The sequence below is a fragment of the Corylus avellana genome, chromosome 9 (assembly GCF_965113065.1).
Source record: "Corylus avellana chromosome 9, dhCorAvel1.hap1.2, whole genome shotgun sequence".
NCBI lineage: Eukaryota > Viridiplantae > Streptophyta > Magnoliopsida > Fagales > Betulaceae > Corylus > Corylus avellana.
The window spans coordinates 9,708,482-9,780,570 of record NC_142498.1 but is presented as its reverse complement, the minus strand read 5'-3'; the positions used below and the strand labels follow the sequence as shown (position 1 = coordinate 9,780,570).

The following is a 72,089-nucleotide window of genomic DNA, read 5'->3' as shown; positions in this document are numbered from 1 at the left end:
AATCCTTTGGATCTTGTAAAGAATTATTTCCCTCCTAAATGGAATTTCATTCCATTTCACCCATCTAAATCCATCAATTTCTATAGAGACTTTCTACTTCCAAATGCTTCTCTTTAACTGGTCTTTAAGTGTTTTGGAATGGCTATTTGTGTGTCCTACTGTGTATCCTCCCGACTTACAAGCCTACCCGGCCTAACTGCGCTGACGGCACATTGACGGCACAAAGCGTACATCCTATAGAACTCAAAGATTTTGCTAAAGATAACATCTGAAAATATACTTGTTTGACAATTCTGTTTTCTAGAGTTAACAATTATATGAATAGACATCAAGATGAACAGATCTACACTTCTGGCTCTGATACCAAGAGAGGACTCGCAGAACGAGTTGACATGAGCGGAAGGATTGAAGACATAATGATAAATTTAAACAGAGACTGCAGATAAGATTCTAGGCTGAACAAGACCAAGGGGACTTGCTTTTTCTAATTATTCCCTTGTTAAGCAATTCTTTAATTTCAATTTTACAAAGTTCCATTAAATCTTGATTCATTTGGATGGGTCTAGCTTTAGTAGGAATATTTCTTTCACTGAAGTCTTTTACATAAGGGAGTTTTACAATATGCTTTTTCCTATGCCAAAAGGCATTGGGGAGATCAGAACAAACTTCATTTTGTATTTTTTCTTTGAATCTTTCAATTTTCTGTAAAAGGATGTCACTTGATAGTTGTTCTTCTATTCTTTTATGTTTAGTTTCTTCTTTTAGGGAGTTCAAATGCTTGCTCTTATTCTGTAAAATGTTAATTGTTTTAGAAATTGAAACTTCTTTTAATATATTGAGATCTTTAGTATGTGATCTTTTGAAGAATTTAAATTTTACTTTTTCTCCTAAGACTTCTATGGTAATTCCTTTGTGCTTTGTAGTAAAGGGATACAAAAGACATAAAAAGGGATTTCCTAATATGACCTTTGAATCATGCATGTTTTTTATTAAGACAAATGAAGTTTTGAAACAAACATGATCTTGACAGACATGTGCTTTAGGTAACTTGTAATCTATCTGCATTTCACTGCCATTGGCTGATGATAAATGTTCTATAGTTTTGAATAATATTTAGTAGGTATCGTTCCTTTCTGAATACAATTTAAATCTGCACCTGAATCTATCAAAGCTATAACTTCAAATTCGAATTTACCATTAATAATTATTGTTACTCTAGAGTGCCATTTTTGGAAAAGGATTCTATCAATTATGTTTAAGTATTTTTCATCTGTAGTGTCTTTGAAGATTAAACTTTTGGTTGAAGATTTTGTAGATTTTTCGTCTTCTGATTCTTATTCACTCTCAGATTGACTCTGTTCAAAAATTTTTTTATTAATCTTTAAAATCATTACTTCTTGTTCCAATTATTTGTTTTTGGCTTTTAAATCTTTTATTTCTATTTTGATTTGATTGACTTCATGCTGTAAGTCTTGGAGGGTTACTTTCCTTTGTTTTGATTTAAATCCGTTGAGGATTTTATCAATACTAATTTGTGGTTTTGTACTTTTGTGGGTCCAGTTTTGGCTTTATTTTTTTTATTAAATTACTCTTGAATTTTTTAAGGTATTTGGCTTTAGTTTCTGGGTCTTCTATTCCTTCTATTAAATCAATTAGCATTTCTTCATGTTTAGTTAGTACATTTATCTTAAGTTTTGTTTTACAACATGAATCTTTGCAACTTAGTTCTATCTCTGAATTACTAGAATTTTGACTTGATTCATAATCTGTTGAGGTGTTAAAGATTTCATCTTCATTGTCACTAGAATCTGAATTTCTGAGCTGTAAGATTTTATACAAATCCTCTTTTTCTTTGTTGGAAATTTTTAATTGGTTGATTTTATCTTTTACTTTGCACTCATTTTTGTAATGGCATGTTTTTCCACATTTGAAGCATTTTACTTTCTTTTTGTCATATTTTGTGTTTTTTGGTTTTTTGTAATATTTTCTTGCTGTTTTATTTTTCATGTAATATTCATTTGGTTCAAAGTTTTTGTTTTTTCTATAACCTTTTTTGTAGGGTTTTCTAGTTTTTGCGTATTTATCCTTATGTTTTCTTCTAGAGGGTGGTATAGGGGGTAAGCCATATTGTTCACAAAAATTTCCCATTTCATATTTTGCTTATCTTTTTTCTTTGTTCAAGTTTTTATTTATCTTCATATCTATAAACATTTTTAATCCTATTTTACTTATTGTACTTATGATGTCTCCGTAGGTGAGTTTATCATATTCTATAATTCCAGTTTTATTACTCAATTCTTCACAGATTTTATGGGCAAATAAGCTGGGTAAACCATTGATAAATTTCTCTTTCTAGAAGACATTTTTACAGTCATCTCTTAACATTACTGTTGACATAAAAACATCTTTATACCATCTAAAATCACTTAAGGTTGGACACCTAAGGTTACTTAGTTGGTCATGAATTCTGGATGTAACATTACTAGGGATTCCTGTAAAATGTTTCATTATGGTGTAAATTACAACATTAATTCCATCGGGGATTCCTCTGTTATGTGCTTCATCGTAAATTGGGATTCCTTCTTCATCTTTTTGAACTGCATATTTTATTTCACTACGATGTGCTTCAGTTAGGTATTTTTCCCACGAAGCTTTTAATGTTCCCGTAAATCCTGATGTTAAAATGTCTACAATTTCTGCATTAGTTTTTTCTGAATTTGTAAGGTAATTATTAGTAACCATTGACATGTGCTGTAGTTTATTTAAAATTTCTTGTTCCGACAAACCATCAATATTCCATTCATAAATCTTATCAGTAGAGACTGAGAATTGGTTAAAAACATTTCATTCTTCATATTGAATGTCTGGTGGTGTAGGTCTAGAGTACCAATTGGGGGTGTTAGGCGTTGGTCTAATCATTCTATTAACTTGGAATTCGCTAAATTGTTCAATTTGCAGTATTTCTTGATCTGTAGTTTGTTCAGATTCTAAACTTTGTGTTTCACTTGTTGTTTCATATGTGATTATATGTTTGTCTTTTCTAATGACTTGGACAGTTTTAGAGGGCGAGGTTTCACTTTTAATATTTTCAAGTTGTTTTAGCATATTATTGACCTTTTCAAGACAGGTTTCATCTTTATCCTTTAAGTATAACGTTTTGGGTTATGAAATTTTTAAGAAGGGTTGCTCGTAATGGGGTTTTTTCTTTTCAGTTTGAGTTTTAGTTGAGGGTGTAATTCTGTTTTCTATTCGGTCTAATTATTTTCCTATGGCTATGAGGCTTTGGTTTGTGTAATTGTTTTGTTCCATTATCTTTTTTATTTCGTCATCTTTGGAAGTTTTAAAAGGGGAGGCTAAAATTTTTTATCCTTTAAAGTTTACAAAGGTCGGTTCTCTTGGAGGGTGACTTGCTTCTATTATTGTTTTATCTTCTTTTTCCCACTGGGTTAACATGTTTAATTTTTTATTTTCATAAATTTTTATAAAGTCAAAGAATTTTATATGTAACTTATGTTCATTCATAAATTTTTCCCATTCTGCAAAGATTTTTATTTTTTGTTCTTTTGTATATTTTAACTTATATTTTTTCTCCTTTTTCTGTATTCTTGGTAGAATTATAGTTTTTTATTAAGGGTTGGAGGTCTAAAGCAAATGGTTTACTTGTAGTCATTAATTGTGGGTGTAAAGGAGGTTCTTCTATATCTGTTTGTATTGCGGAATTTGGTCCTTCTTCTTCAAAATTTTCTTGATTAGCTGTATAACATGGGAAGCTTATTACAGATTCTACTTTTATACCTTTTAACTTTAAAATTTTATCTCTTCTTAAAGGTTCAATATTAACGGAGGAAGAGGCAAAATTTCTACGGCTTGTATCTTGTGGATTTCTATGGCTTGTTGGTGTATCTTGGAAAGCTGTTTCTTTTATCATGAAGGGTGGTTTGCTAAGTCTTGGTCTCTATATATATATAAAGAGAAAAAGAGAAGAAAAAAAAAAGAATGAAAAAGAAAGAAAGATCATGTTGAGTTTTCCGCTGAGTAACCGGACCTCTTGCTTCACTAAGCATTGAGTATTCGCATCAAAAGGTGTGAAATTCAATTTTGATTTATGATATGGCTAGTCTAGCTTTGTAGCATTTTTGACTTAAGTTAATAAGCCCTTAGGGATGTTCTACATCTAGTGCCCTAAAGCCATTTGGCTTGGGAGTCATTGGCCTAACACTTGTTACATGGGTCAATTAGAAAGCTTAAGGGAGTTAGACATTGCAGAGCCTATTTAAAAAATAAAATAAAAAAGAGAAGAAAAATGCATATCTTGCCTTTGTTATTTCTTCTGTTACGGATTCTTACAAATTTTGTGGAACTTGTTTTGAGTTTAAACTTAAAGCTTCATGATTGTATGCTAATTACACTTTACACTTTTCAAAACATATGAGGTCTCAATTGTCCATTTATGAGTGAGTTGATTATGGATTTCCTTTTGATTGAAATGATGGTGTTTGTCTTTTTAAGCTTGCTCATGAACAAGAACCATGGTTTGTGTGAAACTTCTATCTTGTTAACAACATAGTGCTACAATGTTTGTGGGTATCATTCCTGTTAAGCTCTCACGAGACTTCACTCATCCGCAAGGGATGCCTAGGAGTTTAAAAGGCTTGTTGCATATGCTAAATGCAATCGTCTTTCACACGAAAGAGGATTTATGATTCTTGCTTTCATTTTATTTTTCGTTTTGTTTTGCTAAGGGACTAGCAAAATATAAGTTTGGGGGTGCTCGATAAGTGCCAAATATTACATATTTGGACCCCTTTATTTACATTAGTTCATCCTTTAGCTCTGTCGTCATTTAATGTTTTGTGTTAGTTTTGTGTTTTTAGTGTTTTGTAGGTTGTTGAAGAAAAACTGCAGCTTTAAAGGGAAAAATGCAAAGTTTGGAAGAAATTACGCTTTGAGAAGACCCTTGATGATGTGGTTAAGTTCAACCCAATCAAGGAAATGATTAAATCGAAATTTCTCTAATTGGAGTCAAAATCAAATTGGATTCAAATTGGGATTCTACACACATCTCAGTATTTTGATTATAACGTTCCGCTCAAATATCGGATTGAGGTGATTTCAATGGAATTGGAAAGCTAACTCAAAATACTACAATTAATTGTGAATAGAATTTTTGTAATTCGGACGTTTACTATGCCAAAATTGCCCCACAATAAAAGAATATAAATCTGGACCAATCCTATTCCGATTTCAGACTTCTATTTGGATTGGGAGACAGACCTTCGAATTATCTAGGTTTACTAGGGCTTCTAGGACTTCCCTAAGCCTATAAATAGACATCTTTGCATTCAAGAAAGATATACAATTCCAGAGAACAAAATTCAACAGTTTTTCTCTTTAGTTTAGTTTAGGTTTAGATTTAGATTTTATTTTTATGTGGAGCTAAATTCCCAACTAAGGTTGGGGATGAAGCCTCACCGATGAAGAACGACGTTACTTTAATGTAAGTTTTTATTAGTCCGATTTTATTGAGTTTGATTTCAATTGTTTTACTTCTTTTCAATGTGTGGAATAGTTCTTGGATATCTTGTTGTGATTCAAGGATACACTTAATGATTTAAGATAACTTTACATAATTGATTGTTTGGTTTTATATGCCTAAAAATTGGATATCCCTTGTGATTTGTTCGTCGGATACATTAGTGTTTCAATTAAATTTGGATTCCTTTTGTGATTTGTGCAATGAACGGATACATGGGATGATTTTGATTGATGAGTGCCAAATATTGTATATTTGAGCCCCTTAACTTATGTTTGTTAAGCTCTTAGCCGTGTTAATTTCTGATGTTTTTTGTTACTTTTGGTGTTGTGGCGTGTTGCAGGTCATTAAGAGAAAACTGCAGTTTTAGGGTGGAAATAAGCAAAAGAATTGAAGATCCCTGGAAGTGCGATCGAGCGCACAGAGCGACGATTGAGCGCACTTGCGCTCGAGCGTAAGTTTGGCACGCTCGAGCGCACGACCATGTCAGCCCTAGCATGCATCGTTTAAGTGCTGCGCCGCAGGAGTCCTGAAGAGCCGAGTGCGCTCGAGCGCACTTCGAGTGCGATCGAGTGCACTCACGCTGACCTGGCAGCGCTGAACCCTAGTTTTTATTATTTATATACAACGTTTTTCTCTTGTAAACACACATTGGGAGGCGCCGTTTTAAGCTAAAATACGACGTTTTGTCGTGCAAAAGCTTGTGCTTCGTTTTTCGTTGTAAGTTTTATTTTTCTCATGATGTCAATTCAATTTTTTGTTGTTTTTGTTATCATGAGAGGCTAAAATCTTCAACTAAGGTTGAAGATGAAGCCTCGTCATTGATAAACATACATGTCTTGTCGTTTTATACATACAATGAGGTTATATTATGATTCAAGAGTTTAATTAAGTTTAATTGATTAAATGTTGATAATATAGTGTTGTTCGAAAGCCAATTCAACAGTTTAATTAAGTTTAATTGATTAAATGTTGGTAGTATACTCATGTTCAATTTAATATTCGTTGTGTTTCGTCTGGGGGTACATCGAACGATTGGATTGAGACTAATATCCATTGTGATCTTCGGATACAGTGGATGATTTGATCTCAATTAAATATTCGTTGTGATTCTTTTAATGGATGGATTCATCGAATGATTTAATTTGGATGTTTACAACTTTTGAACAGTATATTTGGATTGAATATTGTATGCATAAAACGCAAGATATGTTGTTTGTTTTGACGAGGGGGATTCGAAAACCTTAGTAATTTACCATTACTTATTTTTAATTTGTTTAGTTTTAGTTTATGATTTTGCACGACACAATTACAAAAAATGGAACTAGGTTAAGATAGAATTAGGTTAAACTAGAAAATTGATTCTTACAAACACGTCTCTCTATGGATTCGACCTCACACTTGCACACACGCTATATTGCACATGACTCATGCACTTGCGAGTACAATTAAATTTGTACATCAAATTTTGGCGCCGTTGCCGGAGAGACGTTTGATTTTGTGAAAATTGATTTTTTGTTTGAATTAATTTTATCTTTCTACTAGTTTAGGTAGATTATTTTTTATTTTATATATTTTGTTTTCTGCATTGATCTAATAAAAAAAAGAAAAGAAAAAGGTGCTTGTGTTTCTGTGTTTGTGTAGTTTGGCGAAATTCAGTCATTGCCAAAGTGATCAAGCGCAGCTTATCTACGCTTGATCGCACTCGGGCCTTTTGCAGCGAGCAAGCATACCTACGCTTGCCATTTTGTCCCTGCACGCGAAGCGCATAAACGCTCGATCGCACCCTTGTGACGATCGAGTGCACAGGAGAATTCTTAGGAGAATTGATACCCTTGAACCTAGAATTGATACCCTTAGACCCTGACATTGATAGAATTCTTAGGAGAACTCGAAGTGCGCCTGTTGAGAGTGGGGATAGAGGCAAAATGGGAGACCAACAAGATAACATAGAGGAACCTAGGGCTGAGCATGAGGATGCTAGAGCTGGAAATCCCGAGCAAGCTAGAGCTTGGAATGTGGACTTCACTATGTCACTTAGGGAGTTGTTCGCACCTGTGGACTTCACTACATCCCATTCGTGTATAGTGTTGCCACCAACCAATGCTACTCATTTTCATTTGAAACCTCATGTCATCCAACTCCTACCATCGTTCCATGGCCTAGAACTTGAAAATCCTTACAGTCATGTAAAGAAATTCAAGGACATACGCGCCACTTTCAAATTTCAAAATTTCTTCGAAGAGTCTGTCCATCTCAGACTATTTCCTTTCTCTCTGCAGGACAAAGCCAGGGCATGGTTGGACTCCAACACGCCCGGATCCATTACATCTTGGGAAAGCTTGTTAAGCAAGTTCTATAACAAGTATTTCCCAATGTCAAAGGTGAATGAATGCAGAAAGGAAATAAGTTCCTTCACTCAGGAGGACGACGAGAAATTTTCGGAGTGTTGGGAAAGATTTAAGGAGTTGTTGATAAGATGCCCTCCACATGGTTATGAGAAGTGGAGACTCGTTCAGTTTTTCTACCAACGATTGACCCAATCCAACCGTAGTATGATCAAGTCAATGAATAGAGGAGCATTCTTAAGTCTGACATGGGATGCAACATATAAGGCACTAGATAAGTTGTCCGACAGCTCACAACAGTGGGATTTTTCGAGTTGTCGGGATAAATCTGCTCGTATCCCCAAGAAAGGTAGCATCTATGAGATCAAGGAGGACACTGATTTGAGGATAAAGATACATGCTCTGACCAAGAAGGTTGAAGCCCTTGCAGTGGGTCAATTCGTAAATGCTACCAACACATTCAATGTTGATGGCTGTTCAATTTGTGCTAATCCTATGCACTTAGCACATAATTGTTCATTTTCACCGGCTTTTGCCGAGTGCTCCATGGAACAAGTGAACGCCTTCAATGACTTTAGAAACAGGTGAGCGGACCATACTCGGAGACATACAATCCAGGGTGGCGGAACCACCCTAATTTTTCATGGAAGCAGAGCCAACCAATGAATCAAGGATTTCCCTCACATGCTTAGAATCATGGTCGTTCAACTCAACCAGCGCAATATCCTGCAGCTTCGTCACAATCATCGCTGGAAGAAACAATGAAGGCATTCATACAATCGAATAGCCAGACCATACAAGAGCTCAAGAACTCTACCATGGCAAACACCCAAGCAATAGATGAAGTGAAGAAGGCCACCATGGTAAACACCCAAGCAATTGCGAAGATGGAGAGTCAGATTGGTAAGATAGCCAATCACTTGGGTGAGAGAGAAAATGGGAAGTTGCCCAGTCAGCCCGTGACCAACCCAAAAGGACATTATATGGTTAGAAATTCCTTGAGTTCTGCACATGGGCAAGAACATGTGCAAGCGATTGTCACACTGAGGTCAGGGAGACAAGTGGACAATCAAGTGGTAGAGCAAGAAAAAGACCCTGCGGGGCAAGAAAAGGAAAAGAGTGGCAACAAAGAGAAGATAGATGCTGAGTCATCTACAGCCACACCCAGTAGTGAGGACCCTCCTAGGTCATTTGTGCCGAAAGCACCTTACCCTGAAAGGTTGCAAGCACCCAAGAAAGGAGGGAAGTTTGAGGACATTCTGAAGGTGTTCAAGCAGGTCCAAATCAATATCCCATTTTTGGATGCCATCCAACAAGTACCTTCATATGCCAAGTTCTTAAAGGACTTGATTACAGTGAAGAGGAGGACGAATGTTCCGAAGAAGGCATTCTTGACCGAACAGGTTAGTTCAATCCTGCTGATAAGTGCTAGAATATTCATATTTTCAGCCCTTAACTTGCATGTTTTAATCCTTTAGTTTTGGTTAATTAGGTCATTTTACTTCCTTTTTGTATTTTCTTTGTTTTATAGGCTTTTGGAAGAAAATAAAGAGTTTCTGGAAAAATTCCAAGCTTAAAGGGCAAATTGGGAAGATCTAGAAGATATGGTTAAGCTTAACCAATCATGGTTAAAGTTTAATCAAATAAAGGAAAGGATTAATTCGGAATTTCTCAATTTGAAGTCAAATCGGATTGGATGCAAAATTGGATTGTGAATACGTCTCGGTATTTTGGCCATAACTTTCAGTTCAGATATTCGATTGAGGTGATTCAAGCGGCATTGGAAAGATAACTCAAATTTATACAATTCATTGTGAAATAGCATTTTCCCAATTCGGAGCGGCGCAAGGCCAAAATCACGCTGCAAGATAGGATCGCAATTCTGGGCGAATCCTATTCCGATTTGGGCTTAGGTTTTCTTTAACCTAATTGGGCTTGGACTTAAATCTCCGAAATTCCTAGGATTACTAGGCCTTCTAGGACTCTCCTAAGCCCTACAAATAGACCTCTAAGCCTCACAATTGAGGGGGATCAGACGAAGACGCGCCGGGGGCGCTGTTCTTAGTCGCTTTCCGTGTTTTCTGGGTTTTTGTAGCTTGGAACTCGAATTATTTTGTAAGTTTTTAATTTTAATGAAGTAATTTAGTTTCTTTATGATTTCTTTTGTCATGAGAGGCTAATTCTTCAACTAAGGTTGAAGATGAAGCCTCACCATTGATTAGTTTTATATTTTTATGTTTCGTTCGTACAAATCCGTCGTTTAATGTAATGTATGTTCGTTTCAGTTCAATTGTGTGACAAAATTGTGATTGATTGTTGTTTATAAACCGTGAAAATGTTGGATATTCGTTGTGTTTCATCCAACGGATACATCGAATGATTTGATTGAGACTTATATCCATTGTGATTTACGGATACAATGGATGATTTGATCTCAATTGGATATTGGTTGTGATTTGTAATAGAGATGGATTCATCGAATGATTCAATTGGTTTATAAAAAAACAATAGAACATATATATGGGGTTTAATTGTTTGTCGGATGCATGAATGAAAACATAAGAATGTATGCTTTGATTTGGTGAGGTGAATTCTAAAACCTTAGTCGTTTATCTTTTGATTATTTTTATTTTATTTAGTTTATGTTAGTTTATTTTCAAAATCAAAATCATTCGGAACTAGGTTAAGATATAATTGATTTAGATAGAAATTAAATTTTACAAACACAATTCCCTGTGGATCGACCTCGCACTTGCACACACACTATATTGCACACGACTCGTGCGCTTGCGAGTACAATTAAATTTGTACATCACCTGCAATGCAAGTTGCCCCTCAAGTATAAGGACCCTGGATGTCCCACTATTTCTTGCATGATAGGAGTCAGCCAAATTGAGAGGGCATTAGTGGATCTTGGAGCAAGTGTAAATTTGTTGCCCTACTCAATTTATGTGCAGTTGGGGCTAGGAGAGTTGAGGCCCACTTCCATGACACTGCAATTAGCTGACAAGTCAGTGAAGGTTCCACGGGGAATAATAGAGGATGTCTTGATTAAGGTGGATAAGTTTTATTTCCCCGTGGATTTTATTGTGCTTGACACGAAGCTAGTTCCAAATGTGGGGAGTCAAATACTGGTGATCTTAGGGCAACCATTTCTAGCTACGGCTAATGCCCTAATCAATTGTAGGACGGGGGTGATGAAGATTTCCCTTGGAAATATGACAGTGGAACTGAATATTTTCCATATTAGAAAGCAACCATTGGAATATGAGGAAATGCAACAAGTATGCTTGATAGAGGAGATCATTGAGGAGGTTGTTGAAGAATCAAGCATAGAGGACCCCCTGGAGGCATGCTTTGCTCAGTTTGGAGAAGATTTGGACTTGGACAAGTTGCTTGAGCAAGCAGATGCAATTTTGGAGACTGCTCCTCTGGTGAGCAGTGAGAAGGAGGAGACAACAGTACCTGATCCCCCCAAGAAGGAACTTAAACCTCTACTGGACACTCTCAAGTATAAGTTCCTAGGTCCAGCAGATTCATTGCCTGTGATTATAGCTTCAGACTTGGTTGATGCTCAAGAGGAGAAATTGTTAGAGGTTTTAACAGAGCACAAAGAAGCTATCGGCTGGACTATTGAGGATATCAAGGGGATCAGTCCCTCGGTGGTGATGCATAAGATACATTTGGAGGAGAATGCCAAGCCATCGAAGGAGCCACAAAGGAGGCTTAACCCAACTATGCAAGAGGTGGTGAGGACTGAATTGATCAAGTTGTTGGATGCAGGGATCATTTATCCCATCTCTGATAGCAAGTGGGTGAGCCCGATTCATGTTGTGCCCAAGCGGGCTGGATTGACGGTAGTGAAGAACAAGGATGATGAGTTGGTCCCAACTCGTATTCAATTAGGATGGAGAGTATGCATCGACTACCGGAAGTTGAATGCTGCCACTAGAAAGGATCACTTCCCGATTCCATTTATTGATCAAATGGTGGAGCACTTGGCTGGGCATAAGTACTATTGTTTTTTGGATGGTTATTCTGGATATAACCAGGTCCCTGTGGACCCTGAAGATCAGGAGAAGACGACATTTAGCTGTCCTTTTGGGATTTTTGCCTACCGTCGCATGCCCTTTGGGTTATGCAACGCACCCGCTACTTTTCAGCGGTGCATGATCAGTATTTTTTCTGACATGGTAGAGCATTTTTTAGAGATTTTCATGGATGACTTCTCTGTCTTCGATTCATCCTTTGATGAGTGGTTGCACCGCCTGACTTTGGTATTAGTACGGTGCAAGGAGAAGAACCTGGTGCTCAATTGGGAGAAGTGCCATTTTATGGTCAAGCAAGGTATTGTATTAGGGCACGTCATATCTCAGAGGGGGATAGAGGTTGATAAAGCAAAGGTGGATCTGATTTCCAACCCTCCACCCCCTCGTACAGTGAAGGAGGTTCGTTCTTTTCTGGGCCACGCAGGATTCTACAGGCGGTTTATCCAAGACTTTAGCAAGATTGCCAACCCTTGTGTAAGTTGTTGGTGAAGGATGCCCCATTTGTATTCGATGAGGATTGCAAGAGAGCATTTGGGGACCTTAAGAGCATTCTGACGTCCACACCGATTATTCAGCCACCCAATTGGGGTACACCTTTTGAGATCATGTGTGACGCATCGAATTATGCAGTTGGAGCTGTTTTGGGGCAGCGTGTTGATAGACTCCCTCGTGTCATTTACTATGCGAGCAGAACTCTGAACGATGCACAACTCAACTACTCCACCACGGAGAAGGAGTTGTTGGCAGTCATTTTTGCACTAGACAAGTTTAGATCCTATTTGCTAGGATCTAAAGTCATCATCTTTTCGGATCACGCAGCATTGAAGTATCTTTTTTCCAAAAAAGATGCTAAATCTCGTCTGATCCGATGGATTTTGCTACTTCAGGAGTTTAACATAGAAATTCGGGACAAGAAGGGTTCCGAAAACGTGGTGGCAGATCATTTGTCTAGATTGAATGTGGATTACACCGAGGATGCTAGCCCCATTTCAGAGACTTTCCCTGATGAGCACTTGATGCACATTGCTCATGAGCCCACACCATGGTTTGCTGATATAGTGAACTACCTCGTCACCGGCCAATTGCCTCAGCAGTGTGGGCGACAAGATAGATCTAAGTTTTTGTCCATGGTGAAGAACTTTTTCTGGGACGATCCTTACCTATTCAAGTATTGTCCCGATCAGATCATTAGGAGGTGTATACCTGAGCATGACCAATCCAATATCATCTCCTTTTGTCATGATCCTGCTTGTGGAGGCCATTTCAGTGCTAAGAAGACCGTTGCCAAGATTTTGCAGTGTGGATTCTATTGGCCTACCTTTTTTAGAGACGCCCATGCTTATTGCATTTCTTGTGAGCGTTGTCAAAAGCTCGGGAGTATCTCCAAGAGGAATATGATGCCCCTCAGTCCCATTTTGATCGTTGAGATTTTTGATGAATGGGCATCGATTTCATGGGACCTTTCCCGAACTCCTTTGGGTATCTGTACATCTTGGTTGCTATGGACTATGTGTCCAAATGGGTGGAGGCAGTTGCATGCAAGACTAATGACCACTGAGTGGTGGTCTAGTTTTTTAGAGACACTATCTTTGCTCGTTTTGGTACGCCTCGAGCAATTATAAGTGATGGAGGTAAGCATTTTTGCAATCGGATTTTTTAGCAGTTGATGAAGAAGTATTTCATCACACATAAGGTTGCCACCCCGTATCACCCACAGACGAGTGGACAGGTTGAAGTTTCCAATCGAGAGATCAAGCATATTTTGGAAAAGACAGTAAACCCCAATAGAAAAGATTGGTCTATGCGATTGAGTGATGCACTGTGGGCATATAGGACAGCTTTCAAGACCCCGATTGGGACGTCACCCTATTGGCTTGTGTACGGGAAGGCATGTCATCTTCCCGGGGAGTTGGAGCATAGAGCATATTGGGCCATCAAGCAGCTGAACTTCAATCTTTTGAAGGCTGGCTCACAAAGGAAGCTCCAACTCAATGAATTAGAGGAGCTGAGGAATGATGCTTATGATTCTGCGCGGTTGTACAAGGAACAGATGAAGAAGGCTCATGACTAGAGCATTTTGAGACGATCTTTTGAGCCTGGTGAGAAAGTCCTTCTTTACAATTCTCGGCTACATCTTTTCCCAAGCAAGTTGAAATCTTGGTGGACAGGCCCATTCATCATTCGGTCTATTTTTCCTCATGGGGCTATCGAGATTGAGGATCCTAAGAATGACAACACCTTCAAGGTGAATGGACAGAGATTAAAACCATTCTTAGAGTTGAGAAGTAAGGAGATCGAGACGACATTGTTGGAGGATCCGAGTTATTCTGAGTGATTGTCGTCTTTTGTGGAGAGTCTGGCTGAAGACTTAAAACTTGGCGCTTGTGGGAGGCAACCCTCATTCTTTCCCTTACCATTTTATCTTGTTTGTTTTTGTTGTGTTTTTCAGGGCAAGTGTCTGCCATTCAAGTTTGGGGGAGCATTCTCCTACGTTACACCCGACTTGCGCCGCTCACCTGGTATTGTATCTCTACACCCATTGAGGACAATGTGTCATTTCAGTTTGGGGGTGGGGTAGACATTTCTCTTTTTTTTTTTTTTTTTTTTTTTTTTCCTCCTTGATTATTCATGTTGATAAAAAAAAAAAATAAAATAAAAAAATAAAAAAATTGCTATGTTTTTTATTACGCAAGGGTAACACATATTCTGTGGTTTGCATGTCATTGGTCTGTTTAGCATTTCGAACACATCATGTCATTAGGAATCTGAGTCTTTTGACTCATTGTTGGATTAGAGAGATTTCACATGTTTGAGTTTATCACCACGAGCACACTAGCATAGAATCGGTGAGGTATAAGATTTGACTTGATTAGGGTGTATTTCGAGTTTGGTAGGATGAAGTGTGATGCAACCTTAACTTGAAAAAAAAAAAAAAAAAAAAAAATCAGTTTGAGTTCTCATTGAGTAACCGGACCTCATGCCTCACAAAGCATTGAGTGTTCGCGAAAAAAGATGAGAAACCTAACATGGTTGGTTGTATGGCTAGTTTGGCTTCGTAGCCTAGTTGACTTGAGTAATTAAGCCCTTAGGGATGTTTCTACATCTAGTGCCCTAAAATCATTTGGTTTGGGAGTCTCTGGCCCAACACTCGTTACATAGGTCAATTTGAAAGCTTAAGGAAGCTAAGCATTGCACAGCCTACAAAAAAAAAAATAATAATAAAAATAAATAAATAAATAAATAAAAAAATCAAATCAATTTTAAGCCTTGGTTGTTTTATCTGTGCGAATTCCTATCACTTTTAAGGTACACCCAAGTTTGATAATAAATTGAAGCCTCATGATCATATGTTAGTCTCACATTGCACTTCTTGGAACATGTGTTGTCTTAAATTTCCATCTTTAAGTTGAATGATTTGTGGTTGTTTTGATGATGTGATTGTAGTGTTCATTGTGATAAACTTGCTCATGATGTTAAAAACCATGTGTTTGTGTGGAAGTCCTTGTTTGTCAAATAACATAATGCATAAATGTTTGTGGGTATCATTACTGTTAAACCCTCACGAGACTCCACTCATCCTCTAGGGATGCCTAGGGGTTTAAAAGGCTTGTTGCATATGCTAAATGCAATCGTTTTTCCCACGACAGCGGACTTATGTTTCTTGTTTTCATTTTGTTTTGCTAAGGGACTAGCAAAATGTAAGTTTGGGGGTATTTGATGAGTACCAAATATTGTATATTTGGGCCCCTTAACTTATGTTTGTTAAGCTCTTAGCTGTGTTAATTTCTGATGTTTTTTGTTACTTTTGGTGTTGTGGCGTGTTGCAGGTCATTAAGAGAAAACTACGGTTTTAGGGTGGAAATAAGCAAAAGAATTGAAGATCCCTGGAAGTGTGATCGAGCGCATAGAGCGACGATCGAGCGCACTTGCGCTCGAGCGTAAGTTTGGCACGCTCGAGCGCACGACCATGTCAGCCCTAGCATGCATCGCTTAAGTGCTGCGCCGCACTCGGCTCACTCACGCTGACCTGGCAACGCTGAACCCTAGTTTTTATTATTTATATACAACGTTTTTCTCTTGTAAACACACATTGGGAGGCGCCATTTTAAGCTAAAATACAACGTTTTGTCGTGCAAAAGCTTGTGCTTCGTTTTTCATTGTAAGTTTTATTTTTCTCATGATGTCAATTCAATTTTTTGTTGTTTTTGTTATCATGAGAGGCTAAAACCTTCAACTAAGGTTGAAGATGAAGCCTTGTCATTGATAAACATACATGTCTTGTCGTTTTATACATACAATGAGGTTATATTATGATTCAAGAGTTTAATTGATTAAATGTTGATAATATAGTGTTGTTCAAAAGCCAATTCAACAGTTTAATTAAGTTTAATTGATTAAATGTTGGTAGTATACTCATGTTCAATTTAATATTCGTTGTGTTTCGTCAGGGGGTACATCGAATGATTGGATTGAGACTAATATCCATTGTGATCTACGGATACAGTGGATGATTTGATCTCAATTAAATATTCGTTGTGATTCTTTTAACGGATGGATTCATCGAATGATTTAATTTGCATGTTTACAACTTTTGAACAGTATATTTGGATTGAATATTGTATGCATAAAACACAAGATATGTTGTTTGTTTTGACGAGGGGGATTCGAAAACCTTAGTAATTTATCATTACTTATTTTTAATTTGTTTAGTTTTAGTTTATGATTTTGCACGACACAATTACAAAAATTGGAACTAGGTTAAGATAGAATTAGGTTAAACTAGAAAATTGATTCTTGCAAACACGTCTCTCTGTGGATTCGACCTCGCACTTGCACACACGCTATATTGCACATGACTCGTGCACTTGCGAGTACAATTAAATTTGTACATCATTGATCAATCTTTTGAAGCATAATAAAACATACATAGGATTTTAATTGTGAGAACTTCAGATTAATATTGATGAACGTGGAAGTATATTGTTATGATTTGGTGAGTGTGGATTCCCAAACCTTAGTAACTTAGTATCTTTATCTTAGTTTAGCTTGTTTATTTAGTTTATGTTTATGTTTTTATTTTCAAAACCCAAATTCAAAACCCTTTTGGAACTAGGTTAGGAGAAAATTAGTTTAGATATAAGTTGTTCTTTCAAAAACACAATTCCCTGTGGGTTCGACCTCGCACTTGCAAAAGATTATATTGCAAATGATTCGCCAAAAACTTGATGTGCAAATTTATTTAACTCGCAAGTGTACGAATCGTTTGTAGTTTAATGGATTGCAAGTGCGAGGTCGATCCCACAAAGAATTGTGTTTTTGAAAAGCAAATTTGTATCTAAACTAATTTTATCCTAACCTAGTTCCAAAAGAGATTTAATTTTGGGGTTTTTGAAAATAAAAACATAAACATAAACAAAATAAAATAAAACAAAAGATAAATACTAAGGTTTCAGAATCCACACACACCAAATTAGAACAACATACCCCATGTTCATCAATATTAATTCGAAGTTCTCACAATTAAAATTTTAGATCTGTTTTACTATGCTTCAAATAATTAATCAAAACCATCCTATGTATTCATTCATTGCACAAATCACAAAAGAAATCCAATATCAATTAAATCATCAGATGTATCTGTAAAATCACAAAAGATATCCAATTTTAACTAAAACACCAAATGTATCCGTGGAACAAATCACAAGGGATATCCAATTTTTAGGAAAATAAAATCAAGCAATCAATGATGTGAAATTATCTCAAATCATCAAGTATATCATTGAATCACAAAAGATATCCAAAAATCATTCAACACAATTGAAAATAAGTAAAACAATTGAAATATAAAAACCAATAAAATCGAAAAAAAAAAAAAAAAAAAAAAAAAGACTTACATAAAAGTGATGTTGTTCTTCATCGGTGAGGCTTCATCCTTAACCTTAGTTGGGAATTTAGCTCCACATAAAAATAAAACCTAAATCTAAACCTAAACTAAACTAAAGAGAAAAACTATGGAATTTTGTTATCTAGAATTGTATATCTTTCTTGAATGCAAAGAGGTCTATTTATAGGCTTAGGGAAGTCCTAGAAGCCCTAGTAAACCTAGATAATTTGGAGGTCTGTCTCCCAGTCCAAATTGAAGTCTGAAATCAGAATAGGATTTGTCCAAATTTGTATCCTTTTATTATGGAGCGATTGTGGCATGTAAACGTCTGAATTAGGAAAATCATATTTCATAATGAATTGTAGTATTTTGAGTTAGCTTTCCAATGCCGCTAGAATCGTCTCAATCCAATATTTGAGCGGAAAGTTATGGGTAAAATACTAAGACATGTGCAGAATCTGAATTTGAATTCAATCTGATTTTGACTCCAATTAGAGAAATTTCAATTTAATCCTTTCCTTGATTGGGTTGAACTTAGCCACATCATCTAGGTGTTCTCAAAGTGTAATTTCTTCCAAACTTTGCATTTTTCTCTTTAAAGTTGCAGTTTTTCTTCAACAACCTACAAAACACTAAAAACACAAAACATTAAATAACGACACAGCTAAAGGATTAACTAATGTAAATACAAGGGTCCAAATTTGTAATATTTGAAACTTATGAGTAAACACCCAAGCAATTGCTAAGATGGCGAGTCATATTGGATAGATAGCCAATCAATTGGGTGAAAAAGAGAAGGGAAAGTTTCCAAGTTAGCTCGTGCCCAACCCTAAGGGACAATTTGTAGTTGGAAATTCTTCAAATCTTGCACATGGGCAGGAACATGTGCAGCCAATTGTCATACTAAGGTCAGGGAGACAAGTGGACAATCAAGTGGTTCTGCCAAAAGAGAACCCTGCTGTGCCACAAGGGCAAGAGAGTAGCAACAATGAGGGGAGAGATGCTAAGCTTTCTAGAGCCATAACAATTGTTGAGGATCCCCCAAGGATGTTTGTGCATAAAGCGTCCTACCCTGAAAGATTGCAAGCGCCTAAGAAATGAGGAAAATTTGAGGACATTTTGAAGGTATTCAAGCAAGTCCAAATCAACATCCCATTTTTGGATACTATCCAACAAGTGCCATCATATGCCAACTTCTTGAAGGACTTGATTACTATCAATAGGAGGACGAATGTCCTGAAGAATGCGTTTTTGACCGAGCTGGTTAGCTCAATCCTACAATGCAAGTTGCCCACCAAGTATAAGGACCCTAGGTGTCCTACCATTTCTTGCATGATTGGAGTCAGCTGATGAGTGCTAAAATATAGCACCTAAATTTACATTTGTTAATCTCTTAGTCGTGTTATTATGTGTTGTTTTACTTCATTTTTGTGTTTTTTGTCTTTTTATAGGTATTTAAAGAAAATGAAGCGTTTCTGGAAAGTTTCGGGCTTAAAGCACACTTTGAGAAGAACTAGAAGATATGGTAAAGCTTAACCAATCGTAATAGAGAACCTATATTATATGGTTAAGTTTAATCAAATCAAGGAAATGATTAAATCGGAATTTCTCTAATTGGAGTCAAAGTCGGATTGGATTCAAATTAGGATTCAGCACATGTCCTAGTATTTTAACCATAACTTTTGGCTCAAGTATCGGATTAAGGTGAAACTAGCAGCTATGCCAAAATCATCTCACAATATAATAACACAAATCTAGACGAATCCTATTCCGATTTGTCCTTTGGTTATCTTTATCCAAATTGGACTAGGACATAAACCTCTGAATTTCGTAGGATTACTAGGGTTTCTAAGACTCTCCTAAGCTCTATAAATAGGCCTCTGAGCATTGAGAAAAATACACAATTCCAAAGAGAAGAATTGGAGCTACTTCTTGGAGTCGTTTTCGGTTTCTTCTTTCCCTTTTCTTTTTGGTTTTATTTAAATTATGTGTAGCTAAACCTTTTAGGGGCTAGATTGAAGCCTTAATCATGTCTTTTTAGGATTTCAATATTGGCGCCTTTGTTACAATTATAATTTGCTATATTTAATTTGGTTATTTTATAGTTAATTGAATTTCTCATATGAATGTGCCAGATCATCATATGCATGTGTTTGGATGTGTTATTTAATTCAATTTGGATGACCGAGTCCTGGGCTTAATAAAGTGACAAAAGAATCTCATCACGGGTTCTTGGTGTAATCAACATGAAAAATCGGGAGTAGATACCATGCTCTAGGCTTCATGTGTTTGTCGATTTCTATAGATATATGCTTCTCTAAGGAACAATTTAGTAGATATCATGTTAAATCTTTTGGAGAAGAAAATAATTAGAGTAGATACTATGCCTAATCCGTTGCTTAGGGAGATCAATAGCTTAAGGAGTAGATAACATGCCCTTCGGTTGGCAAACATTAAATATACCTGTACAATTGGAACATTGACATATTGTTAGCTTAATTAGTCTGATTTGTGGTTGATGTCAAAACCCTAACCATTTCATTATTCTTATCTTCTTTTAAATCTTTCAATTCGTGACAATTCAAAGATATTTAATTTAGAAAAACAATTCTAAACAAATTACAATCCTCGTGGGAATGATCTCGTACTTGCTCTCTATACTATCGTTTTGATCTTATGCACTTGTGAGTAAAACGTACCAAGTATTCACCTATTAATTTAGGTGGGTATTTGGCATAAGAAGTTTTTGGGGACATTGCTGGAGATTGTGTTAAATTTTGTTTTGAATTTTTTTCCTTTAGTTTTATTTTTTATTTTTTATTTTGTTTTCTTTGTTTCTATTTGTTTGTAATTCTATTTTTTTTTTCTTTCATTTTTTTCGTTTATGTTTTTATCCGCAATTCCGATCTTTTATGCGGTAGTGCGATCGAGCGCAAGTGCATTGCGATCGAGTGCATCCTTGCCACACAGCAGTACTGAGGCAGCTATGAGTTTATTATGTTTCATTGTTGCGACAGTGCGCTTGAGCACCCATTCTAGGGAGATCGAACGCAGTTGTGCGATATAGTGCAAGTGCACTGCGATCGAGCGCATAACCAGACAGCAGTACTGAAGCTGCTGTTATGTCGAGTCTATTTTTATTTAATTTTTTTTCTTTATGTAATTTGTTTCTGTTTTCTATTTTTTTTTCTATGTTCTTTATTTTTTTATTTTGTTTTATTTATTTTTATTTCCATTTTGTTTTATTTAATTTTTTTTTTCTAATATTTTATGTTTGCTGCAAGTCTATTTCTGATATGCAGCAGTGCGATCGAGTGCATGTCCTCTACAAGCTAGCACACCACTGCCAGACAACAGCACTGAAGCTGCTATAGCCATTGTTCTATTTCTATCCGCAGCAGTGTGATCGAGCGCATGTCCTCAGCGATTGAGCTCACCAAGCTGCTGTATTTCTGTTTTGTGGCAGAGCTACCAAGCACCCAATCAGAGGAATTGAGCGTACCACTTTGATCGATCTCATGTCCTCAGCTATCGAGCACACTTCTAGACAGCAGTACTGAAGCTGCTGTAAATTATAAATCTAATTGGTTTCTTTTTTTGTAAGGTCATTTATCTCAAAATTTAGCTATCATTCTATACGATGCCTGCCCTATGCACTTGAGCCCTCCATCAAGCTAGGGTACATGATCTCCTTCTAGGTTTTAGTATGTCCATTGTTGTTCAAGTTTTATTCTTTGATTATATTGTTACAATAATGTGTTGTACTTGACTGGTATTTGGTTGGAGTATGTATTTGTTTTAGGGACAAGTGTTTTTGCAAAGTTTGGGGGTATGCTATGAGCCATACCTATTCCAACTAGCATCTCACAGAAAATTGTAGCACTGAAGCTACTATCAACAGTCTGGCTGAAGACGGTAAACTCATCGCTCTTGGGAGGCATCCCATTCCATGACAAGTGTTCCTACATTCAAGTTTGGGGTATGCTACGAGCCATACCTTTGTCCAACTAGTTTTCTCATATCCCAGGTAAGATCTTTCCATGTTTTTCTACACATTGAAGACAATGTGTAATTCAAGTTTGGGGGTATGGGGAACACACATACACTTTGTCTAAAAAATTTTGAAATTTTTGATATTTTTTGAAAATTTAAAAATTAAAAAATTGCATGTTCATGTTATTCGTGAGAGTTTAGTTGATCTATAAACTATGATTTGAATTTAATTGGTGAGCTTAAACTGTTGATCATATATCTGATGGCGAGAATTCAAAGATTGGTTACTTACTTTTGACATTTGAGAATTCACTTATTTTAATTTTAAATTGCCACAAGTACATTAGCACATAATTTGTGAGGTATGACATGTGAATCTAATTCTGTATGTTTTAATGTCTTGGGTGAAGCCAGGGATTGCTTGATTTTGTTTAGAATTTTTTTCCCTTAGTTAATTTTTGTTCAATTTTAATTTTATTATTTTTGGTTTCTGTACTGTAAGTCTCGTTCTACAGCCTTGCGATCAAGTGCACTGCTATAGTACGTTGAAGCTGCTGTAGTTCTCTTTTATTTTCGATCTACACAGCGCATGTGTGCCCCTGCGCGCACGAGCACATCCATGCACACACACAGTTCTGCCCTAGTGCGATCGAGCACACCTAATAGTGCGATCGAGCGCACTCGTTCGACACACTTCGGTCGGCCAACAGTAAGTGGTTCTTTTTATATTTAGTTTAATTTATGTTTTTATGTTGTTTTTGTTATTTAATTTTCTTTTTACTTTAATCATGCGGAGAGACAATTCACCCCCAGTGTTGAGGCCGATAAAAAGTTCATTCAGTCCCCAAATCCTCGACTAGCCATCATGCATTGATCTCCAGCCTATTATGCGAAACAATTACAAATTATCGCCACATCTGCTCAATTTGGTTCCACGCTATAGAGACACACCTACTGAGGACCCATATCTACATTTTCGAGAGTTCTTTGATCTCTGTAGGATTCAAAATATCTAGAGTTTGACTCCAAAAGGAATCAGATTAATCCTTTTTCCTTAAGAGATAATGCTAAGTTATTGTTCAATTCTTTGGTTGCAGGTTCTATTCACAATTAGGAGGAGTTGGCCACAAAATTCTTAAAGAAGTTCTTCCCAGCCCGAAAGACAAGGAAATTGTGAAGAGAGATTCAGACCTTCCAACAAAAAGACTGGGACCTTTTCTTTGAGGCATGGGAGCACTTTAATTGGCTACTTCTCAAATGCCCACATCACAACGTATCTCAAAACGATCAAGTACAAGCCTTCTATAAGGGTTTAAATGATTCTAATAAAGGTCTTGTAGATTTAGCTTGTGGTGGCATGTTGATGGAGAAAAGCAGTGATGAAGCGATGGAACTCTTTGAGACCTTAAGTGAGAACTCTCAACAATTCTCTTCCAGAGGGAGACAAGGACTCAAAAGAAAGGACATACATGAAGTGAGCACAAATGGTGGAATTCAGAGTCAAATGGCCACTATGGAAAGAAAGCTGGATATGATAGTCAAAGCCATGACTAGTCATAGCATTACCCCAATTCAGAAAGTGGCACAAGTCAAGGTATGTGCAATATGTTCTCATTCTGACCGCACCATTTAGACTTTCCCATGTTCTCATTTGTATATCAGGAGCCAACAAACTATATGGACCAAAACAGTGACCCTCCACCACAAGTGGTCAAACCAAAGCTAGAGCCGAAAAAGAATGACCTTGAAGGTGCCATGATCTAGTTCTTGAATGTGCGGCAAAATACTAATGCTCAAAACAATCGAGCCTTTCAGAAACTTGAAGCAACAACCAGTCAAGGCATTCAGGGATTAGAGGCACAAGTGGGGCAGATGGCCAAAGAGTGGTGCGAAGAAGAGAGGGACGAATTTCTAGCTCCTAATGTAAGAGGTCACGAGAAACTAAAGGTTGTAACAACCCTTATAAGTGGTAAGGTCATTGATAGCAAGGTGGGAAATGATGAGACAATACAAGCATCTCCAGGTGAAGCCACAACTTCCAAGGTAAGTGAAAAGGAGAAGGTGAATGCACCACCCTTCCCTCAGAGGTTAGTAAAACCAAAGAAAGAAGAGCATTGTTAAGTGCCAAAATATTCATATTTTTAGCCTTAACTTACATGTTTTAATCCTTTAGTTTTAGTTAATTCATGCCATTTTACTTCCTTTTTGTATTTTCTTTGTTTTATAGGTTTTTGGAAGAAAAGAAAGCGTTTCTGGAAAAATTCTAAGTTTAAAGGGCAAATTGGGGAGACCTAGAAGATATGGTTAAGCTTAGCCAATCACGGTTAAGTTTAATCCAATAAAGGAAATAAGTAAATCGGAATTTCTCAAATAATAGTCAAAATCAGATTGGAGGCAAAATTGGATTCTACATACGTCTCGGTATTTTGACCATTACTTTCAGCTCAAATATCCGATTGAGGTGATTCAAGCGGCATTGGAAAATGCTACAAATCATTGTGAAATAGTATTTTTCCAATTCAGAGCACCGCAAGGCCAAAATCACGCCGCAAGTTAAGACCGCAATTCTGGGCGAATCCTACTCCGATTTGGACTTAGGTTTTCTTTATCCCAATTGGACTTGGACTTAAATTTTCGAAATTCCTAGGATTACTAGGGCTTCTAGGACTCTCCTAATCCCTATAAATAGACCTCTAAGCCTCACAATTCAATAGAAAATTTAGGATCCTTGGAAGAGGCACAACTTGGGGAGAGGAATTTGGAGGCTACTTCTAGGAGTAGTTTTCGGTTCTTTCTTTCCCTTTTCTTTGTAGTTTTATTTTCATTATGTGTAACTAACTCTTTAGGAGGGCTAGATGTTGTGCAAAAATCTACCTAAATTAATAGCTAAATAATTGTACGTTTTAACTTGCAAGTGCACAAGATCAAAACAATAGTATAGTGTAGCAAGTACGAGGTCGAACCCACGAAGATTGTGATTTTGTTTAGAATTAATTAAAAATATCAATTTGTCACTGAATTGATACCGTGAAAAAGAAATAAAAAGATATAAAGATAAAATAAAAGTAAAGGCAGGGCTTTGATATCCACTACTAATTATGCTTAATTAATATAACAATATGCCAATGATTCAATCATATTATGAATACCTAATGTTTGCCAACCTAAGGGCATGGGTGTATACTCCTTAAACTATTGATTTCCCTAAGCAACGAGTTAGGCATGGGTGTATACTCTAACTCTTTTCTTTCCTAAAGGATTTAGCATGGTATATACTAAGTTGTTTTTTAGAAAAGCATATGTTCTATGGAAATCGACAAACACATGAGGCCTAGGGCATGGGTGTATACTCCCGGTTCCCCATGTTGATTAACCCAAGAATCGCGGTGTGGATTCTTTTGTTACTTATGTTAAACCCAGGACTCGGTCATCCAAATTGATTTAACTAACTAGTCCATACCACATGCATATAATGGCCAGTCACATACATATGAGGAATTCATGAAAATATGAATTAATCAAGTTAAGCAACACAATATGATTATCACAAAGACGCCAATATTGAAATATTAAATAAACATAATTAGGGCTTCAATCTAGCCCTCCTTAAGAGTTAGTTACACATAATTAAAATAAAAGACAAAAGAAAAGGAAAAGAAAGAACCGAAAACCGTTCCTAGAAGTAGCCCCCAAATTCCTCTCCCCAAATTGTGCCTCTTCTAAGGATTTTAGAATGAATTAAATTGTGAGGCTTAGGGGTCTATTTATAGAGCTTAGGAGATTCCTAGAAGCACTATTAATCCTAGTAAATTCGGAGTTTTAAGTCCAAGTCCAACTAGGATAGAGAAAACCTAAGTCCAAATTATAGTAGGATTGCCTAGAATTGCGGTCTTAACTTACGGCGCAATTTTGACCTTGCGACGCTCCGAATTGGGGAAATACTATTTCGTAATGAATTGTATAATTTTGAGTTAGCTTTCCAATGCCACTTGAATCACCTTAATCTGATATCTGAACTGAAAGTTATGGTTAAAATACCGAGACATGTTCAGAATCTAATTTTACATCCAATCCGATTTGTCTGCAATGTGAGAAATTCCGAATTGATCCTTTCCTCTATTCGATTAAACTTAACCATGATTGGCTAAGCTCAACCATATCTTCTAGGTCTTCCCAATTTGCCCTTTAAGCTTGTAATTCTTCCAGAAACTCTTTCTTTTCTTCCAAAAGCCTAAAAAACAAAGAAAATACAAAAAGGAAGTAAAATGGCCTAATTAACCAAAACCAAAGGATTAAAACATGCAAGTTAAGGGATGAAAATATGAATATTTTAGCACTTATCACTAGATTGAAGCCCTAATTATGCTTATTTAATATTTCAATATTGGCGCCTTTGTAATGATCTTGTTGTGGTATTTAACTTGATTAATACCTGCTTGCATGAATTCCTCATATGTGTGTGCCTGATCAACATATGCATGTGGTATGAACTAGTTAGTTAAATCAATTTGGATGGCCGAGTCCTGGGTTTAATAAAAGTAACAAAAGAATCCACACCGCGATTCTTGGGTTAATCAACATGGGGAACCGGGAGTATACGCCCATGCCCTAAGCCTCATGTGTTTGTTAATTTCCATAGAGTACATGCTTTCCTTAGGAACAACTTAGTATACACCATGCTAATTCCCTTAGAAAAGAAAAGAGTTAAGAGTATACGCCATGCCTAACTCGTTGCTTAGGAAAATCTATAGCTTAAGGAGTATACTCCATGCCCTTAGGTTGACAAACATTAGATATGTATAACATGATCAAAGCATTGGCATATTGTTATATTATCTAAGTATGAATAGTAGTGGATATCAAAGCCCTGCCTTTACCTTTATTTTGTCTTTATATCTTTTTATTTTTCTTAATACCAAATCTATGACAATTTGATATTTTAATTAATTCAAAACAAAATCACAATCCTCGTGGGATCGACTTCGTATTTGCTGCACTATACTATTGTTTTGATCTTGTGCACTTGCGAGTTAAAACGTACTAAATATTATCTATTAATTTAGGTAGTATTTAGCACAACAAGCATCTTTTAGATATTTTTGAAACTTTGTGAAAAGTTAAAATAAACATTCATTTATTAGATGCAATTCAGCAAATTCGTACTTATACTAAATTTTTAAAGGACTGCTGCACTCATAAAAGGAAGTTTCAAGATCATGAAAAAGTGTTTTTAACAGAAGAGGTAAGTGCAGTGTTGTTGAGAAAGTTGCCACCAAAGCTGAAAGATCAAGGCAGTTTCACTATTCCTTGCAAGATAGGTAATAAGCTATTTGAGCATGCATTATTGGATCTAGGAGCGGCTATCAACCTAATGCAATACACTGTGTATGTTGATGTGGTATTTTTGTGTCCAAAAATATCAATAATAAAAATTACCACTCGCAATAGTACGAATCCTGTAGGATAGGGCTATATTGAGGGTGTCGAACCTCAAGGACTGCAGGGGTTTAATTATCCAAATTAAAAGATCAAAGTTAACTTAATTAAAATAGAGTGGTATTGATTTCACCACGATCCGCACACCAATGGTTAACCATATTTAATTCTAGCAATTCTTTATATGCATGTTATAAATTAAACAAGGAAACATATGAAAATAAATTCATGCAATCAACGGAATAGCATAACCCATCTTTGGTTGGCACGGATCGTCTACCTAAATTACACTAAACTATGGTGTAGTACGATCCGTCTTTCCTAGGTATGGTCTATCTAACCCTATTGATTACATTCCAATTAAGAACCATTTTATAATCATCATTCTTATAATCATAGAAAATAAGAATGATTTGAGCTCAATAATAGTAAAATAATTTCTATGACAAGATAATAATTTTACTAATATTGAATTGGAATTAAAGAACAATTGCATTTAATGGGAAGAGCAGAAATCAATTGTAGCAATCCTCATAGTTATACAATCAACATGCATAAATAGAAAAACTAGAAATTAAATACAATCAAACCATTGTGCTTGGAAAGGGTTACATCAATACCCCACAATTTGGGTTTAGCTGCTCATGATCTTCTAGACTTCACAGACAATTTACTGAAATTTTAGCTCTAAGAGGCGGTGTGTCTGTTTACAATGTTTAGAGCCCTATTTATAGGGATTTGGAAAACCCTAAAACCCTAGAAATCCTTAGAAAATCAGGAGTCAGTCTCCCAGTCCAATTGGGAGACTGAAAACCAAGCCCAAGCTAGAAAAGGATTCTTGCTGTGCACTATACGCCTGTGCGCTCGATCCGAGATTATGTGCGCACGAGCGCAGGCATGTGCTCGATCCTTGGCCGCAGACGCTCGAGCGCAGGTGCGCTCGATCCCAAGGGTACTGCGATCGATCCTAGCTCCAGAATGCTCAATTTGTTGCCCTTTTAAGCCCAATTTCCAATGGTTTGTCACATAAGACCTAAAACACAAAAAAAAAAAAAAAAAACAAAATCAAACAAATAACAATGCTAAGGAATTAACATATGTAAATTAAGGGGCTTGAATGTGCAACATTCAGCGCTTATCATACCCCCCAACTTACATATTGCTAGTCCCTTAGCAATACAAAACTGAATATAAACTGAAAACAAAAAGATAAATCCAGCTTTCGTGGGATGTACGGTTGCATTTAGCATACGCAACAAGCCTTTTAAACCCCTAGGAATTCTCTAGAGGATGAGTGAAGTCTTGTGAGGGTTTTCCAGGAATGATACCCACAAACATTTTCTAACCATGTAATTCCTAATAATGCAATCTCATGACCATCATGGTTCTCAGTCATTAACAGGCTTAATAAAACAAACACCATCTTCACAATTTCAGGAAATTACAACTTAGCTTCAATCATGGCAATTATGAGATATTACACAATTCAATTAGTGTATGTGAACTCAACACATAGTCAAGGGATTTCAAAACTAATCTCAATCATGCATGGATTAATACTCAAAATTCACTAGACTCCCCATCGGATAAAACAACCAAGGCAACAATTTCCTCTTTTTTTTTTTTTTTTTTTTTATTTGTTTTTTTAGCTCACTTAGCTCCCTTAAGCTTTCTGATTGACCCATTTATCAAGTGTTAGGCCAATGACTCCCAAACCTGATGGTTTTAGGGCATTAGGTGTAAAGACACCCCTAAGGACTTACTAACTCGGGTCAAAAAGGCTACAAAACTAAGCTACTTTTCTTTTACTTTTCTTTTTTTCTCCTTTTTTTTCAATCAAACCAAACTTCTCACTTTTTGACGCGAACACTCACTGCTTAATGAGGCAAGAGGTCCGATTACTTGGTGGAAAGTTTTAAATGATTTTTTTTTTTTTTTTTTTTTTTTTAATTTTGAATTTTGCCAAGGTCATTTTCTCAATAAGTTACCCAATTTATTCTAAATATTTATACCAGACAGTATTGATTCTAGATTTTATGCCCCATAGACTACATACTGGTGTGCATGTGAAAATTAAATTGAAACAAGTAATATTTCATGCTGCCAATGAAAGTAACACAATTTTAATTCCTTAAGCAAGTGATCATGTGTTTGTCATGTTAAGCCCATCAATGAATGTCAAATCACAATAAGAAAATCAATTGCATGCTCAGAACTAACATGTAGGCCCACACCCCCCCAACTTAAAATGCACAATGTCCTCAGTGTGTGGAAAACAACAATAAAACAATGCAAGGGATAAAGACACCTAACATGTCACTGTGGCGTAGAAGAAGATGCCCCGGTAGCAGGTGGCAGCCGTGCTAAAATGGCGCGCAGCAGCTCTTGATGGGCTTCAAACCGTTCATCTGCTCGGCTCCTGTCCTCCGCCCTCTCGGTCGCAAGCTCAGATCAGAGCTCCTGCGGTTCTTTTTGGAGGGACTCATACTGTGACATGGTGATAGTAACAGTCGGCGCCGCTCCCGCTCTGTTGACCGGTTCATCTGCATGTGGCTTATTGTGTACAGGCCCATCAGCTTCCCGAATGACCTCAGCTGCTGCAGGCTCCCGACGGCGTGTCGGCATGTGGGAATAACTCTGGTTCCACTAGATCAGGCCAAACTGGGGGTGTGCAGAGATCGGCCCATCAGCGGCTGTACCCTCAATGCCGCGGATGTGGGTGAGGAGAAAAGGAAATGGAAGCCCCCATGAAGACGAGCCCTGAGTGCGTCTCACAATCACCCCGTCCCAAAACTTGTGTATCTGATCCCAAATAAGCTGGGGGATGGAAATCCAAAAGCCTCTCTGAAAGGCGTAGAGGGCCGCAAGGAAGGGGCCGCGCCTCTGAGTCTTGTGTCCAAAGGGACACATGTTCCGCTGCAAGACGAAGTCCACGAACCATAGGCGGGAAGGCAGCAGGACCTTGTTTGTGCAGTTGCGGAGGTCGTCGGTGTAACAGCCGCGACAGATATCGTTCACAATATATTGCAGTGTGAGGTCGGATGGCAGGTCTGAATACCGAGGAGAACCATCCCGAGCCAAAATGTCCGACGGGCAAGTATGCGAACATTGCAAAGCAGTAGCAATGTCGTCGGGTGTCAGCTCAATGTCCATGCCCGCCACTGCTGAAGAAAGGAGGCCCGGCCGAGTACAGTCGAAGGTAAGGTGGGCATAAAATTCCCGGACCAGCCCTTCGTAAGCGATGGGGCTGACTGGTTGGAACAGGGCAGTAAGGCCGCGGCGTTGACATTCTTTGACCGCCCACTTTGTTTCTTGGAGGCTGCGGAAAACGGTGTCGACGGCAAACGAGGTCTCCAAGATCAGCTTTCGTTGCTTCCCACGGCGTGGTAGCGGCTGGGATGGGGCCTCGGGGGTGGTATCCCGAGTAGGGGAAGAGCGGGATGTGGAAGCAGTGGCCAGAAGCATGGCTGTGCTTCGTTGAGGCAATTTCTCAAACACTTGGTGGGCGCCTCAAAATGAAGGTGGTAGATAACCACCCTACACGGCTGACCAACCCCCTGCAAAATAAGAAAATACCAACACAGAGCAGTCTGTGTACCCACGGACTGCGATTTCCACAATAAAAAAATGAAAGAAAATTGGGGCTCGGTGGGGATTTTAGGGAAAAGGGGAATGGGGAAGAAAAAATGGGCCAGGGAAGGAGAAAGAGAATGGGGAAATGTTGGTGGTGGTGGCTTGTGGTTGTGCGGCGGCCGTAGGGGGTACGGCGGTGGTAAGGTGACGTGTGGTGGTGGTCGGAGGTGGGTGGGTGTGCGCAGTGGTTGCAGTGGTGGGGAAGAGAGAGTGCGTGGGGGATGCGGCACTTGGAGGGGGGAATTGGGGAAAAGAAAGGGGGAAGGGGTGTGACCTAAAAAGGTCACGTGAGACCCCTGAACGAGTGCGCTCGAGCGGCACTAGCGTGCGCTCAATCGCACTAGCACAGAGAGGGAAAGTGCGCTCGAGCGCATTCGTGCAAGTGTGTGCTAGGTGTAGAGCATCTGCGCTCGATCCCACGTAGCATGGGCTCGAGCATAGGCCCATGGTCTGGGATCGAGCGCACAGTGGGTGCGCTTGAGCCCAGGGTGTCAGTGCCCTAATCAGAAAAATAGACGGGATCCGTCAAATAGACGGATTCCACGTCTGTACCTGGCTTGAAGTGCTGGATGCAGGGCTTCAACCTTTGACCATTGACCTTGAACAGAGTGCCATCCTTTGGGTCCCGCAGCTCAACGGCGCCATGGGGTGACACCGAGGTGACTATGAAGGGACCATCCCATCTGGAGCAGAGCTTTCCAGGGAAAAGCCCGAGTTTGGAATTGAAGAGCCATACTTTCTGGTCCACTACAAACGTCTTGGGCAAGATATATTTGTCATGAAAAGCCTTAGTCCGCTCTTTGTAAAGACGAGCACTATCATATGCATCTCGTCGCAACTCCTCCAACTCTGTCAACTAAAGTGTCCGGTGGGGACCGGCAGCTTGCATGTCGAAATTGAACTGCTTGAATGCCCACATAGCCTTGTGTTCTAATTCCACAGGGAGGTGACATGCATTGCCATATACCAGTCTATAGGGAGACATTCCAATGGGAGTTTTGTAAGCTGTGCGGTAGGCCCATAATGCATCATTGAGGCGCAAGGACCAATCCTTTCGGTTTGGCCTAACCGTCTTCTCCAGAATATGCTTAATTTCCCATTTAGAAACTTCCACTTGGCCACTTGTTTGAGGATGGTAGGGAGTGGCGACCTTATGTGTGACGGAGTACTTGAGAAGTACCAAATCGGCTAAAAACGTTGGCCTGGAGGAACTTCAACACAACCTTGTGATCATTTGTCTTTATTGCAATGGCTTCTACCCACATAGAGACATAGTCCACTCCTACCAAAATATACTCATACCAACAAGACGGGGGGAAGGGTCCCATGAAGTCGATACCCTAGACATCAAAAATCTCGACAATAAGGATGGGGTTCAATGGCATCATGTCCCTCCGAGACATAGCTCCTAGGCGTTGACATCTCTCGCAAGCTCGACAGAAGTCATAGGCATCTCTGAACAAGGTGGGCCATGTGAATCCGCATTGTAGAACCTTGGCTGCTGTCTTCTTGGCACTGAAGTGTCCTCCACAAGCTAGAGAATGACAAAAGGTAAGAATGCTGGAAAATTCACTCTTAGGGACACAACGTCGGATGATCTGATCAGCACAATACTTGAACAACTCTGGATCTTCCCAATAATAGAACCGAACATGCTTGAAGAAGCGGTCCTTATCTTGCTTAGACCAATGAGACGGAATCCGACCTGTAGCTAGATAATTGACAATGTCGGCATACCACGGCGGATTTCTCGGAGTAATTTCCAATAGTTGCTCATCTAGGAAAGTGTCATGAACGGGAACCGGCTGGGGTGTCTCAAATAAAATTCGTGACAAATGGTTAGCAACAACATTTTCAATGCCCTTCTTGTCCCGAATCTCAATATCAAATTCTTGCAGAAGTAGTATCCAGTGGATCAACCGAGGCTTTGTTTCCTTCTTGGCCAGCAAATGTCGCAGAGCAGCATGATCAGAAAAAATTATAACCTTTGATCCCAGAAGATATGAGCGGAATTTATCCAGAGCAAAGACCACCGCTAGCAATTCTTTCTCGGTGGTTGTGTAATTGACTTGAGCATCCATTAGAGGCTTGCTAGCATAATAAATGACATGGGGAAGCTTGCCTACCCGTTGTCCAAAAACTGCACCCACAGCATAGTCAGACGCATCGCACATGATTTCAAATGGCAAGGACCAGTCAGGAGGCTACAAGATGGGAGCAGAAGATAACAGAGACCGAAGCTTCTGGAATGCCTCGTGACATGCTTCATCAAAGTGAAAAGGGGCGTCCTTAGCAAGCAAGTTCCATAAGGGCCTTGAAATTTTACTGAAGTCTTTAATGAAGCGGCGGTAGAAGCCGGCATGCCCTAGGAAGGAACGGATCTGCTTCACTGAAGTGGGTGGTGGTAGATTTTCAATGAGCTCAACCTTGGCCTGGTCCACCTCAATACCTCTTTTGGACACTATATGGCCCAAAACTATACCTTCCTGCACCATGAAGTGGCTCTTCTCCCAGCTTAAAATCAGATTAGTTTCTTTGCAACGTTGAAGCACAAGTGACAAATTATAGAGACATGTATCAAACGAAGATCCAAAAACAGAAAAATCATCCATAAATACCTCCAAAAATTTCTCCACCATCTCTAGAATGTGGCAGGTGCATTGCATAAGCCGAAGGGCATGCGTCGGTAAGCAAAGGTGCCGAATGGACATGTGAACGTCGTCTTTTCTTGGTCTTGGGGATCAACTGCAACCTGATTATACCCAAAATAGCCATCTAAGAAGCAGTAGTAGCTCTGGCCAGCAAGACACTCGAAAATTTGATCAATGAATGGGAGCAGGAAGTGATCCTTCCGAGTATGGGAATTGAGCTTCCGGTAGTCAATGCAGACACACCATCCAGTGGTTGTGCGCTGTGGAACCAACTCTCCAGCAGAATTCTCCACGACAGTGATACCGGATTTCTTTGGAACTACTTGAGTGGGGCTCACCCATTTGCTATCTGAGATAGGGTAGATGATGCCTGCATCAAGTAACTTGACTATCTCTTTCATCACTACCTTTTTCGTGTTGGGATTCAACCGGCGCTGTGCTTCACGGGAAGGTCGGGCATCTTCTTCTAAATGGATCCGGTGCATATAGATAGAGGGGTCGATGCCTTTCAAATCTGCCACGGTCCATCCAATGGCCTCTTTATGCTCCTTTAAAATTGCTAGCAGACTGTCCTCTTGGTCCTTTTGAAGATCGGAAGCAAGGATGACCGGCAGAGTGTTGTTAGATCCGAGAAATACATACTTAAGCTTTTCTAGCAGGGGCTTCAACTCAAGTTTTGGTGGAGACAGTAGAGAAGGAATAGGAGGAGTGCTTGATGTCATAGGTAGGGGCTCATTTACTACTCTCCATGGGTGGGAATCTGCACTAGCTGCTGTTTCGAGCAAATCATGGACCTTTTGAATGTATTGGTCAGTGTTGAATTCTTCAAAGTTGAAGTAATTCAGGTAGGCTTCCACTAGATCCTTAGTCAGGAGACTGGGTAGTGAGTCTTCGACATATTCTTCAATGCTGTCCACAAAGAAACACTCACTCTGATCAGGAGCATGCTGAAATGCAGCAAAGATATTCAACCAAACCTTCATATTGCCAAGATCTCCATGACTCCAGTTCGACAGTTGATACAGGCATTCGCTGTGGCTAAGAAGGGACGCCCAAGAATGACAGGAACTAGCTTCTCAGGATTGGGCACAGGCTCGGTATCGAGCACTATAAAGTCAACTGGGAAGAAAAATTTATCCACGTGGATGATCACATCTTCTACAATCCCTCTAGGCTTCTTAATTGACCGATCAGCTAGTTGCAGAATTACTGTGGTGGGCTTCAACTCCCCTAGGCCGAGCTGCTGATACACTGAATATGGTAGTAAATTCACACCCGCTCCCAGATCTAAGAGTGCCTTATCAATCTCTCTTTTTTCGATGATACATGAAATTGTAGGAGCCTCAGGGTCCTTGAACTTAGGAGGAGTGTTGTGCTTAATCAGGGAACTCACTTGCTCAGTCAAAAGAACTTTCTTGGGGATGTTGTGTCTGGTCTTCCGCTTTTGAGTACACAAGTCTTTAAGGAACTTGGCATAGGCAGGCACTTGTGCAATGGCATCAAGAACGGGAAGATTGATTTTTACCTATTTGAACATCTCCATCATTCCTTGTATTTTCTCTCTTTGTTTCCCAAAGTGAGAAGGTGCCTTGAGATGTTCTGGGAAAGGGGCCGATGGCTCATATGGGGTCTCTAGAGTGGATGCTGCTGATGACGAAGCCTCATTGCTCACTTGCTTGCTTTTATCATTCTGTAAATTCTATGCAACCTCCGTGTGTTCATCCTTTTTCTCCTCCACATGGTTGTCAACTATTCTGCCGCTTCTCAAGGTGGTGATGGCTTGAACTTGCTAATGGTATGAAGTGCCCTCATCTACCATGTAGTGCCCCATAGGGTTTACCACTGGCTGACTTGGAAGCTTTCCTTCGTCTCTTCTGGTGATGGTGTTGGCAAGTTGTCCGACTTGAGCTTCTAGCTTGGCAATGGATTGGGAATGTGAGTTGATATTTCCTCTTGAGATTTGACCGACTGCTTTATCTCGCTGGTCAGCTCATTCGTTGCTTTTATCATCCGATCCTCAAAACTAAACTCCGAGGGAGACTAGTAGTGCTGCTGTGGAGGCCGGTAAGTGGAATGAGGATGGTAGGGCTGTCTGTTGGATTGAACTTGATTATGTGGCCCTAGGGCTGAGTTGCCTGAACTTGAATTCTTCCATGAGAAATTGGGATGATTTCTCCACCCGGGGTTGCAGGTATTGGAGTACGGATCATTACCCGGTCTGGAGAAAAATGCATTAACCTGCTCTTTAGCAATGTCAGTATAATTTCCAGTAACAGGGCAGTTATTTACATGATGCATAGGATTGGAACAGAATGAGCATGCTTCAGTGTGTGTGTGCGAGCAGCATTAGGAGCAAAACCAGCAGTCAACAGAACTTGATCTAGCTTCTTGGTGATAGCCTCAACTACTTGGTTGGCCATGTTTGGGGAATGGTCGGCTTCATACAAACTCTCCGTCTTGAGTGCTTTAGGTGCTGGTGCCCTTCGTCTGGCGGAAACCTGCTGAAGAGAATTGTTACTCAAGTTTTCAAACATAGACCATGCTTCATCTTCGCTTTTCAACATGAATGTCCCCCCCACATGATGCATCCACCATTTTTCTATTGGACTCGGTCAGGCCATCATAAAAATATTGCGCTAGCTGCCATTTTGGGACAGCGTGGTGTGGATATGATCTAAGCAGGCTCTGTAATCTATCCCAAGTCACATGGAAATCTTCTCCCTCATATTGGGAGAAGGTAGTGATGGCTCTCCTAGTATCATTGGTCATTCCTATAGGAAAGTACTTCTTAAGAAATTCTTGTTGCAATTGAGCCCAAGAAGTAATAGAGTTAGGTGTTAAGGATTGGAACCAATGTTTTGCTATTTCCTTGAGGGAGAAAGGAAAAAGACGCATCCTTAGGGCGTCCTCAGTGAATCCATTCATTTTAGTGGTATCACAAATTGCTTCGAAATCACTGAGGAAGTCGTAAGGATTTTCAGTGCTAAGCCCTAGGAAAGAAGGTAAACTTCGTATAGTGCTGGGCTTAATTTCATAATGGGTTGCCATAATTTCTGGCAACCGGAGACATGTGGGAGTAGTGTAAGTGGTAGGAAGATAGTGATCTTGCAATGCTACGTGGTTACCGTCCCCCATGGTCTCAGTGGAACGCTCTTCTTGCAAATTAGAGTTCTTTTGGGATCTAATTTGTCTAAGGGTGCGTTCAATTTCAAGGTCGCAAGAAATTAATGGGAAAGACAAAGAACGACAACCTCTCATAAACTAAACAGAATTAAAAAAAAAAAAAAAAAAAAACACGGCCTTAGATAGCACTCAGGGTTCTGGATGCAAGCCGCTGCAAGTGCGCTCGAGCGTACTTCTGCAGATGGGTGCGAGCGCACGAGGAAAGGCTCGAGCGCTGCTAGCCTGGTGCTTGCTGGAGTGCGTCCGTGCGCTCAATTGCAGTCACAGAGAAGGCAGCTACAGACCTGTTCGCAAATTCTAAAATAAAACAAAAACAAAACACAAACAGAATTAAAATTAGCAGAAAAATAAATTATTAAGCTAAAATCAATCCTTAAATTTTGACAACAAAACCGTTAAGCAGTCCCCGGCAACGGCGCCAAAAATTGATGTGGTATTTTTGTGTCCAAAAATATCAATAATAAAAATTACCACTCGCAATAGTACGAATCCTGTAGGATAGGGCTATATTGACGGTGTCGAACCTCAAGGACTGCAGGGGTTTAATTATCCAAATTAAAATATCAAAGTTAACTTAATTAAAAGAGAGTGATTTCTTTGTGTGAATTTAAAGTGCATAAAATAAACGGAAAATAAAGGAAGTAAATATATGAGAGAGAGAGAGTAGGGTATTGATTTCACCACGATCCGCACACCAATGGTTAACCATATTTAATTCTAGCAATTCTGTATATGCATGTTATAAATTAAACAAGGAAACATATGAAAATAAATTCATGCAATCAATGGAATAGCATAACCCATCTTTGGTTGGCACGGATCGTCTACCTAAATTACACTAAACTAGGGTGTAGTACGATCCGTCTTTCCTAGGTATGGTCTATCTAACTCTATTGATTACATGCCAATTAAGAACCATTGTATAACCATCATTCTTATAATCATAGAAAATAAGAATGATTTGAGCTCAATAATAGTAAAAGAATTTCTAAGACAAGATAATAATTTTACTAATATTGAATTGGAATTAAAGAACAATTGCATTTAATATGAAGAGCAGAAATCAATTGTAGCAATCCTCATAGTTATACAATCAACATGCATAAATAGAAAAACTAGAAATTAAATACAATCAAACTATTGTGCTTGGAAAGGGTTACATCAATACCCCACAATTTGGATTTAGCTGCTCATCATCTTCTAGACTTCACAGACAATTTACTGAAGTTTTAGCTCTAAGAGGCAGTGTGTCTATTTACAATGTTTAGAGCCCTATTTATAGGGATTTGGAAAACCCTAAAACCCTAGAAATCCTTAGAAAATCGGCAGTCAGTCTCCCAGTCCAATTGGGAGATTGAAAACCAAGCCCAAGCTGGAAAAGGATTCTTGTCGTGCACTGTACGCCCGTGTGCGCTTGATCCGAGATTATGTGCGCTCGAGCTTAGCTTTTGTGCGCACGAGCGCAGGCATGCGCTCGATCCTTGGCCGCAGACGCTCGAGCACAGGTGCGCTCGATCCCAAGGGTACTGCGATTGATCCTAGCTCCAGAATGCTCAATTTGTTGTCCTTTGAAGCCCAATTTCCAATGGTTTGCCACATAAGACCTGAAACACAAAAACAAAACAAAATCAAACAAATAACAATGCTAAGGAATTAACATATGTAAACTAAGTGGCTTGAATGTGCAACATTCGGCACTTATCATATGTAACATTGGGTTTGGGGGAGCTGCAACCAACCTCAATCATGTTACAATTGGGAGACAGAAGCATTAGATTACCGAGAGGTATCTTGGGGGATGTTCTAGTTAAGGTAGATTGATTTATCTTACCTGTTGATTTTATTGTGTTAGATATGGAAGAATCTCCTATGCGTTTGCCCTTTCCTATTATCTTGGGAAGACCCTTTATGAGAACAGTAGATACTAAAATTTGTGTTAAAAAGGGTAGTGTAAGTATGAAGGTGAATGGAGAGAAAATAGAGTTCAAAATTTTTGATGCATTGGAATTACCCCAAGATAACATGGATTGTTTTAATGTCTGTCTAATTCGAGATGCTGTTAAGAAAGTCTTTTAGGTCCATCATATTGATCAACCCCAATTTGTAGACATTTGGAGTCACCCTGTGGTTGAAAAATTTTATTCTCTTTGGTCTAAGAGAATAAAAGATTGGAACTTCAAATTTAGACCGCAGTGAAAGAAGTACAGTCTGGCTAAAAATGTTAAACTTAGCGCTTATGGGGAGGCAATCCCATATCATATCCTTTTTGTTTTTTCTGCTGGTTTTTCATTTCATCTTTTTTGTTGTTTATTTTTTGTTTCTTTTGGTTTTCCTTTGTTATTTTAGTAGTTTGTTTTTCAGGGTACAAGTGTGCTTGCATTCAAGTTTGGGGGTATGCTACGAGCCATACCTATTCCAATCAGTTTTCTCATCTTCCGGATATGATCTTTCCATTTTTCTCTATACATTGAGGACAATGTCTAATTCACGTTTGGGGGTATGGAAGACACACACTCACACTTTGTACAAAAATTTTGAGAAAAAAAAAATGCATACTCATGTTTTCTTGAGATTTTGGTTGATCTGAAAAATTATGATTTGATTTTCATTGGCAAGCTTAAAATTTTGAACACATGATCTGATGATAGAATTCTAAGTCTGGTTATTTACTTTAGGCATTTGAGAATTCACTTTTTTGATTTTAAATTGCCACAAACACATTAGCACAGAGTTTGTGAGGTATGACATGTGAATCTGATTGTGTATGTTTTCAATGTCTTGGGTAAATCTATGTGACTTGTTGGATGAATTCTTTAGTATATAAAAAAGGAAAAAAATAATTGATCATTGTGAGATTTTCACTAAGTAACTAGACATCTTGCCTCATTAAGCAATGAGTGTTCACGTCAAACGGTGAGAATTTTGATTTGGTTAAAGTCATGGCTAGTTTGGTTTCGTAGCCTTTTTGGCTCGAGTTAGTAAGTCCTTAGGGGTGTCTTTACACCTGATGCTCTAAAATCATTAAGTTTGGGAGTTATTGGATTAACACTCGTTACATGGGTCAATTAGAAAGCTTAAGGAATGGGGACCTTAGTGAACTTTGACATATTGAGACATTGCACATTAGAAGTAATTTGGAAGTCTCATAATTATGTGTTAGTTCATTTTACACTAAATTGAACTTGTGATGCCTTAGCCTGTCTTTTGCAAGTGTTTAGGCTGTAAACTTCCAATTCATTGAGAAGATGGAGTTTATCGTTTTAAGCTTGTTAATGAATTAAAATCATGGTTTTAAGTGATACTTTGATCTTTTGATCGACATGAAGTTTGCAAAATGTTTGTGGGTAACATTTTGGTTAAGTCGTTACGAGACTTCACTCATCCTACTAGCGATGCCCAGGGGTTTAAAATGCTAGTTGCATACGCTAAAAGCAATCGTACATCCCATGAAAGAAGGATTTATGTTATTGCTTTTCTGTTTTCATTTATTTTTAGTTTCGTATTGCTAAGGGACTAGAATATGTAAGTTTGGGGGTGTGATAAGTGCTAAAATACATATTTTAGCCTATTAATTTACATTTTTTAATCACTTAGTCGTGTTATTATGTGTTATTTTACTTCATTTTTTTGTGTTTTTTGAAGAAAATGAAGCGTTTCTGGAAAGATTCGGGCTTAAAGCACACTTTGAGAAGAACTAGAAGATATGGTTAAGCTTAACCAATCATAATAGAGGACCTATATGATGTGGTTAAGTTTAATCAAATCAAGGAAATGATTAAATCAGAATTTCTCTAATTGGAGTCAAAGTCGGATTAGATTCAAATTTGGATTCGGCATATGTCTCAGTATTTTGACCATAACTTTCTACTCAAGTATCGGATTGAGGTGTTACTAGCGGGATTGGAAAGCCAACTTAAAATGCTACAAATCATTATGAAATAGGATTTTCCTAATCCGGACGTTTGATATGCCCATATCATCCCACAATATAAGAACACAAATCTGGACGAATCCTATTCCGATTTGTACTTAGGTTATCTTTATCCAAATTGGACTAGGAGATAAACCTCCGAATTTCTTAGGATTACTAGGGCTTCTAGGACTCTCCTAAGCTCTATAAATAGGCCTCTGAGCATTGAGAAAAATACACAATTCCAGAGAGAAGAATTAGAGCTACTTCCAAGAGTCGTTTTCGGTTTCTTCTCTCTCTATTCTTTTTAGTTTTATTTAAATTATGTGTAGTTAAACCTTTTGTTAGGGGCTAGATTGAAGCCCTAATCATGTCTTTTTAGGATTTTAATATTGGCTCCTTTGTTGCAATTATATTTTGGTATATTTAAATTGGTTATTTTCTAGTTAATTAAATTCTTCATATGAATGTGCCTGATCATCATATTCATGTGTTTGGATGTGTTATTTAAATCAATTTGGATGACCGAGTCTTGGGCTTAATAAAGTGACAAAAGAATCTCATCACGGGTTCTTGGGGTAGTCAACATGGAAAACCGGGAGTAGATACCATGCCCTAGGCTTCATGTGTTTGTTAATTGCCATAGATATATGCTTCCCTAAAGAATAACTTAGTAGATACCATGCTAAATCGTTTGGAGAAGAAAAGAATTATAGTAGATATCATGCCTAATTTGTTTCTTAGGGAGATCAATAGCTTAAAAAGTAGATACCATGCCCTTGGGTTGGCAAACATTAAATATACTTGTATAATTGGAACATTAACATATTGTTATCTTAATTAGTCTGATTTGTGGTGGATATCAAAACCCTAACCCTTTAATTATTCTTATCTTCTTTCAAATCTTTCAATTCATGACAATTCAAAGATATTTAATTTGGAAAATCAATTCTAAACAATTCACAATCCTCTTGGAAATGATCTCGTACTTGCTGTCGTTTTGATCTTGTTCACTTATGAGTAAAACGTACCCAGTATTCGCCTATTAATTTAGGTGGGTATTTGGCACAACATCAGCTAGATTGAAAGGGCTTTATTGGATCTGGACGCAAGAGTGAATCTCTTGCCCGATTCAGTCTACTTACAATTGGGGTTAGGAGAATTGAAGCCCACATCGATGACACTCCAATTGGCTGACAGGTCGGTGAAGATACCAAGGGGAATAATTGAGGACGTGTTGACTAAGGTCAATAAGCTTTATTTCCCTTTGGATTTCATTGTGCTAGACACAGAACCTATTCAGAATGTTGGGATTCAAATACCGGTAATTTTAGGGTGACCATTCTTAGCTACAGCTAATGCCCTGATCAATTGTAGGACGGGGGTGATGAAGATCTCCTTTGGAAACATGGCAGTGGAGCTGAATATTTTTAATATCAGCAAGCAGCCACTGGAATATTATGAGGTCAAAAATGTATGCTTGATATAGGAGATCATTGAGGAGACTGTTAGTGAATCAAGCATTGAAAACCCCCTGGAAGCATGCTTTGCTCAATTTGGAGATGATTTAGACTTAGACAAGTTACTTGAGCAAGCAGATGCAATTTTGGAGTCTGCTCTAGTGATGAGCAGTAAGAATGGGGAGACAGTAGTACTAGAGCCCCCCAAGAAGGAACTTAAGCCTTTACCGGACACTCTTAAGTATAAGTTCCTCGGTCCGCAGATTCTTTGCCTGCGATTATAGCTTCAGATTTGGTTGGTGCTCAAGAGGAGAAGTTATTAGACGCTTTAAGAGAGCACAAGGAAGCTATCGGCTGGACTATTGATGATATTAAGGGAATCAACCCCTCAGTGGTGATGTGCAAGATACATCTGGAGGAGAATGCCAAGCCATCGAGGGAGCCACAAAGGAGGCTGAACCCAGCTATGCAAGAAGTTATGAGAGCAGAAGTGATTTAAGTTGTTAGATGCCGGTATCATATATCCAATTTCTGATAGTAAGTGGGTGAGCTCGATTCATGTTGTGCCCAAGCGGGCTGGATTGACTGTAGTTAAGAACAAGGATAACGAGTTAGTCCCAACTTGAATTTAGTTAGGATGGCGAGTATGCAAAGACTACCACAAGCTTAATGCCACCATAAGGAAGGACCATTTTCCACTCCCATTCATTGATCAGATGGTGGAGCACTTAGCTGGGCATGAGTACTACTATTTCTTGGATGGTTATTCTGGATATAATCAGGTTCCTTTTCACCCCAAAGATCAGGAGAAGACTACATTCACCTGTCCTTTTGGGACGTTCGCCTACTATTGCAAGCCTTTTGGGTTATGCAATGCACCTTCCACTTTAGCAATGCATGATCAGCATCTTCTCTGACATGGTAGAACATTTCCTTGAGATTTTCATGGACGATTTCTCAGTCTTCGGTTCATCTTTAGAGGAGCGTCTACACCGCCTCACTCTTGTCTTAGTGCGGTGCAAAGAAAAGAACCTGGTGCTCAATTGGGAGAAATGCCATTTTATGGTAATGCAAGGTATTGTACTGGGGCACGTCATCTCTCATCGTGGGATTGAGGTTGACACAGCGAAGGTGGATCTGATTTCCAACCTTCCACCCCCACTACAATGAAAGACATCCATTCTTTTTCTAGGCCATGCATGATTCTACAGGCGATTCATCCAAGATTTCAACAAGATCGCCAGGCCCCTGTTCAAGTTGATGGTGAAAGAGACCCCATTTATATTTGATGAGGACTGTAAGCAAGCATTCAAGGCTCTGAAGAAAATTCTAACGTCCACACCCAGATTCAGCCATCCCATTAGGGTGTGCCATTTGAGATCATGTGTGACGCTTCGGACTATGCTGTTGGAGTTGTTTTGGGGCAGCGTGTTAATAAACTCTCCCATGTCATCTACTATGCGAGCAGGACACTCAACGACGTAAAACTCAACTACTCCACTACTGAAAAGGAGTTGCTTGTAGTTGTTTTTGCGTTGGACAAGTTTAGATCCTACTTGTTAGGATCTAAAGTCATTATCTACTCGGATCACGCGGCATTGAAGTATCTTTTCTCCAAAAAAAGATGCTAAATCTCGTCTCATCCGGTGGATTTTGCTGCTGAGAGTTCGGCATAAAGATCCAGGATAAGAAGAGTTCCGAAAATGTGGTGGCAGATCATTTGTCTAGGTTGACTGTAGATTTCACCGAAGACGCCATTCCCATTTTTGAGACCTTTCCTGATGAGCAATTGATGCACATTGCTCATAATTCACACCATGGTTTGCTGATATAATGAACTATCTTGTCACCGGCCAAATAACTTTGCATTGTGGGCGACAAGATAAGTCTAAATTGTTGGTCACGGTGAAGTACTTTTGCTGGGACAATCCTTATCTGTTCAAGTATTGTCCCGATTAGATCATTAGGAGGTGTATTCCTAAGCATGACCAATCCAATGTCATCTCCTTTTGTCATGATCATGCCTATGGAGGCTATTTCAGTGCTCGAAAGACTATTACAAAGATTTTGTAGTGTGAATTTTATTGGCCTACCCTTTTCTGAGACTCTCATACATAATGTACCGCTTGTGAGTGTTGCCAGAAGCTAGGGAGTATTTCGAGATGGAATATGATGCCCCTTAACCCCATTTTGATTGTTGAGATTTTTGATGTGTGGGGCATTGATTTTATGGGACCTTTCCCAAACTCTTTTGGCTACCTTTACATTCTTGTTGCAGTGAACTATGTGTCGAAATGAGTGGAGGGTGTTGCATGCAAGACCAATGACCACAGACTTGTGATCCAGTTTTTGAAGGACAATATCTTTGCTCGTTTTGGTACTCCTCGAGCTATCATAAGTGATGGGGGCAAGCATTTTTGCAACAAATATTTTGAGCAGTTGATGAAGAAGTATTTGATCACACACATGGTTGCCACCCCATATCACCCACAGACAAGTGGACAAGTGAAAATTTCAAATCGAGAGATCAAACATATTTTGGAGAAGACTGTGAATCCCTCAAGAAAAGATTGGTCTTTCCGATTGAATGATTGTTGTTCCACAATTACCCACATAAATTAATAGGCAAATAACTGGATGTTTTAGCCGCAAGTGCACGAGGTCAACATAGTAGTATAGTGTGCAAATACGGGGTCATTCCCACGAGGACTGCTGAATCTTGTCTAAATTAAATTCCCAAAGTAAAATAAAACAAAGATTAGAATTGAATTGATAATGATAAAAAGGTAGGGCTTTGATATCCACCACTAATTATATTAAGTTAATATATCAATATGCCAATGTTTTGATCAAGTTATATCTATCTAATGTTTGTACACCTAAGGACATGGGTGTATACTCCTTAAGTTATAGATTTCCCTAAGCAACGAGTTAGGCATGGGTGTATACTCTAACTCTTTTCTTTCCTAAAGGATTTAGCATGGTATATACTAAGTTGTTCTTTAGAAAAGCATATGTTCTATGGAAATCGACAAACACATGAGGCCTAGGGCATGGATGTACACTCCCGGTTCCCAATGTTGATTAACCCAAGAATCGCGGTGTGGATTCTTTTGTTACTTATGTTAAACCCAAGACTTGGTCATCCAAATTGATTTAACTAACTAGTCCATACCACATGCACATGTTGATCAGGCACACACATATGAGGAATTCATGAAACTAGGTATTAACCAAGTTAGATATCATAACAAGATCATCACAAAGGCGCCAATATTGAATATTAACAAAACAAAACTAGGGCTTCAATCTAGCCCTACTAAATAATTTAGCTACACATAAAATTGATGTTAAACATCTTCATAAAATAAAATAAAAGAAAAGAATAAACCCGAGACTTGAACTTGAAGAGATCCTATTCTTCTCCTTTTCAAAGCCCCCCATTCTAGAGGCTTTAGGGTCTATTTATAGGCTTTAAAAGCCCTTGACAAACTAGTAAACCTAGGAATTTCGTAGGGTTTCAAAACCTATTACAATCAGGAGTTGGAAAACCCTAATATGGAAAGAAAGACACTCTAGCCGCCACTTGATATGTCTCCTGCGCACAGGTGCAATCGATCACAGCCCGTGTGCGCTCAATCACAGGTCTGCAATCGATCCTCTTTTGTTATACGCTCAATCACAGGTCTTCCATGGCCTGCTTCATGCAGTATCTTCTCTGGTACTGCACTCGATCGCAGGGAACCTGTGATCGATCGCAGTGTCAGGGGGCTCCCATTTTTCCCTTCTTCTCTCTTTGAGCCCAAATCTTCCTGACTTACTTCATTTTCTTCCAAAAGCCTACAAAAGTATGAAAAACACAAAAAGGAATTAAAATAACCTAATTAACTAAAACCAAAGGATTAAAACATGCAAGTTAAAGGCTGAAAATATGAATATTTTAGCACTTAACAATGATGCAATGTGGGCATACCGTACAGTGTTCAAGACTCCAATTGGCATGTCGCCATATCATATACGGAAAAGCATGTCACCTTCCGGTGGAGTTGGAGCATAGAGCATACTGGGCCATCAAGAAGCTGAATTTCAATCTTACAAAAGCTGGCTCACAGAGAAAGCTCCAACTCAATGAATTAGAGGAGCTAAGGAATGATGCATATGACTTTGCAATGTTGTGTAAGGCACAAATGAAGAAGGCTCATGACCAGAGCATTTTGAGACGATCCTTTGAACCTGGTCAGAAAGTTCTTCTTTACAATTCAAGTCTGCGTCTTTTCCCAGGCAAGTTGAAATCTCAATGGACAGGCTCATTTATTATTCGGTTAGTTTTTCCTCATGGGGCTATTGAGATTGAGGATCCAAATAATGGAAATACATTCAAGGTGAATGGACAAAGGATGAAACCATTCTTGGAATTGAAGAGTCTAGAGATTGAGACAACATTGTTGGAGGATCCTAGTTATCTAGAGTGATTGTCATCTAATGTGGAGAGTCTGGCTGAAGACTGTAAACTTAACGCTTGTGGGAGGCAACCCTCGTTCTTTTTATTCCTTGTCATTTGATTTTTTTTCTTTGTTTTGTTGTTGTTGTGTTTTTCAGGACAAGTGTCTTACATTCAAGTTTGGGGGACGTTCTCTTACGTTACGCCAGATGTGTGCCACCCATTCGGTATTGTATTTCTAGCCACATTAGGGACAATGTTTCATTTTAGTTTGGGGGTGGGAAAGGCATTACTGTCAATTTCGTGTTATTTTTTGTTTATTGTCCATTTCTTGTTATTTCATATATATATATTGGTATGTTGTTGATTATGCATGAGTTACGCTATGATTGTGGTTTGCATTTCATTGGCTTGTTTAACATCTTGAACACAACGTGTCATTAGAAATCTGAGTCGTTTGACTCATTTTTTATTTAGAGAGACTTCATATGTTTGAGTTGATCATCACAAGCACATTAGCATAGAGTCTGTGAGGTATGCGATTTGATTTGATTAGTGTGTATCTTAAAATTTGTAGGATGAATTGTTGATGAATAAATTTGGCTTGAAAAAAAAAAAAAAATCAACATCATTTTGAGTTTCTCATTGAGTAACCGGACCTCTTGCCTCATTAAGCATTGAGTATTCGCGTAAAAATATGTGAAATTCAAAATTGGTTGATTGTATGGCTAGTTTAGCTTCGTAGCCTCTTTGAATTGAGTCATTAAGCCCTTAGGAATTTTTTACATCTAATGCCCTAAAACCATTTGGTTTGGGAGTTACTGGCCCAACACTCGTTACATAGGTCAATTAGAAAGCTTAAGGGAGTTGAGCATTGAACAACCTAAACATAAAAAAATAATAATAAAAAAAAAAATGAAGCACATCTTGACTTAAGCCTTGGTTGTTTTCATCTTATAGAATTCCTATCAATTTTTAGGTACACATAAACTTTGAGTAGATTGAAGCCTCATGACTCTATCTTATTTTGCACTTAATGGAGCATGCGTTGTCTCAAATTTCCATCTATGAGTGAATTGATTTTGGATGTTCTGATGATGTGATTGTGGTTTTTATTTTGTTAAGCATGCTTATGAGTAAGAACCATGTGTTTGCGTGGAAATGTTTGTGGGTATCATTGATGTTAAACCCTCACGAGACTTCGCTCATCCTCTAGGGATGCCTAGGGATTTAAAAGGCTTGTTGCATATGCTAAATGCAATCATCTCTCCCATGACAGCGGATTTATGTTTCATGTTTTGATTTTGTTTTTCATTTTGTTTTGTTAAGGGACTAGCAAAATGTAAGTTTGGGGGTATTTGATGAGTGCCAAATATTGCATATTTTGACCTATTAATTTGCATTTGCTAAGCCTTTAGATTTATTATTTTCTAATGTTTTGTTAGTTTTGGTGTTTTGATGTTTTGCAGGTTGCTAAGGGAAAACTGTGGTATTATAGTGAAAGATGCAAAGAAAGTGGAAAAGTGCATTTTCAGGAAGTTGGATCGAGTGCTAGTCAGTATGCTCGAGCGCACCCTCGCCTACGCCCAAACATGCAACGCCCATACGTTGAGCCACAGAAGACCTGAAGCACGCCTGAGTATGCTCGAGCGCACCTAGTGTACGATCGAGCGCACTCAACTGACGTGGCAGTGCCAAAACCAATGTTTTTTATTATAAATACCATTCTTTTCTTGGGGAACGCACCAAGCGATCCCTGATCATTTTATTTTTTGACATTTTGATGTTTTTTGAGCTCTGAACTCGATTCCCTTTGTAAGTTTACTAGTTTTCAGGATTTCAAGTCTAATTCGATGTTTGTAGTCATGAGAGGCTAGAACCTTCAACGAAGGTTGAAGATGAAGCCTCGCCATTGATTAGCAATTACATTCTCGTCATTTTGTTCGTACAATTCCGATTTTAATATATTCAATGTTCTATTTCAATTCAGTTATAAGATTAAATGCTTTTAATTGATTGTTTGATTATTAGTTGATTAAATATTGGATATTCGATGTGTTTAATCTGATGGATACATCAAATGATTCAATTTAAATTGGATATTCATCATGATTCATAAATCAAACGGATACGTTGAATGATTTCATTTGAATTGGGTATTCGTTGTGATTTATACATGGATGGATTCATTGAATGTTTCAATATGTATTTTTTATAAAACATAGAACATTGCATAGGGCTTTATGGTCTATTGGTTGTATGAGCAAAATATGAGAATGTGTGCTTAGATTTGGTGAGGTGAATTCTGAAACCTAAGTTTTTTTTTTTTTAATCATTTGCTTTTAATCAATTTCATTTAGTTTATCTTTTTGCACGACCAAATCACACAAAATTTGGAACTAGGTTAAAATAGGATTAATTTAGATAGAAATTTATTTCACAACGCAATTTCCTACGGATTCGACCTTGCACTTGCATATTCTATATTGCAAACGATTCGTGTACTTGGGAGTATTTTTAAAACTCACAACATCCACCATACCGGAAACTGAACCAACAAAGATGTAAAGAATTAAGTGGCCGTATCCTTAGCTTTAATTCTGTTACAGAATATTTCATAGAGGAATCATAAGTCAACGTTAAGTCAATGAGATTAACTGTTTAGTCAAAATTATTTATTGGAGTACAGTCATAATTATTTATTGAAATTAATTGTGATCAAAATATTGTTGCGTAATAAATGTCAAGGAGACATTATTATGAACATATTTAAGCTAGTAATATTTTTTTCATTTAGGTCCCTCACCAAGTTGATGTTATTTAACCATAATAAGGCTTTCTTATTTATTAGGTTAAATGCTTTATTCATTTAAAACATGGGTAGAGAGATATGATGCAATTGGGCTTGTGATAAAACCTAGAGGCCCAATGAACATAAGTGGAACACATAAGGACAAAGAAAATTCTTTTGGCCTATGTGTTGGAGACAAGGAGAAAGGCCTGGGGTAAAACCCAGGCCCAATTCCCAAGGATGGGAATGCATGGCCCAACAAGTATTCATGTGAGTTTGTACTCACCCAAGTCGAGCGTTTGGTCATTACCCAGTGGATCAAAATTTGGTCAATGAATGTTCGGTGGTCCCCCCACGAATGTTTGGTGTACTATTACCCAATGGTTCTAGGGTTCCAGACCAAATGTTCGGTGGCCCTCCTATGAGCGTTCGGCCGAAACACAAAATCCCAAAATCTTACTTCCAACGAACCCTAATGAACCAAGAAATCTTGCTAACCCTCCAACTAAGCTAAACATAGCCTAGCAATTACCCAAGGCACTACAGCACTTGTTGTAGGAAGATGCTATGTGGGACCTATTGGAATTATGCCGTAAATCCCAATGATTTTATATATCTATGGTGACATTCAAATGTTTGTTATGAATATAAATGTTATATTGTTAACTGCAAAAAAATTCATATTTTAAGCCCTTAACTTATATTTGTTAATTCGTTAGTTTTGTTAGTATATGCTATTTTAGTTCTTTTATCTATTTTCTTTGTTTTCGTAGGTTTTTGAAAGAAAATGAAGCAAATCTGGAAGTATTGGGCTTAAAGGGCAAATTTGGGAAAAGCTAGAGGCTCTGGTAGTGTGATCGATTGCAGGAGTCTTGCGAACGAGTGCACTACAAGCAAAAGGATCAAACAAGCGCAAGGAGTGCGCTCGTGCGCACAAGCAACATCCTCGATCGCATATGCAATCGAGTGCCCAACCCTAGAGATCGATCGCAGTCATGCGATCCAGTGCACACGGGCTGCAATCAAGCGCACCCGTGCTTGAAGAGCAAGCCAGCTGCGGCCAGAATTTCCTTTCCTTCCATATTAGGGTATTCCAAGTCCCACTTGTAATAGGACTAAACCCTACGAATTTCTAGGTTTACTAGTGTAACAAGGACTTATAAAGGCCTACAAATAGACCTCTTAGCTTCTAGGAATAAAGTAGGGAGAAAGAGGCACAAGCTCTGGAAAGGAACTAAAGGCTAGATCAAGAGGAGTTTGGATTTTTCTTCTCTTCCACCTTTTATTTTTATTACGTAATTTATATTTTAATTGGGGCTAGATTGAAGCCCTAATCATGTCACTTTAGGATTTCAATATTGGTGCCTTTACTACAATTATATTTTGGTGTGTTTAACTTGATTAATTCCTGTTATCTTGAATTCCTCATAAGTGTTTACCTGATCAACATGTGCATGTGGTATGGACTAGTTAATTAAATCAATTTGGATGACCGAGTCCTGGGTTTAATAAGAGTAACAAAAGAAATCCACACCGGGTTCTTGGGTTAATCAACATGGAAAACTGAGAGTATACACCCATGCCCTAGGTTCCGTGTGTTTGTCGATTTCCATAGATTTATGCTTTATTAAAGAACAACTTAGTATACACTCATGCTAAATCTATTAAGAAAGAAAAGAGTTAGAGTATACACCCATGCCTAACTCGTTGCTTAGGGAAATTGATAAGTGTCAAATATTACATATTTTGACCATTTATTTACATTAGTTAATCCTTTAACTGTGTCGTTATTTAATATTTTGTGTTAGTTTTGTATTTTTAGTGTTTTGTAGGTCGTTGAAGAAAAACTACAGCTTTAAAGGGAAAAATGCAAAGTTTGAAAGAAAACATACTTTGAGAAGACCTAGATGCTATGGTTAAGTCTAACCAAATCCAAGAAAAAGGTTAAATCAGATTAAATTGGATAAAAGATCAGATTGGATAAGATTTCGGATCGGATTCAAATTCAAATTCTGTATATGTCTCAATATTTTGACCGTAACTTTTTGTTCAAATATCGGATTTAAGTGATTCAAGCGGCATTGAAAAGCTAATTCAAAATACTACAATTTGTTGTGAAATAGGATTTTCCTAATTCTGAAGGCTTCTATGCCAAAATTGCCTCGCAATTAAAACATACAAATCTGGGCGAATCCTATTCCGATTTCAAACTTCTAGTTTGACTGGGAGATAGACCTCCTAATTATCTAGGTTTAATAAGGTTTTTATGACTTTCCTAAGCCTATATATAGACTTCTTTGCATTCAAGAAAAGAGACACAATCCTAGAGAGCAAAATTCTTTTGTTTAGTTTTTCTTTAGGTTTAGGTTTAGGTTTAGATTTTATTTTTATGTGGAGCTAAATTCCCAACTAAGGTTGGGGATGAAGCCTCACTGATGAAGAACGACATCACTTTTATGTAAGTCTTTATTTATCCGATTTTATTGAGTTTTATATTTCAATTGTTTTACTTCTAATCAATGTGTGGAGTGATTCTTGGATATCTCTTGTGATTCAAGGATACATGTGATAATTTAAGATAATTTCATATGATTGATTGCTTGGTTTTTAACTCATCAAAATTGGATATCCCTTGTGATTTGTTCTACGGATGCATCTGGTGTTTCAATTGAATTTGGATTCCTTTTGTGATTTGGGCAATGAATGGATACATGGGATAGTTTTGATTATTTTTGAAGCGTAGTAAAACATACATAATATTTAAATTGTGAGAACTTCGGATAAATATTGATGGATATGGAGTATGTTGTTATGATTCGGTGAGTGTGGATTCCCAAACCTTAGTATTTATCTTTTGTTTTATTTAGTTTATGTTTATCTTTTAATTTTTAAAACCAAAATTCAAAACCCTTTTGGAACTAGGTTAGGATTAAATCAGTTTAGATTTAAATTGCTCTTTCAAAAATACAATTCTCTGTGGGTTCGACCTCATACTTGCAATCCATTATACTACAATTGATTCATGCACTTGCGAGCTAAATAAATTTGCACAAGTTTTTGGCGCCGTTGCCGAGGAATTGTTCAATTTTTTAAACCAATTTATGTTAAAATTAGTTTTATTCTTCTACTAGTTATAATTAGGATTTTATTTTTCTACAATTTGTTTTGTTTTATTCGTGTTACTAAAAAAAAAAAAAAAAAAGATTTACAGTTCTGCCGCAGCACCTTCCGTACAACCCTGCTAGTGCGATCGATCGCAGCCCTACAGGAAAGGCAGTAACTGCAGCGATTCCGTAGATTTTTGCCAAAAATTTAATTTTTGTCCTTTTTGTGAGTTTTTAAATTTTAGTTTTATTTTTTTAGTTAGTTAGTCGTTTTTTTTATTTAAAAATAAAAAATAAAAATGTTAATGTTTTATGTGGGATATTTGCATGCTAAAAAGTGAGGGGGAAGCATGAATTTTCATTTTAATGATTTTAATGCCTCTCCTAGTTATAGGACACTAGCTCCTATCAACTACTCTCTAAATTTTTACCCACATAAACCATGTTCATACAGTCATACTGTTTCAATCCTTATCATGAGGAAAACAATTGTCCAGATCTGTGAGCTGAGCTCGATGACTTATGGGACAAATTAGACCAAATCAGAGCAGCTAGATCTAACTTTTCATATGAACAAATGAACACCAATTTCTTCAACCCGGGGTTTGATTCAAATTTCAATTGTTATAACCCAGACTGGAGCAACCAATATAATTTCTTAGAATCAGCTCAGGCTATAGGAAATTATGCTCACCAATTTGATGAATTGCACCATTCAGAATATTCGCAGTTCGATCATCAAGCTCAAACTCCTGTTTATCAGTCTACCACTCAAATGCCATAGCCTGCACCACAATCATCACTAGAATACATGATAAAAACATTAATAGAAAAAGTCGACCAGTCCAACTCCCAAGCTATACAAGAGCTAAAAGGTTTTACCAATCAAGCTGTACAGGAACTGAGGAATTCCAACATGGCTAATGGCAGAGATATACAAGAACTTAAGCAGGCCATGACCAAGATAGAAGGACAGATCGGTCATCTAGTTTAGAATTAAATTGCTCTTTCAAAAATACAATTCTCTGTGGGTTCAACCTCGCACTTGCAATCCATTATACTACAATTGATTCGTGCACTTACGAGTTAAATAAATTTGCACAACAATAGCTTAAGGAGTATACACCCATGTCCTTAGGTTTGCAAACATTAAATATACCAGTATGATTGGCGCATTGGCATATTGTTATCTTAATTAGTCTGATTAGTGGTGGATATCAAAACCCTAATCCTTTTTAGTTTTAGTTTATCTTTTATTCTATTTCTTTATTTAATTCAATTGTGACAATTGAATTTTATCTGTTTAATTAAATAGGAAATTACTTCTAAACATAATTTACCAATCCTCGTGGGAATGATCTCGTATTTGCCTACTATACTATCATTTGATCTTGTGCACTTGCGAGTAAAACGTACCAAGTATTTGCCTATTAATTTAGGTGGGTATTTGGCACAACAAGTTTTTGGCGCCGTTGCCGGGGATTGCATCAAATTTTGTTTAGAATTATTTTCCTTTAGTTTGGTTATTTTAATTTTTAATTTTAATTCTGTTTTTATCGAAAAGTAAAAATATTTTTTTTCGTTTTCCATTTACTTCACTATTTCTGTTCTGTTTCAGCTTTGCCGCACCCGACATTCTGTTATTGCGATTGAGCAGAGACAAGTGTGATCGAGCGCAGTGCGATCGAGTGAACTAACCTGCGATCGAGCGCAGTTCCAGAGGACATCCGAATAGCAGTACTGAAGCTGCTGTGACTACAAGGGAAAAATCTTCTTATGCAAGGTCGTCGATCTCAAGCCTCAACCATCTTTCCACTTGATCCAGAAATTGAGTGGACTATTCGACAAGAGCATAGAGACAACTCCGACACAGAAGAAGAAGAAGAAGAAGTTGAGGAAACAATGGAGGAGCTGCTAGAAAACCAACAGCTAGTGCGAAGACCTATGAAAGCAGTCTTTCATCCTGTAAAACCCCAACCAGCCATCGTGCATAGCCTATCAACCGGAGGTGGAAGGCAATTACTACATATCCCCACAAATACTCAATGCCTTGACTCACTTTAGAGGCACAGCTACGGAGGATCCAAACTTGCACCTCAGGGAGTTCTTTGATCTGTGCAAGCTTCAGCACATTCAAGGCCTAACTCCAAAGAGACTCAGGTTAGTCTTATTCCCTTTTTCCTTGAAAGACAATGCTAAGTTGTGGTATAATTCCTTGCCCGTAGAATCAGTTCATACTTGGTAAGAGTTGTCCAGTAAGTTCCTAAAGAAGTTCTTCCCAGCTCAAAAGACAAGGCAACTTAGAGGGGAGATTCAATCGTTCCAACAAAGAGACGGAGATCTTTTCTTTAAAGCATGGGATCACTTCAATACGCTGCTTCTCAAGTGCCCACATCACAACATGCCTCAAGATGATCAGGTACAAGCTTTTATGAAGGTTTAAATGATATTAACAAGGGTATTGTTGATTCAGCTTGTGGAGGTGTGCTGATGGAAAAGAGCTGTGAGGAAGCAATAGAGCTCTTTGAGACATTGAGTGAACACTCCCAACAATTCTCATCCAAAGGGAGGCAAGGAGTAAAGAGCAAGGGCACGTATGAAGTGAACCTGAGTGGTGGACCTCCAAATCAGATGGCTGTTGTGGAAAGAAAGCTAGATATGATTGTCAAAGCCATGACTACTCAGAACGTCTCACCTAGTCAACAAGCCGTGCAACCCCAGGTATGTGCTTTATGTTCTCATTTTGATCACACTACTGAGACTTGCCCTTTGTATTCATTTGCAGATCAAGAGCAAGTAAATTATGTTGGACAGAACAATTATCCTCCCAAGAATAATCCCTACTCCAACACTTACAATCCATGGTGGCAAAACCACCCCCAATTTCTTATGGAGTAACTATCAGAATACTCTGAACCATCAAGGGCAACAAAGGAACTACCAATAACCAAGCCAAACCATGCAAGAACCAAAGTAGAATGACCTGGAGAGTATGGTACACACCTTGGCAACTACGCAACGGGAATTCATGAATGATCAAAGACAAATCAATGCAAAAATCGATCAAGCGATGCAAAGAACCGAGCAAGCTATGCAAAGACTGGAAGTACAAATGGGGCAAATGGCTAAGGAGCTGAGTGTAAGAAAACAGGATGGATTTCCATCCCAAACAATACCCAATCCAGGAGCATCTTCTTCGAGACAGAAATAAGAGAATAAGAGGAGAACAACAGTCTGACTGAAGACGTTAAACTTAACGTTCATGGGAGGCACCCCATAGTTTATCCTATTATTTTTCTATTTGCTTTTCAATTTTTATCTGTAGTTTTGTTTTTGTTTCCTTTTTATTTGCTTTAGTGTTTTATTTGTAGGGACAAGTGTGCTTCAGTTTAAGTTTGGGGATGTGCAATGAGCCATACTATTTCAAACAATTTTGTCCATATTCTGGGTAAATTCTTTTCATGTTATAAACACATTGGGGACAATGTGTAATTTAAGTTTTGGGGTATGGGAGACACTTTACACACACTTTGTCCCAGTTTTATTTTATTTTTATTTTTATTTTTGTTGTTTATGAAAAGAAAAAAAAAATTGTCCCAATTTTATTTTATTTTTATTTTTGTTGTTTGTGAAAAAAAAATGCAAAATCATGTTTGTCTTAAAATTTTGGTTGATCTTAAAAATTGTGATTTGATTTCATTAGTGAGCTTAAAATTTTAAACACATGATCTGATAATTAAGTTTCTTAGTTTGGTTACTTGCTTAGGACAGTTGAGAATTCACATGTTTGATCTGATCTTACACTAGCACATTAGCACATAATTTGTAGGGTATGACATGAAGTCTGATGTGTGTTTTTATGTTTTGGGAGAAACTGAATGATTTATTAGAATGATACTTTGGCATATATATATATATGTGTGTGTGTGTGTGTGTGTGTGTGTGTGATGAAAAGAAAAAAAAAATCACGATCATTGATAAGCTTTTCACTAAGTAACTAGACGTCTTGCCTCAAAGCATTGAGTGTTCACGTCAAAAGGTGATGAATTTTGATTTGGTTAATGTCATGGTTAGTTCGGCTTCGTAGCCTTTTTTACTCGAGTTAATAAGTCCTAGGGGTGTCTCTACACCTAATGCCCTAAAACCATCTAACACTCGTTAAATGGGTCGATTAGAAAGCTTAAGGGAACCAAGCATTGCACAACCTGACGAAGAAGAGAAAAAAAAATGCCATTGTTGTTCATTCTAATTGGAATTTCAGTGAACTTTGAGATATTGAGACATTGCACATTGAAAATAATTGGAAACTTTATATTTATGTACTAGTTCACTTTACACTGTTTCGAACTTGTGATGCCTTACCATATCTTTTGTAAGTGATTAAATTTTAAAATTCCAACTCATTGTGAACATGGAGTTTATCTTTTTAAGCTTGCTAATGAATGAGAATTGTGGTTTTGAGTAATAACTTAATTTTTGGATAACATGAACTCTTGCATGATTTTTATGGGTAGCATTCCTGCAAAACCCTCACGAGACTTCACTCGTTCTCTAGGGAAATCTTAGGGGTTTAAAAGACTTGTTGCATACGCTAAATGCAATCGTACATCCCACGAAAGAAGGATTTATCTTTTTGTTTTATGTTTTTCATTTTGTTTTTAGTTTTGTATTGCTAAGGGACTAGCAATATGTAAGTTTAGGGTGTGTTAAGCGCCAAAATATTCATATTTTAAGCCCTTAACTTATATTTTTCATTCGTTAGTTTTGTTAGTTTATGTTATTTTAGTTCTTTTATGTGTTTTCTTTGTTTTCGTAGGCTTTTGGAAGAAAAGGAAGCAAATCTGGAAGTATTGGGCTTAAAGAGCAAATTTGGAAAAAGCTGGAGGCTTTGGTAGTGCCATCAATCACAGGAGTCCTGCGATTGAGCGCACTACAAGCAAAAGGATCAGACGAGCGCAAGGCGTGCGCTCGTGCGCAAAAGCAGCATCCTTGATCGTATCTACGATCGAGCGCCCAACACCAGAGATCGATCATAGTCATGCGATCGAGCGCACACGGGTTGCAATCGAGCGCACCTGTACGTGAAGGGCAAGCCAGTTGCGGCCAGAATTCCCTTTCCTTCCATATTAGGGTATTCCAAGTCCTACTTGTAATAGGACTAAACCCTACAAATTTTCTAGGTTTACTAGTGTAACAAGGACTTCTAAAGGCCTATAAATAGACCTTTTAGCTTCTAGGAATAAGGTGGGGAGAAAGAGGCACAAGCTCTGGAAAGGAACTGAATGCTAGATCAAGAGGAGTTTGAGATTTTCTTCTCTTCCACCTTTTATTTTTGTTATGTAATTTATATTTTAATTGGGGCTAGATTGAAGCCCTAATCATGTCTCTTTAAGATCTCAATATTGATGCCTTTGCCACAATTATATTTTGGTGTATTTAACTTGCTTAATTCCTGTTATCTTGAATTCCTCATATGTGTTTGCCTGATCAACATATGCATGTGGTATGGACTAGTTAATTAAATCAATCTGGATGACTGAGTCCTGGGTTTAATAAGTGTAACAAAAGAAATTCACATCAGGTTTTTGGGTTAATCAACACAGAAAACCGGGAATATACACCTATGCCCTAGGTTCTGTGTGTTTGTCGATTTTCATAGATTTATGCTTTCTTAAAGAACAACTTAGTATATACCCATGCTAAATCCTTTAAGAAAGAAAAGAGTTAGAGTATACACCCATGCTAAATCCTTTAAAAAAGAACAGAGTTAGAGTATACACCCATGCCTAACTCGTTGCTTAGGAAAATCTATAGCTTAAGGAGTATACACTCATGCCCTTAAGTTGGCAAACATTAAATATGCTAGTATGATTGGCGCATTGGCATATTGTTATCTTAATTAGTTTGATTAGTGGTGGATATCAAAACCCTAATCCTTTTTAGTTTTAGTTTATCTTTTATTTTATTTCTTTATTTAATTCAATCGTGACAATTGAATTTTATTTGTTTAATTAAATAGGAAATTACTTCTAAACATAATTTACCAATCCTCGTGGGAATGATCTCATTTTTGTCTGCTATATTATCGTTTGATCTTGTGCACTTGCGTGTAAAACGTACCAAGTATTTGCCTATTAATTTAGGTGGGTATTTGGCATAACATATATTCACTAATTAAAATGAATTGAGCATATAACACATAAAATGTATTTTACATGCTTATTACCATGTTTATCATATTTGTTATGCATGTGAAAAGGTCTTAGGATTACATTAAATATGGATATAGGTGTGAGTAACGTGGTTATCACACAAGGTCATAGTCCATAATCCTTGTACCCTTAAAGTATAAAGTTCGCCGTCAGTAAATAGAACTGGGCATTCCATTTTGAGTGAGACTATTACATAGAATCTTGGTGATCTACCTTGATCAAGCGAAGCAGTCTCTTCAGGATTGACGTGTAGTGTGCTGAGAACCTAATGCACTGAATGGACTAAGGAGTTGTCTTTTCATAAAGATACTGTAAATTGAGAAAAGACAATAAACTCCTTAAATGCTATTTAGACTTTGATTCTAAATCCTAAGAAGCTTGTGAACTCAGATGTGAAATGATGATTACTTTGATGTATTATAGAGTGAGAACTATCGTCGGTTAACAAAACTCAATGCGTTGGGTAATCACATCTAACATTGTGAGAACACCAACTTCAAGAGGGAGTCCAAATCCTTTGTTGGTAAACAAAGAAACAAGAAATTTCCACTTGAAATAGATTTTATGGATATTGTTCTCAGAGTCTTCGGCCGAAGCATTTTGGTTGGCATAAAAAAATATAAATACATGTGTTTATCACATGTATGAGAATAACATACAATCAGTGCCCCAAGGATAAAGAGGTAGAGAATTAAGTGACAGTATCCTAAGCCTTAATTCTACTACGGAATATTTTATGGAGGAATCATAAGTCAAAAAGTCAAAAGGATTAATTGTTTTAAATCAAAAATATTTATTGGAGTTCAATCACATTCATTTAGTGGAATTAATTGTGATTGGAATATAGTTGTGTAACAAATGTCAGGGTGACACGATTACGGACATATTCAAGCCAATAATATTTTTCCCTTTAGGTGCCTCACCAAGTTGATGTAATTTAACCATAAGGCTTTCTTATTTATTGGGCTAAGTGTTTTATTTAATTAAAACATTGGGCTAAAGCGATTAGATGTAATTGGGATTGGGATAAAACCTAGAGGCCCAATAAGCATAAGTGGGGCCAGAGTTTATTCACTGGGCCTAAGTATTAGTGACAAGGGAAAAGGCTTGGGGTGAAACCCAAACTAAATCCAAGGAGCATGAAACCGTGTAGCCCATGGAGAATTCTCCATGGACCACACCGCCATAGCATGGAGGCTATGATATAATGTGTTATGTGTATATGATTGGAGGCAATGCAACACACTATTTGTTGGGTGTGGCCTCAAAAGCCGTTAACCCTAAGTAAAGGGGGTTAGGCTAATAGGGTTCCGTTGAAAGGGGATGAGCGGACCAATCCTTGCCAAAAGGGAGTGTGCAGGACAAGCACAACCTTACTCTAGGGGTTAAATAGAGTGAGTTATGTTCTGAAAATCTGGTCTTACTTTGTAGATGGCACAAGTAATTTCAAACAAAGTAATGGTTTGGTTAATGATGTACAAATTTAATTGTACTCGCAAGCGCACGAGTCGTGTGCAGTAAAGTGTGTGTGCAAGTGCGAGGTCAAATCCACAGGGAGTCGTGTCGTGAAAGCTAATTCTTATCTAAACTAATCCTATTTTAACCTAGTTCCGATTTTTGTAATTGTGTCGTGCAAAATCATAAACTAAACTAAACAATTTAAAAATAAGTAATGGCAAATTACTAAGGTTTCCGAATCCCCCTCGTCAAATCAAACAACATGTCTTGCATTTTATGCATACAATAGTCAATCCAAATACATTGTTCAAAAGTTGTAAACATGCAAATTAAATCATTCTATGAATCCATCCGTTAAAAGAATCACAACGAATATTTAATTGAGATCAAATCATCCACTGTATCCGTAGATCACAATGGATATTAGTCTCAATCCAATCATTCGATGTACCCCCAGACGAAACACAATGAATATTAAATTAAGCATCAGTATAAAACCAACATTTAATCAATTAAACTTAATCAAACTGTTGAATTGGCTTTTGAACAACACTTTCATAAAATAGTCTAATTGTATATATAAAACGACAAGAACATGTATGTTTATCAATGATGAGACTTCATCTTCAACCGTAGTTGAAGATTTAGTCTCTCATGACAAAAGAAATCATAAAGAAACTAAATTACTTCATTAAAATTAAAAACTTACAAACGAATTCGAGTTCCAAGCTACAAAAACCCAGAAAACAAGAAAAACGACCAAGAACGGCGCCCTCGGCGCGTCTCCGTCCATTTACAATGAAAAAGAATGATATTTATAAGCTAATTTAGGATTTTAGCGCTGCCAGGTCGGCCGAGTGCGCTCGATCGCACTCGTCCAACATGTATGTTGTTGCGCAAGGCGAAAGCGCGCTCGATCGCACTAAACATGCGCTCGAGTGCCCTTCCAGTCAGAATTTGCCTACTCTTGTGAAATATGAATTTGTAGATCTTTGAGTTAGATTTTCAATGACACCAAGTTCACCTCAATCCAAGCTATACAACTCAAGATATTGGCTTTTTAGTGGGACTCGTCGAGTGCGAATCATCGCTCGATCCCAATTTGCTACCAATGCTCCATGAAGTGTCTTAAGCCCTAAAATGAGTTGCAACTATCACCTTAAAGCCACATTTTTCTCTTAAAAGCCTGCAAATCACTAAAACACCAAAACTAACTAAAACATCTGAAAATAATAAAGCTAAAGGCTTAGTAAATGCAAATTAAGGGGTCCAAATATGCAATATTTGGTACTCATCAAATACCCCCAAACTTACATTTTGCTAGTCCCTTAGCAAAACAAAATGAACAACAAAATGAAAGCAAGAAACATATGTCCACTGTCATAGGAGAAACGATTGCATTTAACATATGCAACAAGCATTTTAAACCCCTAGGCATCCCTAGTGGACGAGTGAAGTCTCGTGAGGGTTTAACAGAAATGATACCTACAAACATTTTTAGCACTATGTCATTGACAAACACAATTTCCACACAAACACATGGTTCTCACATCATGAGCAGATTTAACAAAGTAAACACCACAATCAAATCTTCAAGCCAACCACAAATCATTCAACTCAAAGGTGGAAATTTGAAACAACACAAGCTCCAATAGGTGCAAAGTGAGACTAACACAAAGTTAAGAGGCTTCAATTTTTCTCAAAGTTTGGTGTACCTCAAAATTCATAGGAATTCACACAGATGAAAACACCAAAGGCTTAGATCAAGAAATGCATTTTTTTTTTATATATATATTTTTACTTTTTTTTTTTTTTTTGTGTAGGCTGTGCAATGTTCGGCTCCCTTAAGCTTTCTAATTGACCTATGTAACGAGTGTTGGGCCAGTGACTCCCAAACCAGATGGTTTTAGGGCACTAGATGTAAAACATCCCTAAGGCTTAATTACTCAAGTCAAAAAGGCAACGAAGCCAAACTAGCCATACAGTCAACCAAGTTGAATTTCTTTTCTTTTTACGTGAACACTCAATGCTTAGTGAGGCATGAGGTCCAGTTACTCAATGAAAAGCTCAAACTGATGATGACACTTTTCTTTTTCTTTTTTTTCCTATCTTCAAGCCAAGGTTTTATCAACACTTCATCCTACAAATTGCAAGGCACACCCTAATCAATCCAAATCTCATACCTCACAGACTTTATGCTAGTGTGCTTGTGATAATCAACTCAGACATGTGAAGTCTCTCTAATCCACCAAATGAGTCAAATGATTCAGATTTCTAACGACATGCAGTGTTCAAAAAGTTAAACACACTAATGACATGCAAACCATAGTTATGATGTAACTCATGCCCAATCAACAACATAGCACAATTTTTATTTTTTTTTTTTATTTTTTTTTTACAAAATAAACAGATAAAAACAAATAAAAAGACACAAACAAACAAAAAGATAATGTGTTTTTCCACACCCCCAAACTTAAATGACACATTGTCCCCAATGTGGCAAGAGATACAATACCGTGGAATGAGAAAACTCGAGAGTGCAAAGGCCAGGGCGTCCCCCAAACTTGAACACCAAAACACCTGTCAAAATCTAACAGCAATATTTCCTCATATAAACAAATATTAAAAGATTAATTGCTGATAGAAACAAAAATAAAATGACACAAAATAAAATAAAAGAAAGAAAATGTGCAGAAATTAAAATGGAGAAGAAATTTTACAGTGCTTTCCCCGATCATTTGGATGTCCAACCAATCCCTTCCACCCTTTCTTCTTAAGAATTTGATATCCCTCTAGAAGGATGTTTCGCTGTCTCAGGTAGCCTAGTTGCTTGCTTCAAAGGATCTTCTGAGGAACATGGTTCCTAGATTTGTGACCTTGTGTGCATAGATCCTTGAGAATTTTAGCATGAGACGGCTCTTTGAGACATTGAAGAATTGAAGCTTGGGGTTCATGAATTGTCTCAAGAAGGATTTTGATGAAGGGATGAGCTTCAGTACTCACTCCCTTGTCACTGGACAGATTTGGAGTTGATGGGGGCTCAATGTGATCAACCTGCTCCTCTTTTTCTTCTTCCTCATGGTTATCCATAATGAAAGACTTAGCTGTTGATGAAGATGATTTAGATGATGATATCTTAGTGGTTTCCCCATTTTCAGTTTGCATCTTAGGAGTGGAGTCCAATAAGGCATCAGCTTGCTCAAGTAACTTGTCAAGGTCTAGGTCACATCCAAATTGAGCAAAACACTTTCCTAATGGGTCCTCCAGACTTGGCTCATCAACAGTCTCCTCATCTTTTTCCTCACTCCCAAGTATGGTGGTGGTTTAAACACGCTCATGTGCAGACTCGCTAGCATCTTCCTCATCAATCATGTAATGGTTAATGAATGGACAATCATCTATCCGATGAGAAGGATGATAACAATATGAGCATGACTTATGAGGTGCGTGAGTATGAGGAGGTTGGGTATGGGAAAGCCTAGCTGCCATGAGTTGGTTTACTCTCTCCTCTAAGTCATCCACATGAGCAGTTGGAAAATGTTGCACTAATGACTCTTGAAGAGGGTAATTGCAAGGTGAAAGCATGGAAGAATGGTTAATGAACTGCGGATATTCAGGATGGTCCAGTTCATGAGATTGAGGAGCATAATTTCCCGTGGCATGAGCTTGCCACGAGAAATTAGAATGGTTGCTCCAATCTGGGGTATAGCAATTGAAATTTGATTCAGACCCCAGACTGGAGAAGTTGGTGTTCATCTGCTCATGTGAAAAATTGGAAAATTGTCCTCAGGATGGACAATTACCTGAACTATGATAAGGGTTAGAGCAGTATGAACATGGTCTATGTGGGTAAAAATGGTGAGGATAGTTGGTAGGAGTGGGTATCCTACAACTAGGGGTAGCATTAAAATTACCTAAAGGAAAATTCATACTTATCCTCACTCTTTAAACAAAACACACTTCCACATGAAACATTAACCAAAACTTTTTTTTGTTTTTTGTTGGGTTTTTTTTTTTTTTTTTTTTTTTTGGTTGAAAATAAAATAAACAAAAATACCAAAAGCGTAGATGGGCGCGGGGTGTGCACTCGCGTGCACATGCAGAAGCGTCGAGCACAGGTGCGCAGGATGCTTGCTGCGTTAGGCTCGAATGCGCTCAAGCGCAGGTAATGTGTGATCGAACGCTTTGGCAGGGACTAATTCCTTCGGAAGAACTGCAACAGAAACAACAAAAACAAACAACTTTTTCTCTTTTTTTTTTTTTTTTTTTTTTTGTTAGTAACTGTAAACAGAAACAAATAAAAAATAAAAAGAAACAAATTGTAAAAAGAAAATAACTAGTAGAAAAATAAAATGAATTCAAACAAAAATCAATTTTCACAAAAACAGACAACTTCCCAGCAACGGCGCCAAAATTTGATGTACAAATTTAATTGTACTCGCAAGCACACAAGTCGTGTGCAGTAAAGTGTGTGTGCAAGTGTGAGGTCGAATCCACAGGGAGTCGTATCGTGAAAGCTAATTCTTATCTAAACTAATCCTATTTTAACCTAGTTCCGATTATTGTGTCGTGCAAAATCATAAACTAAACTAAACAATTTAAAAATAAGTAATGGCAAATTACTAAGGTTTCCGAATTCCCCTCATCAAATCAAACAACATGTCTTGCATTTTATGCATACAATAGTCAATCCAAATACATTGTTCAAAGGTTGTAAACATGCAAATTAAATCATTCGTTGAATCCATCCGTTAAAAGAATCACAACGAATATTTAATTGAGATCAAATCATCCACTGTATCCATAGATCACAATGGATATTAATCTCAATCCAATCATTCGATGTACTCCCAGACGAAACACAATGAATATTAAATTAAGCATGAGTATAAAACCAACATTTAATCAATTAAACTTAATCAAACTGTTGAATTGGCTTTTGAACAACACTTTCATAAAATAGTCTAATTGTATATATAAAACGACAAGAACATGTATGTTTATCAATGATAAGGCTTCATCTTCAACCTTAGTTGAAGATTTAGTCTTTCATGACAAAAGAAATCATAAAGAAACTAAATTACTTCATTAAAATTAAAAACATACAAACGAATTCGAGTTCCAAGCTACAAAAACCCAGAAAACACGAAAAACGACCAAGAACGGGGCCCCCGGCACGTCTCCATCCGTTTATAATGAAAAGAATGATATTTATAAGCTAATTTTAGGGTTTTAGCATTGCCAGGTCGGCCAAGTGCGCTCGATCACACTCGTGCAACATGTATGTTGCTGCGCAGGGCGCGAGTGCGCTCGATCGCACTAAACGTGCGCTCGAGCGCACTTCCATTCATAATTTGCCTACTCTTGTGAAATATGAATTTGTAGATCTTTGAGTTAGCTTTCCAATGACACAAAGATCACCTCAATCCGAGCTATACAACTCAAGATATAGCCTTTTTAGTGGGACTCGTCGAGTGCGAATCATCACTCGATCCCAATTTGCTACCAATGCTCCATGAAGTGTCTTAAGCCCCATAATGAGTTGCAACTATCACCTTAAAGCCGCATTTTTCTCTTAACAGCCTGCAAATCACTAAAACACCAAAACTAACTAAAACATCAGAAAATAATAAAGCTAAAGGCTTAGTAAATGCAAATAAAGGGGTCTAAATATGCAATATTTGGCACTCATCAGTTAATGTTGTTTAAAGCTATAACATTGTGAAGGCATCGCAATGAATATTTTTTGAATGACGATATCCATGTTTACCCTTTTTATCTGGATATAAATTGTTCACTGTCACACACTAGCACGAGATTACCTGCTTACTAAGTCGTCGGACTTACCCCTTACTTTACTACACCAAGGAAGCATGACAGCGCTTTATAGAGGAGCTAGCTAAGATTGAGTAGACCGGACCTGGTGATAAGTGCTAAAATATTCATATTTTCATCCCTTAACTTGCATGTTTTAATCCTTTGGTTTTAATTAATTAGGCTATTTTAATTCCTTTTTGTGTTTTTCATACTTTTACAAGCTTTTGGAAGAAAATGAAGTAAAACTAGGTGATTTGAGCTCAAAAGAGAAGATGGAGACAATTGGAGCTCCTTGGTACTGCTATCGAGCATAGTATCCGAGAAGACAAAGCACAATCCAGGCCAAGAGCGATCGAGCGCATGCCAGAAGAAGATCAATCGCAGACATGCGATCGAGCACACACGGGCTGCAATCGAGCGCACCCATGCGCAGGAGACTTATAAAGTGGTGGCTGGATTGACATTATTTCCATATTAGGGTTTTCCAACTCCAATTTGTAATAGGTCTCAAAACCCTACGAAATCCCTAGGTTTACTACTTTGTCTAGGACTTCTAAAGCCTATAAATAGACCTTTAAGCCTCTAGAATTGATAGACTTGGTAAGGAGAAGAATAGGAGCTCTTCAATTTCAATTCTCGGGTTTATTCTTTCCCTTTCTTTTCTTTTATTTTATGAAGATGTTTAACATCAACTTTATGTGTAGCTAATTTAATTAGTAGGGCTTGATTGAGGCCCTAGTTATGTTTTGTTAATATTTCAATATTGGTGCCTTTGTGATGATCTTGTTGTGCTATTTGACTTGATTAATACCTACTTGCATGAATTCCTCATATGTGTGTGCTTGATAAACATATGCATGTGGTATGGACTAATTAGTTAAATCAATTTGGATGGCCGAGTCCTGGGTTTAACATAAGTAATAAGAGAAATTCACACCGGGTTCTGGGGTTAATCAACATGGGGAACCGGGAGTATATGCCATGCTCTAGGCCTCGTGTGTTTGTCAATTTCCATAAAACATATGCTTTCCTAAGGAACAACTTAGTATAAATCATGCTAAATCCCTTAGGAATGAAAAGAGTTAGAGTAGACGCCATGCCTAACTTGTTGCTTAGGGAAATCTATAACCATAGGAGTATACGCCATGCCCTAAGGTTGATAAACATTAGATATGCATAACTTGATCAAAGCATTGGCATATTGTTATATTAGCTAAATATAATTAGTGGTGGATATCAAAGCCCTACCCTTTATTATCATCACTTCAACAATCAATCTTTGTTTTGCTTTTGCTTAAGAAAGCTATTTTTAAACATAAATTTAGCAATCCTCATGGGAATGATCTTGTACTTGCACCATATACTACTATGTTGACCTTGTGCACTTGCAGGTAAAACGTACAAATGTTTACCTATTAATTTAGGTAGATTTTTGCACAACACCTGGAGATAGATGCGACCATTGGAGGCAAGGGTATTGATTGAGTTATGACTTGAAGACCCATTATAGAACTATGAAGGTTATTTGTGGTATCTAGCATTTGGGATGTATTTGTATATTTTAGGAGGATGTAGCTATTCTTTGTAGTATCATGTATGATTGATGACCCAACTTATACTGAGGTTTTAGTGATGCTCTGATTGTAATCATAAATGCTTATAGATCAAAATAAATTCATGGACTTCCACTGGTTGATTACTCTGATTGACGAAAATAGATCCCTGTGGACTTACCAGTTATGTGGTTTGATAATTTAATTACCAGTTAATTAAATTCTCGGGGTGTTACAGTTGGTATCAGAGCATTCGCTCTTCGGACTTTAGGAAGTGATCTGTTAAGTATTAGGTGATAATCTATTAGAGCATTTAGGTGATAATCTATTAGAGCATTTGGGTGATGACCTATTAGAGCATTTAGGTGATAATTTATCGAAGCATTTAGGTGATCATCTATTAGAGCACTTAGAGTGGAATAAGAGCATAGGTATGCCAAGGATTTGAAAAGAATAATATTACAAGACTTGATGATTTCTAGCAACTGACATGGTATTAACATTAGGACTAGTACTTCCTAGTGCAAAAGGTGTTATTACAAGGCCTAGGAGCGATCTCAGTGGAGTAGTTAGAGATAAGGCTATGATTTGGTTTCACACCAAGAAATTAGGCATGATTTGAAAGGGTAGAGTAACAATAGGATTTGTTTGCTATTGGGTTGACTATCTTAGAATGTAGGAGCTAGGACTAAGTTCATAGGTTTGGTCACTTGGTTCTGATTGAGTCGGTCTTAACTCTGCTTCTCGTTGCAGAGAATGCCACTCCGAATGAATCCAGCCACTAGGCCTAGCGTTCTGGAATTAGGGAGTGTCAAGGTCGTCCATCAAAACCCCATGGATACTCCAGTCCACGAGGCAGCAAACCCAGGAACGGATCGGGTGATGGATGCAATCAGCCAATTAGTTTTGGCTTAAGATCGTGATAGGGTGGCAAGACAGCCAACTACAGAGTCTGGCTGTTCTCTAAAGGATTTCTGCCATCATAAACCTGATAGTTTTACGGAAAGGGTGATCATATCAGCGCAGAGAACTGACTGAATGATATGGAGGAACTCTTGAACTTAATTGGCTGTACAGAGGGACAAAAGGTTATGTATACAGCCTACAAGCTCTTAGGAGAAGCTAAACGTTGGTGGGAAGCATAGAGGAACTTATTGGTCATGGAGTTGGGATCTGAAAGTGTAATCACTTGGACTTGATTCAAGAAAGAGTTTGACAAGCAAAACTTTTCTCGGATTGTACGAGAGGCAAAGGCTCATGAGTTCATGGACCTTGTTCAAGGAAGCATGATAGTAGCCCAGTATGTGGCTAAGTTCATGCAGCTATCCAGCTTTACTCTTTACGTGATACTTTATGAGGAGAAGAAAGCCAAAAAATTTGAGAGAGGTTTGAACCAGAAGATTCGAAATTGGGTGATGTGTCTTGAAGTTAAGAATTTTGTGGAATTGATAAACAAGGCATCAATTGCGGAAGGGGACCTCAAGGAAACCGCGACACTAAAGGCAGATTAGGAAAAGAGGCAGCTGCCCCAAAGACCACCTATAGAAGGACTAGGACCCTCGGAGGAAGTAGCACTCGATGGCAATTTGGGACACCTTTCAGGACATAGATGTTAGGTCCCTCAGACAACACCACAAGGAACAAGGTGCCCTAAATGTGACCGATGTCATCGAGGACAAAGCCGATGTGGGTGAGTGTATGTTATCGATGCAAGAAGATAGGACACTTCGCACGAAATTGCAACCAACCGAACAGAACCGGTGTGGTTCTACCAAGAAGAGTATGAGAGGAGCACGAGATAAGCATAGTCACTAGCATCGCTTAGTGTCTGTGATTTTTGTGTTGTCTTGAGATTAGAGGCTGGGCTATGTTTAATATGCTTAGACAATAGCTAAAGTTATTTTGCTATGTGGTTGCATCTGACTTGAGGTTTTAGATCTAAATTTGTAATGTTTTCATTAATGCACGATGCTAGTTACATTAATGGTAAGACTCATGATTTTGCTGATACTCCATGTGATGATGTTAGGACATAAGACTAAGTCATTAATGGTAAGACTCATGATTTTGCTGATGCTCCATGTGATGGTGTTAGGATAAAGGACTGATGATTCTATTTGAGCTTAAAACCTTGAAGATACTATTTAGATGGAACTATGAATGATGCATGAGACAAGTGACTTAGGTATAACTTGATAGCATATGTGGCTTGAGGAAATAGGCGAGCAATCGGATACTTGAATCCTTGAACATGATTAAGGTCAAAGAGGGGTTAGTAGACCTTCTAGCCTTAGATGGTACTGCTATGGACTACATGATTATTGTGCTATGATTAAACGATTATTCTTTTCGGGTTAGAGATCCATGACTAGGACTTGGATTTTAGGTATGAGGGATTTTAGGTATGAGCAACGCACAAATTTCGATGACAAAATTCTTTTAAGGGAGAAGAGTGTAATACCCCAAAATTATTTTCCTATTTTGGAGGAAATAATTTAAGAATAATTCGACATTTACTATTACAGGTTTTAATTGGTGATTTTATATGACATGAATTTGCTAATGAAGAGATAATTATAGGCTTTGATTTTCTATAGTATTAGAGGATTTAATTTGTGATTTGGAGATTTATCTTGATAATTATATCAAACCACAAAAAGGAAAAATACAAGAGGTTTTATTGGGGATAATGGGTCTTTTGTGGTTTAATATATTAAGAGGGGCAATTTTGTAATACATAGAATTAGGTAGGGGCTTTTTAGGGAATTTTTGAAAGGAGCTTTCACGTGAAGCCAAGCTGTGCAACACGCTTGCTGCCACCCTTCACAAGGAAGGTGTGAGCTTGGGCGTGTGTGAGAGAGTGAGAGAGACGTGTGTGTGTGTGTGAGAAGTACAAATGTGGGAGAGAGAGAGAGAGAGGATCTGTAACAATGAGACAATGGAAAGAAATAAGGCTTCACGTGAAGTGTGTGAGAAAGAGAGAGAGTGCAGCATGTGTGAGAGAGAGAGGTACTAAAGATAGAAGACAAAGAGGGCACTGCAAGCAGCAACAGGCGTGCTGCTTGCTGCCCTCCCACGTGAAGGCTGGAGAGAGGGGGACGTTACCCCCCTCATTACTATTAAATAGGGAGCCTTGCTCCATGCACTTATGTGAAACCAGAGAGAGTGAGAGAGAGAAAGGAATCGAGAGGGAGAGAAGAAGAGGGGCATTTCTCGGACGGCGACGGGCAGCAGTGACGTTTTCGGCGAACTCAAAACTCAAACTCCATTAGCTTCCATGCCTCATTTTGCTAGATTGTGATTTTGGGGGTTTTTATAGTTTATAGAATATGCTTAGTTCTAGCTTTTAATCACTTGTTTAAAATAATTGTCTATTAGCATTTGGGTTATTGAAGATAGGCATTTTATTAGATGATTATGGCTTTTAATCCCTTATTTAAGGTTAGCAATTAAGTTGTTGATTATTTTAAAGCCTTGTGATTTTTGGGGGATTAAATATGGTGGCTAGCTATTGAGGGTTTAATATGGGTGCTTATAGGTTGTTGACCGGTTATGATATTCTTGGATTATTATTTTATGACAATTGGCTTGTTAACAAATAGAGTTTTGATGCTTGATTTAGAGGTAGCCGGTTAGGTATTAATTTTAGGGTATTGATTTTATATGGTTATGACCAAGTGGAGGAGAGAATTAGGATTCTCTATTAAAGACCAAAAGTATGGAGATGCGCTTTGTAATTGGCCAATTATGGTTTTGTTGTCGTTATTATGATGGAGTACCTTGGGTTTCTATTAATTAGTGTTTTTGTGTGTCATGTTGTTAGCTTAAGAAGGCGAGTCGTTCTATGGATTAAAGTTATGACATTGCATGCATGCAACAAAGTATATTTTGAGGGTTGTCCTTATAGGTGACAGATGTTGGTTCTATAAGCTGTTTATGTCTAGGGGTTGCAATTGTCTTAGGGTTTAGGATCCTAGAAGGGGTTGTAGATGGTATTATTCTAACTAGAGTATTATGTGACAATAATGTAGGGTTTTTATATAAAGACTCGAAGAGGGTTTTCAAGGGATCGACCGCATTAATAGAATGCTACACATCGGTGTGTGTCGAAAGAGAATTTGAGGATTGAGGTAAGTGGGCTATTTTGTGTTAGTATTTTCATGAATAATGACCCAGTGCATTTTATACATAATGCTTTTAAAGACAAACCCGGGTTATCTCTTGAACTAAATAAAATACCATTTTATGCATGAAAAGTGTGACATGAGCTATTTTTATAACTGTTGTCTCGAAAATATACATCAACTGTTTATTGGGCTACTTTATAATATTATGTGTGATGTGATGCTGTTTATGATGTGATAAATGTGGTGACACCGGTACCGTGTGTGTGTTATGTGTATATGATCGGAGGCAGTGCAACACACCATTTGTTGGGTGTGGCCTTGTAAGCCATTAACCCTAAGTAAAGGGGGTTAGGGTTCCATTGAAAGGGGATGAGCGGACCAATCCTTGCCGAAAGAGGGTGTGCAGGACAAGCACAACCTTACTCTATGGGTTAAACAGAGCGAGTTATGTTATGGAAATCTGGTCTTACTTTGTAGATGGCACAAGTAATTGCAAACAAAGTAAT

The 72,089-nt window shown here is 37.9% G+C and overlaps 1 protein-coding gene, 1 non-coding gene and 1 pseudogene across 2 annotated transcripts; 1 reads left to right on the top strand and 2 right to left on the bottom strand.

The window, feature by feature from the left end:
* Window positions 1-22,975: 22,975 nt before the first annotated feature.
* On the bottom strand, window positions 22,976-23,082 carry LOC148583680 (small nucleolar RNA R71). The gene has a single exon (XR_015909177.1). It is a non-coding gene; the product is annotated as a small nucleolar RNA R71 (small nucleolar RNA).
* An 8,293-nt stretch (window positions 23,083-31,375) lies between these two features.
* LOC148583679 (uncharacterized) lies at window positions 31,376-34,510 on the bottom strand. Its single transcript, XM_088510754.1, has 5 exons — window positions 33,935-34,510; window positions 32,862-33,080; window positions 32,450-32,810; window positions 32,046-32,158; window positions 31,376-31,732 (listed from the first exon to the last, which is right to left on the bottom strand). The coding sequence occupies exons 1-5, from the start codon at window positions 34,508-34,510 to the stop codon at window positions 31,376-31,378; spliced, it is 1,626 nt and encodes a 541-aa protein (XP_088366880.1).
* A 7,287-nt stretch (window positions 34,511-41,797) lies between these two features.
* Window positions 41,798-46,552, top strand: LOC148583678 (uncharacterized; annotated as a pseudogene).
* The last annotated feature ends 25,537 nt before the right edge of the window (window positions 46,553-72,089 follow it).

What these genes read in the sequence shown, in the direction of transcription:
- LOC148583679 (XM_088510754.1), bottom strand. Translation starts at nt 34,510, where the DNA reads ATGAAGGTTTGGTTGAATATCTTTGCTGCATTTCAGCATGCTCCTGAT. An exon ending in TGAATCCCAACACGAAAAAG is followed by an intron (nt 33,081 to 33,934) that starts GTAGTGATGAAA and finishes CCCATCTTGTAG; the next exon opens with CCTCCTGACTGGTCCTTGCC. An exon ending in CCGACGTTGTGTCCCTAAGA is followed by an intron (nt 32,159 to 32,449) that starts GTGAATTTTCCA and finishes ATATTTTGGTAG; the next exon opens with GAGTGGACTATGTCTCTATG.